The following is a 72089-nucleotide window of genomic DNA, read 5'->3' on the forward strand; positions in this document are numbered from 1 at the left end:
GGGCAGCAATCCCAAAGAGGTGGCAAAACCCAGCCTACCTGAGCACAGGCTCCACGAGGTGAAAGCCAGCAGGATCACGCACATTAGCTGGATTCTCATGCCTGCCATCTTCAGCCCTCTAGAAAGTAAAGTCCATCAATACTAAGAAGAAGAGATGAGAGAGACAGACACAGACACAGAGAGAAAGAGAGAGGTGGTCCGGCTGCTTCTTTCCCTCGCTGCTTGGAGCGGACCTGTGAGTGACTGAACCACGAAGGGAGCCCTGGTCCATTCCCTAAGTATATAAGCAGTTGGGTGATGTCACAAAAGGAGAGCGATTGACTCTTAATGAATTACCCTCCCCTCCTCCTCCTCCTCCTCCCCCGCCCGAGGGAAACTGACGCGCCTCGCTTACTCGCGCTGAGCCTCTCTTGGGGTGCACAGCGCTGGGTTCCGAAAGCCCACCGCTGCGCGGAGCTAGCCGGAGCGTGGAGCGCGCCTGTTCGCCCCCGCTCCCACGCCTCGAGAGCCAGGACAGTACGTAGCGCCTCCTGGGGAATAAGGGGGAGGGAAGTGTCTCAGAAAGAGCCGTCACCGGGCCGGGAGAGACCCCGTGCAACGCTCTGGGGAATGGGAGCGTGGTTAAAAGGGGCCGACGCTTTACAGCACAGTGTCCCAGAGACAGCACACCCCAGGCGACTGCCTTATGCGTGGCCGAATTTTACTAACTGCTAAACGAAACTAGGAGTGGCCACAAAACTTCTATGAGTTATATGGAACCGCTGGTTTGTGCCCCCTTCCCCCCGATTGGTTTTCAAATATATCGTTGGTATAGTTTTAGCTTTTCACTTAGGACGCACAAAATTGCTGGAGTTTAGGCTCGTTCGTGTCTCCTGTATTATACTGTGGGAAAATTTCAGTGTGCTAGAGGGTAATAAAAAATATTCCCACGATATAGAAATGACATAGGTACTAGTGTACAAGGTGAATCGGGAGCTTCCCCCAGCCCACCCTCCAGGGCATAAAGATAGCAGACTCTCGGCGAGTGTGAACCGGGTTAACACATTTACGCAGGACGTCCAGAGAATAGGCATGTATGCAGTTCAAGTGATAGGGTATTCTGTGTAGCTGCTTCCTTTAAACGGGAGCCGAAGTATTTCGTTCCCGCTGGTGTCTTTGTTTCCAGTAGGGGGCGCAAGGGAAGTATGAGAACAATCCTCGCCCTGTTGAGGTTCAGGTTTTAAAATCCTTACAGAAAACTCAGTTACCCTGTTAAGAGGAAAAGCAAAACAAAAACTAAGCACTCTGTAGCACCTTATAGACTAGCAAATTTATTTATGAGGTAATAAACTTGCGTGGATAAGACCCACTTCATCAGATTCACAAAGATTCACATTCAAACTGAGTTTGTGAAGTAGGTTTTATTTGTGTTTACATTCTTTCCCACCTTTTATCTTCCACACTATCTCTATAGAGAGAAAGAAGATGTGAAGCAGTGGTCAGGTTAGAAGTACTAATATATATATGTATTATATATTCACATGAGTACTGAGGAGAAATACTAAAGAATCATGTTTGTCTGTATCACGTTATTTCTCTACAGAACGACTTTGCTCAAAGGCTACATTTAAACTAGAGGGTTTTTTTTCTCCAAAATGGGCTTTTTGTCAGCAAAATCCACAGAGCGTCCACACTAAAAATGTGTTTTGTTGACATATTGTTAACAGAACTTGGCACTTTTGTCGACAATCTTCTGTCTTTTGCCCATGAGACAGAACATGTTTCTGGACAGAATCTGTTGACAAAAGAGCATATGGATGCTCTGGAAGGCCCTTTGTCAACAGACAGGGCTTCCAGGTCACCAGGCAGGTGTGTCTTATGTTCTTCCAGTTGGCTGTTCTGTTGAGAGAGAGCTGGGAAGTCCAGACACTCTCTGTCAATAGAGCAGAACCCTTTTTTGATCTGCTTCCATGTGTGGGTGCACTCTGTCAACAGAAGTTTTGTTGGAAGATACCTTCTGACAGTAACTGCTGTCAAAAGATAGCTATAGTGTAGACATAGACAAAGACAAATGTTTCATTTGCACAAGGTGAAGGATGAATATATTACAGTGCTTCACATTTTCATAGAATCATAGAATCATGGAACACTAGACTGGGAGGGACCTTGAAAGGTCATCGAGTCCATCCCCTGCCCTCATGGCAGGACCCAGCACCGTCTAGACCATCCCCCATAGACATCTATCTAGCCTGCTCTTAAATATCTCAAGTGATGGAGATTCCATAACCTACCTAGGCAATTTATTCCAGTGTTTAACCACCCTGGCCATGTCTACACTAGCCAAAACTTCGAAATGGTTAGGCAAATGGCCATTTGAAAGTTTACTAATGAAGCACTGAAATACATATTCAGCACCTCATTAGCATGTGGGCGGCCACGGCACTTTGAAATTGACACGCCTCGCCACCACATGGCTTGTCCAGATGGGGCTCCTTTTCAAAAGGACCCCAGGTACTTTGAAGTTTCCTTATTCCCATCTGCTCATAGGAATAAGGGGACTTCGAAGTAGCCGGGGTCCTTTAGACAAGGAGCCCCATCTGGATGAGCTGCGTGGCAGCGAGCTGTGTCAATTTTGAAGTGCTGTGGCCGCCTGTATGTTAATGAGGCACTGAATATGTATTTCAGTACTTCATTAGGAAACTTCGAAATGGCCATTTGCATGGCCATTTCAAAGTTTGGAGTAGTGTAGACGTAGCCTGACAGTTTGGATGTTTTTCCTAATGTCCAACCTAAACCTCCCTTAATGCGGTTTAAGCCCATTGCTCCTTGTCCTATCCTCAGAGGCCAAGGAGAGCAATTTTTCTCCCTCCTTCTTGTAACCCTCTTTGAGGTATTTGAAAACTGTTATCATGTCCCCTCCGTTTTTAATCTTTCCTAAACAAAAAAAGCCCAGTTCTTTCAGTCTTCCCTCATAGCTTATGTTCTCTAGACCTTTAATCATTCTTTTTGCTCTTCTCTGGACCATCTCCAACTTCTTCACAGCTTTCTTGAAATGTGGTGCCCAGAACTGGACACAATACTCCAGTTGAGGCCTAATAAGCTCTGAGTAGAGCGGAAGAATGACTTCTCATGGCTTGCTCTCAACATTTCTTTAATGGATCCCAGAATCATGTTTGCTTATTTTGCAACAGCATCACACTGTTGACTCATAATTAGCTTGTGGTCCACTACGAGCACTAAATCCCTTTCCGCAGTTCTCCTTCCTAGATAGTCACTTCCCATTTTGTATGCAGGAAGCTGATTGTTCCTTTCCAAGTGGAATTCTTTGCATTTATCCTTATTAAACTTCATCCTGTTTACCTCAGACCCTTTTTCCAGTTTGTCCAGATCATTTTGAATTCTGACCCTAGCCTTCAAAGCAATTGCAACCCTCCCTAGCTTGGTGCCATCTGCAAACTTAATAAGCATACTATCTATGCCAATATCTAAATAGTTGATGAAGATATTGAATAAAAGCAGCCCCAAAACAGATCTCTGTGGAATTCCACTTGTTATGCCCCTCCAGCATGACTGTAGACCATTAATAACTACTCTCTGAGTACGGTTATCAAGTCAGTTATTCACCCACCTTATAGTGACCCCATCTAAGTTGCATTTGATTAGTTTATTGATAAGAATATCATGTGAAACCCTATCAAATGCCTTACTAAAGTTTAGGTATACCACATCCACTGCTTCTCCCTTATCTACAAGACTAGTTATCCTGTCAAAGAAAGCTCTCAGATTGGTCTGGCATAATTTGTTTTTCACAAATCCATTCTGGCTGTTGCCTATCAACTTATTTTCTTCCAGATGTTTGCAGATGAATTCCTTAATTATTTTCTTGATTATCTTTTCTGGCACAGAAGTGAAACTGACTGGTCTGTTTCCTGGGTTGTTCTTTTTTGCCTTTATATAGATGGGCACTATGTTTGCACTTTTCCAGTCTTCTGGAATCTCTGCTGACTACCAGATTTTTTCTAAAATGATAGCTAAAAGTTCTGATACCTCTTCTATCAGCTCCTTGAGTATTCTAGCATGCATTTCATCAGGACCTGGGGACTTGCAGACATCTAGTTTTTCTAAGTAATTTTAACTTGTTTTTCTTTTACTTTATTCTCTAAGCCTGTATTTTGATCCATGGGGATTTGTTTAAGGACAGGTATACATAGTCTCAGACCTCTCAGACCATGATTGCTTTGTGCAGAACTGAGAAAGAAATTGTTTCTTATCAAAGCAAAGGTAATGACAGTGATCAAGTGGAGCTACACACTTTACCATGCTGTTGAAATATATTCCAGGTAGTTAAAAAAAATACACAGCATTTAAAACAGACTGCCACTCAAAGCAGGGTTATGTCAGACTTCTCTCATATGAGTTCATATTTTGTCTCCCTCCGCTATGATTTAAATTTGGAAGCCCTCTAGCACAGTAGTCAACAGTGGGTAAACATGAAGAAACTCCCCTGAGTTAGTTCTTGGATTATTCTTGGTTCTTTAATGACTCAAATGTTGCATATTATTGAAATACTTTTTTTCTTTCCTGTAATTTTAGCATGGGAAGCAAAGTTGTTGTTTTTTTAAATAAAGTTGTCCTATTTTGCACTCATAGCTATTCATTCATACTATGGTTACAGAGGATCACAAATACATGCTGCCTAAAGCCCAATCATTAGCTAATTTTACTCTCTGGCTGTGCAGCTTCTTTTCAGAAAGTTCTGTGGATGGGAATCATATATAGTGTCCATTCTCTGTGTCATGGGTTTCTCCATTTGTGTAGTTCTCACATTCTTACATAAGTAAAATGTATAGTGGTGGTAGTGTCTCCCCACCCTCCACTGTGAGTCAGTGATGATCAGTTTTACTGCTATAAAAGTTGCAATCATCTATTTTTTTTCTTCCTGGTTCTCTCTTGATCTTAACTCCCCAGGAAATAATTTAGTGTTCTGTTATAACCTTCCAGGGTGCTACCTCTATTTTTAGCCCAGTGGTGGAGAACAACCAGGCATGGACACAATGGTGTTCAAAATCTTGTTTTGCTTCCACATGTTCCCTTCAATACTCCTCTGTTCCTTCTTAACATATTTTCAAATATGCTGGGGTCAGAAGCCATTTATCCAACACTGTGGGATAGTTTTATTTTGTTCCCAATGAGACTGAACTGTCTGTTCTGTTCCAATTACTCCTCTATATCCTTTCCTCTAGCTTCTTCTCTGTCTGCAGCTTTCCCCTCGTATTTCATTAAAATATTCCTGAGTGGGAACAGTAAGCATTTTAATAGCTGAGTCTCAAAATCCTTTCTTTCATTTCTAGGTCTTTCCTGTTTGTTTCTTTTACAGAAGAATAGCCCCGGGAAGGCTTCCCAGGAAGTAATTATAACCCCAGCCATACTTTATGAAAAGTAACTCATGAATATGACTATGAATGTGCATAATTCAAAGATGCATTATGCAAAATATATCATGTGAAATATCAATTTTAAGGATACATTCTGCTGAATGTGTATATCCTATTCTTGTGCATGTATCATTCTTGTATGCGAAGTTAGAAGTATGAAGTGTGAATCTAGTTTTAATTCTAAATGTATGAATGAGGGCCATTAGTGATACTTAATGGCTCAATACTAAGACCAACCATCAGTGAATGCTCTTTTTTTTGGTAAGCCCAAACTGTGGTTGGTCCTTAAAGGACATGTGACAATGCCTCCAGGTACTGGAATCCATCTTGAATCTCCTGCATTTTCCATGTGGATGGGGTCTAAAAAAAGAGTTCCCAACCTGGGGAAAAGTCTATTTAAGGAATGGAAAGCAGTGAGGTCTCTGTCATCACCTGTTCCTTGAAACAGCCTTGCCCTCCCTAAGAGGATACACATTAAGAAATATAGAAACAGTAACTGTATGGAAAGTATGAAGGCAAAGCTGCCCAGCCCAAGCCAGAAAAAAATCAACTCTGGCCTGAGATAAGAAAAATTCTTAAAGGTGTGAAGTTGCAGGTAATACGTTTCTCAGTGGGTTAGAATTAACTGGCATTTTTGTTTATTTTGCCTTAGTAAATGGTCTGTTTTCAATTGCAATCATTTAAATCCTACTTTTTATTCTTAATAAAAACACTTTGGTTTATTATCAAACCCAGTAAAAATAATTGTCACCTGAGTGGTGGGGGGATGGGGAACCAGTCACTGTGCATAGCTCTCTTTCATTGATAAAAAGAGCTGACCTCATGAGCTTTCTCTGTGTAAAAAAAACTATATAGAGTAAAATGGATTTATTTGGGGGTTTGGTCCCTTTTGCATGTGTGTCCTGGATGCTATCAGTATTCTTATAGCTGAATCCTCACAGAGCTGAGCTGGTTCAATGTCTGTGTTGCTCCGCAAAGGTGCAATAACCCCCACTCTGTGCCTTGGCTGGGGGAGACCAAAGCTTCTGACCCAGCAGGACAGGGTGGGGGAGTGCCTCAAAAATGATGAAGAAGGCATCTGTGGGGCATCAGTGGCTTGATCAGCACACCAGGGGGACAACCACAAGGGGATTTCTGTGAGCCAACTTGTCACAGTAATTGTTTCTTTTTCTGAAAGATTCACTACATTACTGTGGGTCCCTTTAAAAAAGTACCTCTGACCCTCAAAACCTAGCGAAAATATGTACAGGCCCTCGAAAATGTCAAGATGGGGATAAAAAGTTGTCGTATCTCAGTAGCAAACAGACTATGGTCTGCATAGCCCTCCCAGGGCCCACACATGGTTTTCTCTTAACTGTGGCAAAGAGCAGCCACAGATAATCAAACCAGGTGCCTCCTCTGAGACGTAGTCCAGTAAGTTAACAAGCTACCTAACCACTTTGCACCCTGTGTATCTATCTGCTTTGTCTTTTCTATCTGTAAATACAGCTGCAATCAATTCTGTAGATGACACCAAAGGTGATGGGGTTAGCAACTATTGATGAGAAGAGAACTAAACTGCTGGCATGAGAGCAGTGGCAGCTACAGTCATATAAGAGGAGAATAACTATCATATAATGGCAAAGCCTTCCACCCAGGGAGCAGAAATAAAGAGCACAGATGCAAAACAAAGAGAATAAATGCAATCAGCTGTATTTGTCTCATTAAAGCAGGTTTACTGTAATATTATTTGATTTGTTTGACAGGGTCCTGGAGCTACAAGGAGAGTATGGAATCTTGACGTGTTATCTTCCCCTCCTCACTACACACAGTGCAGAACAGGGAGCAAGGCCCACCCTCAAAACTGTGGGTGTTGTGACTTCAGTGGCATCACATCTGTGCAACCTTCTCTGATTATGGTCCATGTGTCTGAACAGAAGGTGATGCATGTTCCCTTCCCTGCCACTGTTCTACTCAGTGTCCTCCTCTTCCCCTATTGCAGACCCTGGACTGAATTGAGAGAGCTCTGGCAGATGTGGAGAGGGGAGGATGGTCCCACCAAGGCAGCCGAAGCCCTTTGTGGCCAGAAGGGAGTAGATCCCTGCAGTTCAAGAAAGATATGGAGAAATTAGAGAGGGTCCAGAAAAGAGCGACAAGAATGATTAAAGGTCTAGAGAATGTGACCTATGAAGAAAGGCTGAAAGAATTGGGCTTGTTTAGTTTGGAAAAGAGAAGATTGAGGGGAGACACGATAGTGGTTTTCAGGTATCTAAAAGGGTATCATAAGGAGGAGGGAGAAAACTTGTTCTTTTTGGCCTCTGAGGATAGAACAAGAGCCAATGGACTTAAACTGCAGCAAGGGAGGTTTAGGTTGGGCATTAGGAAAAATTTCCTAACTGTCAGGGCGGTCAAACGGTGGAATAAATTGCCAAGGGAGGTTGTGGAATGTCCGTCACTGGAGATATCTAAGAACAGGTTAGATAGATGTCTATCAGGGATTGTTTACACAGTACTTGGTCCTGCCATTGGGGCAGGGGGCTGGACTCAATGGCCACTCGAGGTCCCTTCCAGTCCTAGTGTTCTATGATTGTATGGAGTTGTCCTTCACTCAAAGATTCGATGAACACTGTAAAATTTAAATTGTGGATCATCAGTGAAAGAGAATTAAATGTTTTATGGTTTTTTATTTAGGTGGTGGGAGGAGCATTTCCAGGAAGGAAAGAGTTGACATCCTTTGCTGGAAAAATCCACATAATATTCTTCAACTTCCCTCTCAGAGTTTCCTCAAGAAGCTCATTCAGGACTGCATTTCTTCTACCCCTCATAATTATACATTTTCTAAAATAACCTCAGTGACTTTACCTTTTGATTGCCTCCAGCATCCATGATGCAGTCACTAAAAGATGGATTGGATTTTTAAATTGAAATTTAGTTGTATGTCATCAGCACAGAATGTGGAGTGCAGGAAAGTGGGTAATATTTCTTTGCCATATTGAGCTAACCAAATATTCTTCCTCTCTTTCATCCAAGGTCATGCTTTAATACTGTTTTGTTAAACTGAAACAGTTCCAGAGCGAGCAACTGTTGCTTGAACAGAACACCAAAATTGTTGAACTGAACAGATGAGAACGACTATCTATAGCTCTTGGGAGACAGAAATGAAATCTGCTTGAATTCAATCAAGCGAATTCCACTCTCTTCCATGGTGTTCAGATTTGCATGTACAGTAAACTCTTTCACATCTGGCATCTATCACCCTTAACTCTCAAACAATGGCTTTTTAACCATAAGTAAATTTTAATTACATTTTTCATAAGTACGGTATAGCATAAATAAATACAAATAAATACAGACAATACAATATACGTTTACAGTGGGCAATGCTACTGTTACTGGTAAATAAAGTAGTCTGCATACATTTTTGTTTCTTTCTTAATATCTAATCTTGTTTTTCGTTAATGTTATGGAGTGCTCGATATACCACTTTATTATCCAGAATATTTGACTATCCAGCAACCTCTCGGTCCTGGGGCTACCAGATATGAAAGTGTTTACTGTAGTTTTGTCTCACTTTTCCCTTGCACATGGTAATTGTAGGTAACATGCACTGCCTCATATGGCAATGGTTACATTGTGTCACCTCAGGAGGCACTGGAGGGCAGATTGTAAAAATTTTGAAGACACTATAGTTTATCTTTCCTGCTACCTTCATAAATCTCTGAAATAATTGTGCTGTTATTTTCTTTGTATCAAGAAACAATTTCACTTCAGATAATTATTTAAACATCAGAGAGCTGTGGAAAGATTTTTGAGATAAAAATAGTAACGAATATTTCATCATGCACAATAGCACTGCAGCATGTCTCTTTTACTTGAAAGAAGTGTTCTCAGATTAGTAAATGTATGTCAAGATCATCAGCTTGGGCAGACCAATATGTTCTGAACCAGGAGTGGTCATTATTCTGGTGGTCATTAGTTATGCCCTGTTCTTTCTTTATGGCTATATAGATGGAGAGACTCAGAACTTGTAATAAGGAGCTTCCAAATTTTTTATCATATCTGGGGGTCACAAAACAGATACATTTTGGGAACCACTGATTTAATTTAGTTAATTTTTCCCTTTATTTAATTTATTAGCTGTTTCTTCATGCTCATTCTTCTTTCTACCCAATTTGTCGTAAAACACAAAAGTACTAGTACTACGTAAATTCATGTTGCATAAACAATAAGCTTGGTGTGGACAAGGGCAGGTGTACCATTTGCAGTGATGACAAAATTCTTATGGTTTTGTCTTGAATGTCATGCTAATTGTTGTTTTCCTTCCAAAAACAGCTCCTGGACACAAGTGGATATGTGATGATTTCAGACTTCATTCTTTAAGAAAACATAAGTCTGTAGCCCTCGCAGTTGTGGGGAAAGCCTAAAAAGTGACATCAGTACATAGTAAAGGCTCAGAAAGCAGATGGCAAATAAAAGAATCCCAAAGGCCTAGTTTTTACAGAATCTCATGACTCTGAGCCAATGTTATGATTTTTGGTAAGCCTCATTCATTATTTTTGCGCATTTGGTCTTGGCAATGGTGTATTTGAAAATTATTGTGAAGCCTCACAGTTAGATATGCTCCCTGCTGTATGCTGAAGAGTTCTTTTTGTATGCAGAGTACAAATTAGCAGAATTGTGTCTTCACCATTATGTGAACATGTCATGACATTCCCAATAAGTTATATGTCCACCCAGATACTTCCAAACCTTTTACTTAAAAAGGGTGGAAAGGAAATTTTAAAAAATGGTGTTCACTGCACATCTGTATGGCTAGACAAGCAAGAATGTAACTTATTCATGAAAACCCTTAGGGATTAAAAAATAAACATTATAATGCAGACCATGTGGTAATCAGAAGATAAGTCGCAACAGCAAACACGAGAAATCAACAATAGATAAGTAGAAACACAATAGACAAAAAATGAAAGTATCACTCTATAAAATAGAATATTTTTCATAACAATAATCAACATATTTTGCATTTACTTAAAACATATGAAGTCAAGATTTCAACACTTTAGAAATGTTAACTAATCAAGACCATATGTATGTGAGGAGCACTTTACCTACATAGGAATACCAGTACACAACACTGGCAAAGCACTCCTAGTATGGACAAGGCTTATCCTGGCAAACTTTTAATCTGCATAATTTATCCCACCCCAACTGCCTGAATGAAACAAGTTGTACTGGTAACACTGCCAGATTAACTGTACCTGGCACAGCTATGTCAATCAGGGATAACAAACAGCCCATCTCTCACCTCTGCCAAAAGCTATGTCAGCAGAAGTCAATAATGTAGGTATGACCTGAGCCACAAACCATCCCACACCTCAAATGTATGGGTCTCCATTATTAGAGCAATTTTAAACTGAGCTACAGAGATATTCAGAACTCAGCCCTACAGCTGAGATTACTGGAAGTGTTTTCATTGACCATGGTTGGTGCAGGATCAGACTTCAAGTGTGAAATGCTCAAAGTAAAGAGACAAGTTGGGCTATGTCTACACTAGACTGAAAAAGTCAACCCTAGATTGCATTGCTAAAATTGTGTAGCTAAAATTGATGCATCTTCACTCGGCTAGCTTGTCTGTCTTTACAGGGGAATGTCGACAGGAGAGTTTCTACCATCAGCCTCAATGGTATACTTCACATATCGTGAGGAGTACAGGGGTCAATGGCAACCGGAGACGTTAATTTTGAGCATTCAAACTAGACGTGAAATTGAACGCCAGTAGATTGACTCTGAGTGGGTCAATCTTCCAGGGTAGTGTAGACATAGCATCAGAAGCAAAGCCTTGAACAGTGAGAAGGGAGCCTTCTTAACTCCCTAAGATCCCTGTGTTTTAATTCCCGTGCATTATTTCCCCAGTCCTGCAGACACTTCCCCACAGGCTTAACTCCAAACACTAGAGTAGGCCCAAGCATTTAAAGAGCAGTACTCAAATGCTTAAAATCAAGAGTGAATGGGTATATTTGCAAGACTGGAGCAACCTTTAAAATACAAATAGACAATATTCAGATCTATGATGTGTTGCTGATGTTGTTGCCCAGATAAGAACAAGCTGAATTATTCATTATGAGCACTTAGATGAAGATTTTTGTCCTTTCTTCTGTTTGTGAACTGTTTGCAATTGAACAGGTTTTTGCTGAATGTTTTATTCATATACTCAGTGCTGTAACAGTGTTGGTCTCACAATATTAGAATGATAAGGTGGGTGAGCTAGTAGCTTTTGTTAGACCAACTTATGTTGATGAAGAAAAAAATATATGTTTTTCTGAGCTTTCCACAGCACCTGAAAAAGAGCATGGATTTGTCACCAACAGAAATTAGTCCAACAGAAGATTACATCACCCACCTTGACTCTTTTTTCTTAATTAATTTATTTATTTATTATTGTATTCATTAAATATGCTTCTATGAACAAGTGTTCACAAACTCTAAATTTTCAGTATTCATGGTAAGTGATTAGTCATCTAATTTACATAGTATTATATTTTCCAAGCAAAGATAAAAGTTTCTTTATTGTTATATTTTAACATATGAGAATAGCAAATAACTAATAGCCAGTAATGAATAATGCACCTCAACAGGTCAAAATTTCCATATGAATTTCCATATGACGTAGGGGTGAAAGCAACAAACTTTTTTTACAGGTACTGTCGGATTGCAGCTGGGGTCTTTGTCAGCTCAGCCAACTCTTGCCAGAGCTGGGCACCTGCTTACTTTCATCTCTGATATGAAGAAACATGGACAGAAACAAATTAACATGTGGAGTGTATTCTTGGGTCCTGTTCACTTAGGCCAATGGGGATTCTGCTTGAGGAAGGAGTGAAAGAACAGGACCTTAATATAAAAGTGACGGTAAATAAATTAGAAAATCTGACCTCCAGTGTGTGAACCAGCAGTGTTTTGACTCTGCTGTTCTAAAAAATTTGAGGTCAGTTGATAACGGCACAGCCAAGGGCATTTCTGTCTCTTGTAATACCTGGCAAATGGATTTCTCATATGGAACATCTGGCCTTAAGGAGAGGAAAAAGCAAATTGTGTAGCACCACATACAACTTCAGACACAGAAATTAACGATTGACAAAACTGATGAGGTCATATCTAGTTCATCTTCACGCTAGTGAAGGATTGATCCCTCCAGCATATTTTACGTGATTTGCCTAGTCTAGTTAGGCTCTCGTGACTTACACTTTGTCTACACTTGTAAATTTAAAATGCAACCATGGCAGCACTTTAATGTAGGAGTGTAGTCACAGCACCAGCACTGGAAGAGAGCTCTCCTGGCACTTAGGTAAACCAGCTCCACAAGGGGAGTAGATAACAATCTTGGGAGCCTGTTTTCACTGGTGCTTTACAGCACTGTAATATTCTGGACTGGAGGGGGGCAGGGGTTCAGACACATGAGTGAGAAAATTACTGCTCACAAAGTGACATTGTAGATGAGCCCTGAGTCATATTTCAAAAAATATTATCCTAAAATTCAGGGCAGTTCTACACTTAAAGCACTGCAGTGACACAGGTGCATCAGTGCAGCTGTGCTGCTATAGTACTTCAATGAAGACAATGGAGAAGCTTCTTCTGTAGGTGTAATTGACCCACCTTTGATAGAAGTTTCCAAGGAGAAGTTCCTCCATCAGCAAAGCCCTGTCCACTTACTTTGGGGATTAAGTCAGTGTAAGTCTGTTACTCTGGGGTGTAGATTTGTTGCACACAAGCTACACAGTAACAAAGAGGAAGCCGTGCTAGTCTATACACTATCAAAAAGCAGTCAAGCAGCACTTTAAACACTAGCAAAATGGTTTATTAGGTGAGCTTTCGTGGGACAGACCCACTTCTTCAGACCATAGCCAGACCAGTCTGGTCTGGCTATGGTCTGAAGAAGTGGGTCTGTCCCACGAAAGCTCACCTAATAAACCATTTTGCTAGTGTTTAAAGTGCTGCTTGACTGCTTTTTGTTTTGACAAGCTACGCAGTTATTGAGATGTAGGTTTGTAGTCCACACTGGCCTAATTCCCATTAACTTAGGTTCCTAAATGATTGGTGCTTTTAAAATGTTTATCTTTGACATCCTAAGCAACGGAGAAAACGGTCCTGTAGCATCTTAAAGATTAATTCCCCAGATCTGAGGAAGTGGGTCTTTCCCATGGAAGCCCATCACCTTTTAAATAATATGGTTAATCTTTAAGGTGTTACAGGACTGCTTGCTTTGTTTTGTGAAGATACAGGCTAACATGGCTACCTCTCTGAAACTAAGCAATGGAGAATACTGCTCTGCCACTGCCTTCAAAAAACCAAAAGTATATAAATCTCCAGACACATAGGCCCAGATACCCAAGGCATTTTAGAAACTTAGCTCACCTTGATTTCCATAGGGTCTGGGTACCAATCACCTTTGTGATCTGGCCTTTATTACACGGTGCCCGGTTTATTGCCATGGACAGCCATATTAAAATCAACAGGAGAGTAAAGTCACACAAGTTTTCCTGATAATGATCCTCTTTTCTTCTTTTCTTCACTTCATGAGATGGTTTCTCTCAGCATTTCTTTCCTTCCTAGGTGTTTAGTCTCCAATATGCTCTGCACCAGTTGCTCAGTTCATTTACACATACAGTAAGGGAGCTCTGCACTCAAGAAGTACTGAATATATCATAAGATGCTGTTTGAGCTTCCCACCTACTGCTGGAGCAGGGTCCCAAAGAATTCTGGGAGAGATGAATAGAACCCAGCTGTCCTGACTCATCTTCTTCAGTACCTATTCTTTCTCCATTTCTCAGTGTTTTGAATTAAGGGTTCCTTTGACTGCACATAAACAGTTTCTGGGAGTGGATAAGGGACTCATGAAAGTCACAAGTATAGCAGACCATTGGTCCATTTAGTTCAGTACTCTGTTTCTTGACAGTGCCTGGCATTCAGGCCCACTACCAGCAATTCTGGGCCTGAAGGCAGACAGGCCAATGGGCCCCCACACTCACAAGCAGCACCTGGGTGGGTGGTGATGTGCCTGTGTTGGCTGGTGCCCAGCGAGCTGTCCCCGTACTGCTGAGTACATTCCTCTGGCACAGCCAGGGCTCCTGCTTTTCTGTCCAGTAGGCTCACCAACTGTCTGATCACGCAAATCCGACAATCCTTGACCCAACATCCCCTGCTCTTTCCCCTAATGAGGCCCTGACCCTCCCCTGCTCCCTCCATCCCCGTCCCCTTTCATTCACGTGCCCCTACTCTCTCTCACTTCTTTCACCCAGCTGGGGCAGGGGGTTGGGATGCAAGGCCTGAGAGGGAATTTGGGTGCAGGAGTGAATGAGAGATCGGTCTGTGGAAGGGATCAGGCAGCGGGTGTAGGAGGACACTCAGGACTGTGGCAGGGGGTTGGAGTGAAGGAGGAGCTGTGGAGTTCAGGCTCCAGGAGGGCATTTGTATGCAGGAGGAGTGCAGGGTACAGGCTCTCGGTGGCAGTTTGGGTGTGAGAGGAGGTTCAGGCCCTGGGCTTGGACAGTGGGTTGGGGTGCAGGAAGCCTGTGCTGGGAAAGGTGGTTAGGGTGAAGGCTTTGGATGAGGCAGGGAGTTAGGGTTCAGGAAGATGTTGGGGGGGTCTGCATTTTCCTCAGGCAGCTCCTCAAGGTGACCAGTACACCATTCTGGCAATGGATCCTAAGCAGAGAGTGGGTCAGGGAGTCTCCACCAGACACTACCCACAGGCATTGCTGTGGACCCTAACCAATGGGAGATGCAGAGTCAGCACTCAGGGTGAGGACCTGGTGTGGAGACCCCTTGCACCTCTCCCTCAGAATGCCACAGGGGTATGCTGGCCACCTCTGGGAGTGGCTTGGGGTGAGCCATAGGCCCACTGCACCACCTCAGAGACAGTAGCACCTGCAAGGCCTCAGGCCTTTTTGAATTGCTCACAGCTCTGGGTAATTGCCCTTTGTCCCTGGTTTTCAAAGGTGACTTGTGATAGCACTAGGGAGGTGCACCACCCCCTGAGTCCTCACCAAAATTTTCATTCCCAAATGGGGTCCCCCAACATGTCCCCTCCTTATGCTTCTGGTGGCTCTCCCTGCACCCCACCTCCACCCCGAAGGCACTCATTCACCATTGCCTGTTGGCAGGCTTGCTGGTGCCAGCTGCCTCCTGAGCCTGGCAATAGACAGTTATGAAAAACTTGAGCTCCCTCTTCTCCAGAAAGTTTCCCGCCAGCCCTCAGTATTTAGAGGTTTATTTATGCTCTGAAGCATGAGGGTTTAAATCCCTTTCAGAACTGTCTTGAAACATTATTATTATGACTGTTCAGATGTAAAATAGGGACAGTAATTCTCTCCTTTGGAGAAAACTTTGTGACCTAGTGGAGAAAAGCTCTGTACTAGAGCTATGTATTACTAGTGATATAAAGGTCTGTTTTTTCAAAAAAATAATCCTGCTGTGTTTTTTGGCTTCAGTGGTATCTTGTGACAATGAGTTCTCTGGGTTAATTGTACATTGTGTGAGAAAACTATTTCCTTTTATCAGCCTGAAATTTGTTTCCTTTCAGTTTCAATCTGTGTTCCCTTTTCTTGCATTATAGAAACAGTAAATTGAAACTCCCGTCTCATTCAGTACTTTGTATAACTATCATGACCCCTCTTTCTTGCCTCCTCTCAAAAATAAACTAGACAAATGTTTTCAATCTCAGTTCAGAAATTGGGCAGAGGGTAAGATATGTAGTTTCAAACTTGGATAAAATGATACAGTTGTTATTGCAGGAGTCTTTTCTAAAATCCATGCCACTGAAAAGAAAATGGAAACATTAGAGGTTTGTGACGTGTGCGTGTAAAATTCACCCTGAAGATTTATTTTTACATCTGCTTTGTGATTTATTTGCATAACAGCATTAAATTTCCTGAAGCTAAGTCATATAATGAAGTTTATCTGGCATCGGCAGTTGAAAAAGGAACAAGTAATTTACTTATACTTTAATAGTTATAATCAATGAATACCGAGAGGTGACAGTTGATTAAATGGGAAGTGTAGGAACAGTTGTAGATGCTGCCCCATTCCCATTTATCTTTGTAATGAGGAGAAAAGTAAGTGAATGGTATTAGAATTCTTAACACTGTAGTATGCAGCAGATAAAGCTATTACATTTTATTTTTGCCCACAGGGGAAAGAGAAGGGGGAAACCCACCGCTTTATTTTAACACCTATTTTACCTTGAGAAATTCTCCCAAATAGAATAGCAGTTTTGTGCTAAGATTGGCTTGCCAACATTTCAGGGGGTTGAAAAGGTGAGGAAATCCCTACGCAGAACATAAAAACCCTGGCTCAGTCAGTGGAAAGAGCCCCACTGATTTCAGTGATTTTGGATAAGACACTTAATTCCCAAAGCAGATCCTGCTCCATGAAACCTCCCTTGGCAGCAGCCTCAGGAATCTGAGAGATTTTTTTTTCCATATATGTGTGTTAACCCACCCAAACAAGCTGTGACTTCACTCCAGTTCCTCCTTTTGTAGTCACAGCTCAGGGAGATTACAAATGTGGGACTGAACTGAAAGTATGTGGAGGCTTTCCCAGACCTGCCAGTAATAAGTAACCCATGGAATGGGCTCTAGCTTTGTGTGCTGCAGGCTGATCTACACGGAGGGATTTTATTCTAATGTCAAAAAGAACAAAGACCCTTTTACATAAAGCCACCACTCTTCCCCTACTGATTACCCCCTGGTTTAATACAGACACCAGCAGAAGTGGAAGGGGGCTAACTTCAGGGTGCCTGATACACCTTGCAGCTCGATATAGTCCTTTACAGTAGTAAAAAGAGGGTGCAAAATGCAGTGAAACCAGAATGGAAACATTTTATACTCCTCTGTAACGGTGCAAATAACTGTACAAGCTCCAGGGCAAAGGTTCATTTTCTCCAGCCCTGCCCAGCCCTCATTACCTCCAGCAGAAGTTTCCTAGTCTCCTTTCTGCTTTAATAATGTGCCTGCCTTTCTGCACTGTAATCCTGGCCCACTGAAGTCAATGGGACCCTTTCAAGCTTTATTCCTAATCCTCTTTATGCATTAATGCCTGGCCTTTTGGAACAAACAAGAACATTCTCACATGCTGCTTCACTTCCCTTTTAACAAAGCCAGCCAAAAAGCTACCCCCTGTTACAGTGTGCAAAGGTGTATTGCATTGTCCCTTCCGAATCTCCTAAGCGTGCTCGCTTCCTAATAGCCCTCCCTTAGGTTCTGCTTTTCCAAGGGCTGCGCACCCACAGTTCTCTAGGGGCAATAAGCACTTTTGAATGGCAGGCCCTTGGGCAGCGTTATGAAGCCACAGTTTGGGTGAGGTTTGCAGACCCAAGTCTGGAAAGGTTCAGATGTACCTAGCAAAGTGTCATGTTCTCCTAAAAGTACAGAGGGGACAAAAAGGTAGCTGTGACCTCAGGAGGCACTTCATTTGCTGGCTGTTCCTCCAGAAGCAGCTACAGGTTGTTAAAACCATAGAATCATAGAACCCTATGGCTGGAAGGGACCTTAGGAGGTCCTGGAGTCTAGCCCCCTGCCCAAGCAGGACCAACTCTAACTAACTTATCACAGCCAAGACTTAAAATACTCCTAGGAGGGAGATTCCACCACCCTTCCAGTGCTTTATCACCTTCCTCCTGAAATAATGAATCTGTAAAGCTGGTTATTATTGTGCGTTGCAACTGGTGGAACAACTAACTGCTGCCTGCCCTTGACTAGGGCTTTTGTTTAGAGGCTCCACTTGACCTTAAGTAGCTGGAACCTGACAGGGAAAGTTTGACTCCTGTTGTGTGGTCTTCCCTAGCTCCAATCCCCCCTTTCCCTTTGCTGATCGCTGCCTCGGGATTGGCAAGCCTGAAAGTTGAGCCACTTCTGCAAATAACTTCACATCACAATAAAAAGTGGTTTTTTCTCTCTCTCTCTCTCTCTCTCTTCTTTTCCCCTGCTCATAAACGCCTCCTTGAAAATTACAGCTGGGCAGGACTCCAAAGGTGCAGCAGCACCAACAAACCAGGCGTTCAAAGTGAGCAGCAAATTGCACAACTTCCAGCTCCTCGCTACGCTGCGGGACTGCCAACAAGCTGGAAGGAGGTGAGGGACAAGGGGGGAGGAGAGGACCACCCCCGCCGCGGTTCTGGATCCCGGGTGGCGATGGCTCCCTTTGGAAGGAAGCTGCTAAAGCCCCGGCACAGAAGCAGGTAGAGCGAGAGAATGCGGGCGAGGGCGCGTGGCGGCCGGTCACTTTGAACCCCCCCGGGGAGGGGGAACGTGTCCGGGGGATATTGATCAAGACGGGGTGCAAGTGGGGCGGCATCGGGACATGTTCGGGGGGGGGAATTTGTGTCGGGGGGGGGCGGGTGCCCCTGAACCAAGCTGTGACTGTGGTCCCTAAGGGGAGCCCCTTCTAGTCCGGGGGTGCTGCGGTCCCTGCCCGCGCCCTAGGGCCTCTCCACAGCAGCCTTTTCCCTAGGCAGAGCCAGGGCCAGCCGAGCACATGCCCCAGCCGGGGGCGCCTCAGTGCTCCCAGCCCAGCCACGTTGTTCGAACCCCCGGACGCCCAGGGGTTTGGGGGCTGCCCAGGAATGACCGAAGCCGGGTGTTAATGCTGCCCTGCGGGTGGGAACTACCCGCAGCCGGGGCTAGCGCCCCTTCTCCAGGCTGCAAACAAAGCTCCCGGGCCCGGAGGAGGGGCTGACCTGGTTAAACTGAGCGCGGCCGCATCGACCTGCACGCCGCGCTCTGGGGATCCGCCTCTCCCCGCCGAAACTTTCCCCGAAGTTTGCCTGGCTGTGGGAACTGGCTCCGGAAAACTTCCCGCACGCCCCCCCACCCCGTTGCTTAGCACGTCCCTCCAGCTGTGAGTTGCGCGCGGGACGCAGGGGAGAGGGCAGCCTGGGGAGCCTAACCTGCTGTGTGCAGGAGGGAGAGGTTCATTTCTTAGCGCTCTGGCTTGGGGACCCTCTTTTGCCAAGAAAAAAAACGCCCTGCTGACAAGTTGCGGTCGCTCAGGGTCTTTGCTTGTGTTTGCGAGTGCTGATCCTTCAGGCTGCTTTTTGGGGACTGACCCCCCACCCATGCTTGCTTCCGCGTGCCATCTGCGTAGACTGGAAGGGAACCATCAACTGCCCGGTATGCAACTGTGTAATTATTTTAAGTGCTACTATGGCACTGGAGTTTTAAGTGCAAGTTTTCAGGGAGGGAACCTGCTATTTTAGTCCGAGGTTCTAATGACTCAACAAGTCTAGCTAATACTCGGAGTAAATCCGCCACTAAAACGTGGGCTGCAACGCCTCTCTTGTTGTTTCTACTTCATGTTGTCTTGCGTTTGAAAATGCCTAGTCCTGATCCCTTCCTAGTGTGCAGAGTTGGGCCCCCAGTGTGACTGTATTTGAGGGTTCCTAATTTTGTCTGAAGTAGGTTTATGGATTTAGAGTGTGTGTGTGTGTGTGTTTTTCCCCGCTCAAGTTATTGCTAAGATTTATACTGAGGTTGTACATGCACTTTAGTGAATTACTACTTCAACCATTTAATTAATGAAAACAAATCATTCTCTTAGTTGGGCCTTTTGTTAACAAAACTGTGCTGTTTTAGAATCTTGAAAAGCTGGGGATACTGCCTACAGAAGTGTGTAGGAACAGGACTGTAAAATACATGAATAGTATGTTTCATCAAGGGGTTTCTGTCTTTAGACATTCTGGAAAGTTTGATGTATTATTTTAAACCAAACTAAAAGTATATAAACCTTATATGTTTCCTGCTATTAAAAAGGAGCTGTATTATTTTGACGTCAGTTAGCTGAATAAATACATACACCCAGAAGATGCTTCCCCTCCAGTCAGCTGTGATCTTTCTGATTGGAAATACACCACTAATTATGTTATATTCACAAAGATTGTTGATGTGAACTTCCGTTCCTTGCAGAAGACAGGCCAATATGCAAAGCTTTCTAGTGCGAATTAACATGAAAAGCTGGGGAGCACTTCCAAAATGTTGAGACTTTTTTTCTTCTTTTTTTTCCAGTTTTTCTTTGAAAATGGCATATTAATTCTGACTGGCATAGAGGTAGTGTTTTAACAGGAGAAAAGGTGGGGCAGGGTGAAGGGAGGATAGAAGTCCTGTGTATGTGTAATGAGAGCAGAGGGGATGGGAAGGGGAAAAAAAGTGATTTAAAAAAACCTCATGTATTCTAACTGCATTTTCAACCAATGAAACCTAAGTGTATACATCTTAACCACTCTCTTAGAACAGATTTGCTCTTGAGGATTCAAGGTTTGCTCTCCGAGGTGGTAAATGGGTCTTGTAGACCCAATACGATGCCATGAACACCCTAGAAAGACAACAAGCAGTCCTCTAGCACCTTAAAGACTAACCATTTTATTTATTAGGTAAAGAGTTTTCACAGGTAAAATCCATTTCTTCAGATTTTGTATTAAAAGTGAGAAAACAAAGTATACATGTGTAGTACCCAGAGGCACTGAGACCTCATACTCGGGTGAGTGAAGTCTCTCTGCTTTACATCCATGGCTGAGAGCCAGTTGGCCTTTAGCTCACATGGTGGAGTACAGGGCTTTAGCCCCTACGATTGCAGGTTCAATCCCCCATTGTAATGCCAACAGACCTGGTTTACCAGCACCAGGGATTTAACCTGCAATCATAGGAGCTAAAATACAGCTGGCTTTCAGCCAAGGCTGTAGAGCTGAGACTTCACTCACCCTAGTATGAGGCCTAAGTGCCTCGGGGTGCTACACATATATACTAGGCTGGAGGGAAGAAAAGAAAAGGGAGGGGGTCACCTATCATGTACATGGCCACCCCTCTGATCCTAGAAAGATTTACTTTCTTCTGACAGTTGTCATCACTGTGGGCTTATTTCAGATCTGGCACTGAGCCAAAGTGCCATTGAAGTATGACATTCAGAGGCCACATCATCGGGTGGTCAGGTTAGAACAGCAGACGGTGTAGAAACTTCTGAGGCAGCATCCAGCTGTGTCCAAGTTTGCCTGTCTTTTAAAAGGCTGTTCTATTTTCCTTCCTCACAGCAATGTTGTGAGGCTCACTGCTTGTACAGCTCTTGGAGAAACCTAGATCAAAGGTGTTTTTATGTGCAAATAATTAAGACAAATGAGCATTTTCCATTCTTGTATGTAGTGTGGTTGTAGTTGTGTTTGCCCCAGGGTACTAGGTGTACAAGGTGGGTGAGATGATATCTTTTATTGGCCCAACTTCTGTTGGTGAGAGACACAAGCTTTTCAAAGTTGGGCCAAAGAAAGATATCACCTCACCCACTTTTCCTCTGAATTTTCTGATCTATTTTTTTTCCCATCTTCAAAGTATTTAATTAGCCTTCTTATGTTCCCCAGAGATGAGGAATTGAGGTGGATCATCCAAATTATCCAGATGGAGGAAGTGAGACAGAGATGTTAATGACTTAACCAAGGCCAGGAAGGCAATCTGGACTAGCACCGGAATTAGAATGAATGAATTACAGTCAGACACAGGGGTACACCTCTGTGATTATTATTGTTGTCACTTTTATTTCGTATTCCTCTTCATATACTAGCTGCTTCTTCAACGAGTCAGATATGCATTGTACATGGGTAGAGCTAGTGTATTTATTCTGTAAATTTCCAAAAGCTCATCTGTGACTTAATAATCTTTGCCCATTTGACTTTTAATGAGATCAGGGTCCATAAGTGCCCATAATTTTAAAATATGAAGGTAATTATCATGGAGATTTTCAAAAGCATCAAGATGTTTGTCACTTTGAAGTCATTAGGTGTCTTAATGCCTTTAAAATCTGGTCTTAAATGACTTTTGAAAATGATCCTCAGGGTAGTAAGTCACTTAGGTAGTGGCTCTCTGTCACTACCACATTCATCATTCCAAAATTCCTTGTCCACTTCATGCCAAGAAGGACTCAGTCACATTTTCATTGAGTCTGCTTCCCTCAATATTTCAGAACAAATGCCAGTTACCTCATAGATCTGGCATTCTATCTAATTTTATAAAATAGTTTATTTTTAGACTGGGCAAGATGAGGAAAGGAGATGGTGCTCATGGTTCCCTTCTCTTCATGCAGAATTCATGAATATTTCAGACCTATAATGATAGGCACAAACATCCAGAGCAGTCTCGTAAAGAGTTTAAGTTAGCCTCAAGTATTTGGCTATGTCTACACAAGAAGCCTCTGTCGACAAAAGTCACTTTCAGAAGGAATTTCCTGGCAAAACTTCTGTTGACAGATCACATCTACACATGAAAGCAGCTTGAAAGAGCAATCTGCTCTGTGAACAGAGAGTAGCCAGACTTCCCAGCCCTCTCTTGACAGACTGGCCAAACTGAAGCTCTGTAAACAGGGTTGCCTGGTGAACCGGAAGCCCTGTCTATCAACAAAAGGGCCCCAGAATGTCTACACAGCTGTTTTGTTGATAGAACACCATTGAGAGATGTGGTATACCTGAATGGGGAGAGGTGCTGGGTTTAGTCGACAAACCCTTGACAACATGCATTTTGTGTGCAGATGCTCCACAGTTTTTCTGGACAAAAGCCCAGTTTTGCTGGGAAAAGCCTCTTCTATTGATGTAGCCTTTGTGTTTTATTTACACATGATACACAGTGTTGCTTGGTTATTGGGAATTACTATTACAAATCTGTTATTTAGTTTATGCTTATTGCTTTTGCTCTTCCCTCATGAGCATTTCCACTTCTATTGCTCATTTCTAAGCCTGGCACCAGTAGCCACTGAGTGCAAGCACCAGGCCAGCCTGCTAATTAGACTGAGTCTGTTTTTCTTGGCGCGAGTGATGATTGGCTACTCAGTGTTGGGCTCTGATGTGGGATTGGAGGCAAGCCAAGCAAGTGATCTCTGGAGAATGCCCCTCCCAATTAATATTCAGCTATTCCCTGAGGTCTCACTAAGGGAAAGGATAGCAAACTAGTTTATGGACTTGGTTTAACAATACCCCATTGTCACTGACCTACATCCCCAGGCCTTCTATCTCTATTGGCTTTCCACTGAATCTGTTCAAATCCTGATAGCAACTGCATATATTTTGCCCTGTTCTACAGGTTAATGTGATGCAATAAACATTAAACCATGACAAAGAGAAGCTTGAAATGCTCAAGGTTTGGGTTTGGATTGTATAAGCACTCAGTTCTAATGCTTCTCTGAATTACCTTAACTTCATCTAAACTGGGCTGGAAATTTCATGAACACATATACACAACATCTGACACTTCCCTTCTTGCACAAAGTTACTATGAAAGCAGATGATTTTATGCCATTATGGCACATCTTGTTCCAGTCGCATCTGGAAGCTGAGGAGTGTGCTTGGGATTGGAAGCTGGGAAGTGGGAGATTTATTCGAATCCTGAGATTGAATTCAGGTTCAGTATTAGAAATGGCAAAATATTCAAGGTGGTCATATAGTATATTTTCTAAATTATGTTTGCCCATGACTACTAGCTCTTTGAGGCAGGGGCTGTCTCTTTGTTTTGTGTTTGTACAGCACCTAGCACAATCAGGTCCTGATCCATGACTAGGTCACATAGGCATTACGATAATAGAAAGTAGTGTCAATGATATTATTACACCACCTGAGTAATATTACATAACACATATTATAATTTATTTTCTGGTCCAACTTGTCTGCTTTGTCCCAAAAAACAATCCGATTTCAAATATTTTGTAGTAATCCCTATACATTTCTGCTTGCTTCACTTTCAGGAAGAGCTCTATGTCTGGCAAAACACTAGTTTTATTTCTAAAGAGTTAATTATCTTCTGTTCTAGGAGGGTAGACTGTGATTTCAATGCAGTGGAGTAAATGGAACGACTAGTAGGCTTGTGTGTAATACTACACCATCTGGAGAAAGAGCAATACTTAGGCAAAGTTGAAGCTAATGTGAAATGTAATGTTCAGTGTTGCAGAGAAGAAACATGGCAGATGAAGAAAAATATTTTTAGTGGAACAAAAGACAAATGTTATTGACAAAAGTTTCTCGCCGGTGTGATAAGAAATAAAAGATTTCATGTGTATGAATGAGAAAAGGAAATTAAGACCCAGCTTGACAAAGTCCTGGCTGGGATGACTTACTTGGGGATGATCCTGCTGGAAGCAGGGGGCTGGCCTTGATGACCTCTTGATGTCCCTTCCAGCCCCATGATTCTATGATAAATATCTGCTTATCGTGGGATGACTAGTATAAAGAGGTACCTTTTCGGTGGCAGGATGGATTTCCAACTCCATATCTTCTGTAAAAATCACACTAGTGACCAGGATAAATCTCATAGGCTGGTCTGAAAGTGTTTCCTCAGACTCCTTCTTTGCCTCAGAAAATCTGAATTTGTTCTCTTTGGATTTGTATGATGAGTAATAATAATAATTACAAAATATGCAAAGCAGATGGAAGTACTTTACAAAGATTATCTTAATATCATCTGCAAGCATTGCATTAATAAATGCTGCACAAACATTTGATTCCAGAAACATTCTTGAATGGGAGTAGGTGAGTACTAATTCATGTTGGCACCTCACTGATGAGGAGAATGAGGCAAAAGGCTAAGTGATGTACCCTAGATTACACAGCAAGTTAGTCTCCATAATGAATATATCACATCTCATAGAGCTGGAAGGGACCTTGAGAGGTTATTGAGTCCCGTCCCCTTCCCTCTTGATAGGACCAAGAACCCTTCCTGAGAGATTTCTTTTTTAATCTGTTTGCCCCAGGCTTTGTCTACACTAGATCCCTTCTTCGAAGGGGGCACGGTAATCAGCCTGATTGGAGAATACTAATGAAGTGCTGCAGTGAATATGCAGCACTTCATTAGGCTGATTCTCCCCATGGCAACTTCAAAGTTGCCACAGGGAGAATTAGCCTAATGAAGTGCTGTATATTCATTGCAGCACTTCATTAGTATTTGCCAATCAGGCTGATTACTGTGCCCCATTCAAAGAAGGGGGCAAGTGTAAACACAGCCCTAAGCTCCTACATGGCCTGCTCAAGAGCTGAGCTCACAATACTGGGTTTACAACACCAATGCTCAGTGTATGACTTTCTGGTTCCCAGTGACATGTTCCAATGGCTGGATTCTTGTCACAATTGTTATTATTAAGATAGTTTGTATGACTCAATCAATCAATATGTAATACCCAGAGGCACTGAGACCTCATACTAGGGTGAGTGAATTCTCTGCTCTGCAGCCCTGGCTGATAGGCAGCTGGGCTTTAGCTCATGCCATACAGCCCAGTGCTTTAGCACACCTGATCGTAGGTTCAATCCCTAGTGCCAGCAACTTGGTTCTGTTGGTGTTACAAACATATGACTAATCACTGCCCCATAGACATTATAAAGAAGACTGTTCTTCCCACTCAGATTTTACTGTTTAGGGCCTTTACTGAAGTCAGTAAATATCAGACAGAATGCAGCAGGTGAACAAAATAAACAAGTATTGTACTGGAGTCCATGTTGTTTGAGAAAACAACACACAAATAGCAGGTGGGTAAGCAGCCACAATACAGACAAATGTACAGCATTCTCAGACGATTCCTACCAGCATGCTTCCTGCTTGACCTTATTTGTCCCTGGTATTCCTGTGATGTGTCTCTTATGACCAAACATTGTCACAGATTTTCACAAAATATTTTTGATGGCATTTGCCTTTCATCTTCTGGAAAATTGCTGAATTTCTGCATTTGTAAGGCATTGGGGAATTTTCACACAATACTTTCTATGTTTGTGTGCATGAAATGTAGAAGATAAGGCCAAGAAATATTCAAAAGTGACTATACAGGTTGAACCCATTTAATCCAGCACCCTCAGTACTTGACCAGTTGCAAACCAGAGAAGTTGCTGAAATACAGGAAGTCAGTGTTGGCTAGCAGTATTACCAACACTTCCATTGCTTATTCAGTTCTTAGAAGATAAATTAGAGCTAAATAACAGCACAGAACTTTGAAAGCCAGGACCAATAGCTGTAAACAAACTTCAGGGACAGCAGGAAACTTGGCCAGACCCTGAGAAGTGGTCTTCCAGCTAACTAAAATCATGCCAGATTACAGATGTTGCTGGACCAGAGTGCCAGACAAGAGAGGTTTAACCTGTAGTGATTTTGGCAGCTCAGTTTTTGGGATAGTCAACCTGAGACTGTTTAAAGTGGCCTGATTTTCAGAAAATACTGCACAGTTTCTGAAAACTAAGCTTCATGACTGTGTCTCCAGTAGGGTGCCCACAATCATCAGCCAGTTTTGAATAACATGGCTTGACATGCCTATAGGACACTGCTACCTAGATGATAGGACATGGTGGAAGGAGACTCTAGTTGTACTTCTGGTAGTGTGACAGACTTGCTTTGTACCTTCAGCATCTGAGCTTTACCATCCCTCCCTGTAAATTTGAAGTGGTACAAGAAGCCTGCCTCAAGGGATATAACTAGGGCATGTGTAGTCTACAGAAGTGTAAATAGTGAAAGCCATCAGTGGAATAGGGGAATCTAGAATCTCTGCGTTCCGTGTTCTGAGACACACGCTCAACCTGCTCCACCATGCATCCCAAAACACACACAGGAAAATTCACAGCTGGCTGTTTTGATTGGATTTGTCTGCATCACTGAGAAGTCTTCAGCCTTGTAAAGTTTCACACATTAGACCTGGGGGTTTGAATAGGCTATGAAGTGATTCAAAAGGAAATCACTAAAACTGCCGCATGGCTTGAGTAGAATGCATGGCAGTTGTATGAGGTGAATATATGGAGGAAAGATGATCTCAGAGCCAGCTGTGTTCAAATAAACATGCTTGTTGTTAATTTTCTATCACAAATACCTGCAATAATGACTTCCTGACATAATAAAACTAAAACATTTGTTCCCTGGGAACAAGAGAAAGCATCCCAGCTGTTGGACTGATAGGTGCTTTTTCCAATACATCTTTTGATAAATCTCTCAAATGTCCATCATTTACAAGACTCTTGTTTGATTTCTAGTTACATATATACTATATACAAATTCACACTCAACTTGTTCCGTTGTTGAAAGTCAGAAGTCAAGAATCATTTAACGGGGATAACAGACAGCATTAATTTTACCCAAGGGATGAGCCCCACTGCACTGGGAGGTGACTGCATTATTACATTTCTTATGTCTCACATTTGGAATTATTTGATATGTCTACATAGCAGCTGGAAGTTTATTTCCCAGCTCAAGGTGTCAGACATATGGTAGCTATGACTGAGTTAGCAAGCTAAAAATAACAGTGCAGCCTGGGAAATGCAGGTGGTGGTATGAGCTGGCTCCAGGCCCTTTTGAAACTCTGCAAAAGCATCACTCCACCAGGCTTCTCAGAGTTGCAGGGGGCAATGCTGACTGCCCTTGGCCCCACCCCTTCCACTCAAGGCTCCACCTCTTCCAGGGATATGGAGCCAGCCCCTCCACCCCGTTTGTCCTGGGTCTGTGGTGCCTGTCAGCCCTGCTGGCCATCTGTGCCAGCCTGGATACCCTTGATAGCCCACTAGCACTATCAAAGTTACATCTGAGCTGGAACTTGCACCTCCCGCTGTAGTGTGGACATACATTTGGTGAAATACGTAGGTTCTGGATTGCTGTAAGATACCATTAGTTCTTTTAGGTAGGAAGGTGAGAGTATCAGCTTACGTTTGTACTTGTAATCTTGGGTAGTGTTGATAGAGCATCATGGTACAGATACGTCACACTTGCAATAATCAGCCGCAATGTTAAGAAAAGCATAATTTTAGAAGCAAGGTGGGTTTTTACAGCGATGGGAATTTTTTCCAAGAGCTATATAACTTACTAATTTGCTTCAGATCTCTTTTGGGGTTCAAAGTCTTCAACCTCCTTTGCTTGGGGGCCCCCTATTCTCTTTACCTGTTTATTCTCACTTACTCGTGTTTAAAATAATTGAGTTATGGAAGCCCCAGTCACAGGAAAATGGAATCACATCCGTTGACAGGTAAAATATAATTATTTTGCTCCTTTTGAAAGAAAATTGACAAAAGGGTTGTATTACATATGGAAAAATGTGACATACCTCTTGGTCAGGCATAAAATGAAGCTTTGAAAAATGTAATAATGAGTTATCTGTCAGACAATTATGTGAAAAATTGGTCAATCAATATGTCTACTCTCTATTAACCTTTACACGTTGAGTATCCTCAGCAGAATTGTGCATCTCAGTCAGGAATGTGAGTAAAGTTGCGCAGGATCTCCTCATAGGCCCTGAATCTATACAGAAAGATCTCTTCACCTGCATGGAACAAGTTGTAGGTTAGGGCCTTAATTTGTTTTTTTCCTAGCCTCATGCAAGTCCAGCATACAAATGTTTTGGTTTTAGTGTTAGTTTAAGCACTTTAAAGTTAAAAACTGTGGGTGGGACACTGGTTTGACAGTTCACTTCATGCCTGATTTACCAAAGGAAGTGATCATTCTGTCTACTGATTAAAGATTGGCTTAATAATATTCATAAGTAAAGTGCTTGCTGTATAGGATTTGTCTTGCTTTGTTGGCTGCATTATTGATAGGCTGATGTGCAGAAATGTTGCTTTGTTGTTTCAAAGGAGTAGAATTCATTCTTTGGACAACATGTGTCAACAGCGTCTAATCTGATCTAGTACACTTGAACCTCCATACTCCGGGTGTCCCTCATCCGTGAACATTGGCAGTATGGACTCTGGCAGGGGAAGGGGGATGCTGCTCTGTGTGTTACTGCTCCCCCTCCCCTCAAGCTGAGGGAATGGCAATGCAGCAACACGCTGCTCCTGAGGCTTTTCTCCACTGCTCCCATAGCAAGAGCTGATGGGATCTGGAAGTGGCAAGGGTGCAGAGCCATGTGGGTCTCTGGGAGTGAGGCACCAACTAAGTGCCCTGCTTCCATCCCCCTCATGTTCAGGCCTTCCACTCCCTGGCCTGGAAGATTCTTTAATCCAGCATATCCTGTTTTCCAAGGTTACTGCTTTAAAGAGGTTCAAGTATAGTTACACAGAGTTGTTTAATTTGCAGTTTAAGGCAGTCTGCTCTGGCAGCTGCCATGGCAGTTTTACTATTAGAAACTTGTCAGATCAATAACCTTATGTAACCCCAGATTCTTAACAGAAATTTGAAACCTGTTGACTCTCCCAAGATTTGGTACTGTGCACAAGTCCACTCACAGAGCGGGGGAAAGAAGGGCAATTGAGTAGTAGCCCAGTGGACTTAAGGAGGCCCAGGGCTGTTTCTGCTACCACCATTGCTGTAGCCCTGCCTGGGCCCTTTTAAATACTGAGGCTCTCCAGAGCTCAGATCCACAGAGCTACAGGGTGGGAGGGTGGCCCAGAGGTTGTAACAGTGTGAGCGAGTGAGGAAGGGAGAGCCAGGCTGAGAACAGAGAGGGGACAGGCTGGGAAGAGAAGGAGGGAGCTAGACTCTGGGCTAGAGCCAGGCACAGGACTGTGGGGAGTGGGGGCCACAGGTAGCAGAGGAAACAGGCTGGGAAGGGTCAAAATGTGAGGGGTGGGGCAGAGGTAGGTAGGCAGGCATGGCTGTGGGGAAGGAGCCAATCAGGGCCAGGCACAGGACTGCTGAGGGGCAAAAGTGAGTGGTGGGGCAGAGAGGGGAAGAGGCTGATCTGGGCACAGGAACACCGGGGTGGCAGAGCTGGGCAGGGGGGTTGCTAGGGTTGGTCAGGGAGGTGAAGGGGCTGAGCGGGACATGTAATAACTGGGGAGGGGGGCAAAGGGGGAAGGAACTGAGCTTGGTCCCCTCTACTGTAGGGCAGATCTGAGGAGAAGAGTTGGGTGAGAGGTTGCTGGGAAGGAAGGGGAGGAAGGAGCCAAGCTACCATTCATGTGTCTTAAGCTATTATGAGGAGCAAACAAAGAATAGGTGCATGTTTGACTTTGCTTTGGAACTAGAACTGGAATTCTGGACCTTTTTTTAACCCCACAGACAGACTATCATTTTACATAGTTGACTATTGAAGAAGCAACATGATTTTTGAAAGGGGAAGCTTTGATGATCCAGCCTTGGTCCATGAAGAAGATTGGCAAAGTTTCTGTACTCATTGTCGTAGTTCAGGGTAACCATATGTGTATTTTCCCTCTAAAATCCAGCGAATGCTCACACTTTCTGGTTTCTAGCCATCTGGACAGAGACATGTGTCTCTCTCTTCCTCCTCTAGTTTCTGTATTTCCATCTTGTTTAGTATTTACAGGTTGCCTAGTGCCTAAAATGTGAATTCCCCAGGAAGGCAGATTGTCTCAGTGTGCCTGCTTTGTCTTTCTTCCTCAGAGGCTGTACACAGTTCTCGTGCAACAGTGAATTTACCACACTGCTCTTTCTGCACGATAGTCTTAAAGCATAAGCATACATAGAGAGCACAGCATCGGAACCCTCCCTGCTGGATTATAATAAAGGCCCTCGGTCAGTTTAAATTCAGGCTATTTATCCAAAAGTCCTTTCTGTGTCTGCTGGTCTTTAGACAATTGAGATTGAACAACTGTAAACAAGTGTCTCCATGAGGTGGTACCTCTCTGGAGATAGTACAGCCTGAGTTTAATTGTCTAATCACCTTCCACTCTTCTTAGTTCCTGAAGGGTTGTGGATACCAGCTTGAGGGTATTACATATAATCCCAGGTCCAAAATGATGCACAAATTTAATACCGTAAGTTCTCCCAAAGGTATTGTAGAAACTTGTCAGACCTGTCACACTTGCTATGTTGTCAGTCTCAGGATTTTATATTAAATATAGATACACAGCCTTACTATGTATATTTATTTTTGTTCCACCACTGAGGATGAGATGGCATATCAGTGAGATTTTCATAGAATTAGTTGGTTTACTGGTAAGCTTGCATGGAGTATTTAGGCAGGATACTGCCATTGGAGAAAGAAAATTAGCTTAAAGTCCTACTGTTCAAAATCCATTTATATACAACGTCTTCTCTGGTTTTCTCTCTCCTGAGTGGAAAGATATTACCAAAGAAAGTTGTCTCAAGCTGTCCATGATCTGGTTAATATTGATGAGAATAGTTGTACTCTAACAAACGTTAGCAATCTTTAGTGTGAATTCTTAATAGCTGAGCAGATGGTTGACTCTACTTTTATAAAATATCAGAGAAGAAAGATGCGAAGTCTTAGATAAATATGAGGTTTTTTCTTATTCTCAGTTTCAGGAGAGCCTAGCTGAGCTTAAATATATTCAGATTCACCTGTTTAATTCCTGATTGGTGGAGGCCTATGGGCAGGTCCCAAGTCATTTTTTGCCATAGACAGCTTATGGGAAGGCAGGACACTCCCAGCTTCTACGTACACAGAGCCTTTATAACATCTCATGGTGTGTAAATACCATTTAGTTCCTCACCGGTGTCCCTTTTAGAGGAAGTTCAGGAACAAGAATTGGATTTATGGTACAATTTTTAGTCAAGCATTATACATTTTGAGGCACTGGAACAGTCCAGTCCCTTGGAGAGTGCTGAAGGAAACATTATGTGGGTTGTCTTCAGTATACGGAAGATATTTAGTGCTTCTCCCTTTCCAGTCAATCCAACAAGGGCTACTTCTTTGCTGTTTGAATGTTTAGACCGCACTTCTCTTTGGATGACAGTTAATACACTACAAGATTGAAGTGATATTACTGTTGCCAATGAAGTATTTTGAGTGGCTTGTTGTGTTTTTGTGCATGCCCACTATTCAGGGAATATGTCTGCGACTTGACGGACTACTGTGGAATTCAATTGTCTTAGAATAAATAGTTAACACCAAATAATGCAAGAATGATGCCTAATTTTAGCAGAAGCTGTTTCCACTACAGACATTCATGTCTCTAGTTCATCTAGAGTAGATCACTTCAGTGTTCCTGTAAACACACTTTCTTTGAAACTGACTTACTTAAGGAACATGGTTATTTGCATGTTCATTAAGGGGTTGTGTCTATGGACCTTATTCAAAACCAATAGAAGTCAGAGCAAAGTTCTCAGAGATTTCAGTGGACTTTGAATCAGCATGCTATAGGAATGAATAAACTTGTTATAACAGCTGCACTACTTACTTCTACCTTTAAGTATATAATTCAGAGTTATACCTGTACTGTAACATTTGATTGTTATGTGATTTATTAAACTGGCTGGTCTTGGTTATTGCTCAACAGGAGTCCTGTAAATATATTCAATAAGAAAAATTATTTTAAATTTGCTTAGCAAATAGATGAACTATTCAATGAACAGGTATTGAAACATATTATCCGTGTTGCTATCTTCCCATTTTTAATGTAATAATGATGCAGTCTTGTATCTACATCTTGTATTAAGGATTCTGCTGCTATAACTGGAGCAGATAGTTATTTAAAAGCCTATCCTCAATATTATGAGGCCAAAAGTGTAATTTTATAATAATTGTACCCTAAATACATTTTTTAAATTACCAAACTAATGACAAGAAGATGAGGGGAGACCTCCCTCTGGTACAATGGTCTCTAAATTGTACAGGTCTCCCCCACAGGAGGGCAGAGCAACAATCAGCATCATACCTAGCCCAAGCAGATCCAATCCCAGCCTCCATCTGGGTTCCACTCCCACCTATAACCCTGGCACTGGCCCCTCTTTTCCAGCCAGATCATGGTTCCCCCTCAGGCCTGTACCTGGGCTTCCAACCCCTCCTGGGGCCTTATTCCCAACCATGGTTTAGCCACTTGCAGAGGGGCTTGAACCTGAGACCTCCAGAGCTCAATACAAAGCTGCTACAGTTTGGACTGAAATCTAGCTGCTATGCAGCTGAAGCTAGAGCTGGTCTAGGTGTCATTACATGAGACAGTGAACCACACCTACTAGGTATGTGATTAACAATGTCTCCAGGTGTAACTCCAGCCTCAGCCCTGACAGTGGCCTCACTCCCGTTTCACCACAGCAAGCCCTGTTGCAAAAGGGCACCAACTGGTCAAGGATAAAAACAATGTAAAAAATTTGGGGTTGGCTACTCTGGTGTGTTGACAGCATCATCATAACCAGAGCTGGGCTGATATCTTCCTAAGAGTGGTGGTGTGAAGCATCATGATAAGAGGCTAGTTTAATAACAGTTATAAGTAAACCAAAACAGCCAGGTTAACTTCAGTTCTCAGAATCACTGGGAAAATGGAAAATATCAACATATGTTCAGATGGGAGTTTCTAAAAAAGTATTTCATATATTGTTGTGTGTGTGTAATATCAACTGCCAACACAGATGCTTCTGTGTATGTATGTTGGGCCGGATCCCTCAGCTACACACACACACACACGTGTGCAATGTGTTCATTAATGAAGCTATTATATACATTGGTGGAGGATATCGCTATATATGAAAAACAGTTGTATGTATGTGTTTGCATGCATGCACTCTTGATGGGGTGGGTAACAGTATCTATTAAAGTTGCTCACTTTATAACTTTGCCAAGCTTTCATAATTTGGATTAAAATGTTGCATGTTGAATACCTGCTTCAGGCTGAAACTTTTTTGTTTTTAAATGACAACCAAAATAGTTCAACCATTTCTGAGAACAAGTCTAGGAAGAATACATTGTTTTGCCCACATTAACATTTTCTGATGATCTTTTCTCTGTATCTAGCTCCCCCATGCTTTAGAACAGGGACATACATTTGGTCTAGGATGACATTTGTGTCCGGAATAGGCCTTGTGCCATCCTCTTGACAATCCATCTAAATCTGGCCAAGGTATAAGACTTTGAAAAGTTTCAGTTTACACATGTTCAACAGAGATTCATTGATTTTTTGTAGAAACTAAAATCTCTGAATATTCTGTTGTCATTGAGCATGTTCCATCCCCTCACAGCTCCTAGTGCTCCATCACACCATGTATCCTATATGTGACCACACTATACATGTCATCCTCACAGAGCAATTGAACATACTGCCTCCAACAGATTGTTACAGGAGCAAAGCCAGAATTCTTTGGGTCAGTGTGAGGCCAGATGCTGGAACTGAGAATTGGGAGCCTGTCTCTCCTGCTATCAAGACAGTGTAGAGGAGGAAGCTGTTTGATTCAAGTGTAGAAAGGATAAACTCTGGAAAAGGAAGAGATGAGGATGAGGAGTCATTGAAGCTGGGAGTGGGAATGGACTGATTCTGAATGTGATTGGTCAGGACCCTTGGGACTCTTACCTGACGTGCTGAGATCCCACCAGTGGTTTTATTAAGTATGGCAGGTAAGATTTAAATGATCTTAAGAGACAGCACACAAAACAAGGTGAGTTACTAAACAAAATAAAACAGAACATGCAAGCTAAGCTTAATACACTAGGAAACTAATTACATGCAATATCTTACCCTAAAAGTTGTTCTAATGATCTTCACAGACTAGATATATTTCCAGTCTGGGCCCAGTTCTTTCCCCCATTTCTGTCTTTTTTGTTTCCAGCAGTCATCTTGAGTGGGGTAGCCGTAGAGATCTCACAAACTGGATCGCCTCATTCCCCACCCTCAAATAGATTTTGGAAAAGGTAAGAATCCTTTGTGTTTGGTCTAACTTTCCTTCTGCACTTGTGGAAAAATTCAGTATCCAAGATGGAGTGCAGCATCAGGTGACATGGTCACATGTCTCTTCAAGGCTTTAATCTCCTTACTTCACTAGCTGACCCACAAGTGAGCAGGAAGGTTAAGCTCCATTGTTTCTTGCTAATTGGCCATTGTATCCCTGAAGTGCAAACAGTGAGAGTGACCCACAGCAGCAAATAGGCAATTACAAATACAAGGCCTAAATTGGTATAATCATATTCAGTAGACTACAACCTTTTAGTGATATTTCACATGAAGTATCTCACACAAATCATATTCCAGATATGTCATACTCATATGCATAAGTATATTCCCGTAAGAAATACAGAATGTCCCATCACACTGAGCACTCACAGCTACTACTGACATCAGTGAGAATTGCTTCCAACATATTAAATCTATAGAGTCCTAAGAACTCTGAAAAATTATGTCTTATATGTCTCAACTTTGGTTCCAAAAACTAGTAGATGGTTTTGACTTTATCTTGTCTGTGCCTCATAGGTGTGTGGTAAAGCTAAACTTAATAACGTGGTGATGAGCAGCACAGAAAAGCCCATGAGGAAATGAATAATTTTATCTTAAAATATAGGCACAGGAAGTAGGAGTGTGGGAGATGCTGCAGCACCCCCAGATTTTGCATCTGGCTTTCCCCCACCTAGGGGCTGGATCTATCATTTCCTGGTTCCATCGGCCTCGCCACCATCTGGGATCCTGTTATACGCTGTCCCTGGCAAGGGTGCCATTTCAGAAGGGCGTGGGGGATTGCTGCTTGGGGTTCTGCTGCCAGCCCCTGGTTCTGCAGCAACCTCCAGTTTTGGCTAGGGTTGCCAGCCTTCCTGGACCAGACATACGGGATGCCATTTGTGTTGAAGGCATGTGGTCTGTCTGGTCCAAGAGAGTTGGCAGACCTACCTGGATGGTGAGGTGAACAGTGGTAAGGGGTGAGCAGAGGTTTACAGGGTAAAGGGAGCAGCTCAGCACCCCCACCCTAAAAATAGTTCCAGTGACACTGTCTTCAGAGCAAGGTTCTACCCCTGAAGAAGATAGGGTTCCTGTAGAGAAAAAATAGCATGCAATCATGAAATTAAAATCTGTGTCATAATGCATATTCAGGAAGAGGCCAAATTAAGGTTACACAGGCAAGCTTAATTCTGTCACTTTATACTTTTTGAGTTTCAAATGGGTAGCCGTGTTTGTTTGTAGCCACAGAAACAATGAGAAGTCTTGTGGCACCTTATAGACTAACAGATACTTCGGAGCTCAAGTTTTCGTAGGCAAAGACCTGTTTCATCAGATATAATATATCTGCTACATTGCATCTGATGAAGCGGGTCTTTGCCTATGAAAACTTGTGCTCCAAAGTATCTGTTAGTCTATAAGGTGCCACAAGACTTCTCGTTGTTTTTACTTTTTGCTGGATGTTGGAGAGTTAATATTCTTTTAACATAGTTTTTGTGCGTGATAGCGTATGTGATAATGAAGAGTCTAAAATGTTCACGTGCATGTGCATTTTGTGCTCTTCGTTGCATATTGTCTATAAAGCTGGGTACGTACATCATTGAACTTTTAAAGTCATAGGTCAGAGCCCTGGTAGTGACACCTAGAGTGAGAACATACTTCACAAAAGGATTCTAAATACGTTTATTTCTGCAAATATTATAGGAGGGAAATGTACCTATTTACCCACCACTGTTGGACTCATTGAACAGATGAAATATGTTGTTAAAGTAAACTTTTTTTTTTTAATTCTTCTTTTATGAATTTGATACTTGAATTATACAAGTGCCTAACTGCCTAGGTTAAAAGGATCCTCAAGTGCTATGGTGTAAAGACATTTATATATTCCAAAATGTTAAGTCAAATATGTGTTTTAAATGTTAACTCAATCCACCTTAACTGTGAACTAAATATTTCACAATAACTAGTTTTCAGTCTGCTTAAAGTGCTACAAATAAATTTGCTGCAATTTACACAATACATACCCAGCAAGTGCCTTTCATAACTGACAGATTGCTTGTGCTTCCTGTGACTATCAGTGATGTTTGTCTTAATCAGTGTTTTTTCTGTGCCACTACTTGCCAGTATTGAGTACCTGCACCTCAGCAGCCTCAGCCATGGGACTGGCTGGGATGGGGTGGCCAGGAGCCATCTGCATACCGGCTCCTCATTTTTTACAAAAAGCCCTGGTCTTAATTAACTAATAAACACTTAATTTCTCATTATGGTGAAGTGATACAAAATTTAACCAAGATGTATATATTATTTTCACTAGCCATTCTCTCCTTGGTAGTTTAGGACTCAGAAATATGAGTTCAAATAACTAATATGCCACAGACTTCCTGTATAATCTGGAGCAATTCACTGAGCTTCCTTGAATCTCCCATCCCTGTCTGCAAAATTGAGATAAAAGTATTTCTTAAGCTCAAACGGGTGAGATGAGGAGAAATGCATTAATGCTAGCGAGGTGCCCAGGCCCTATGCTAATGAGTGCCATACAAGTAGCTAACAGCTGATTTGCTACTCAAAGTTAATGTCAAAGATTTAAAATGTGTGACCTAATTATATTATTTCCATTGCGCTTCATCTCAGTACTCAGCCTCTCTGAGGCTACAAAGCAGTTATCTATACGGTGCTACAGATGTACTACTGTCACACAGCTGGAGCAGACAAGTTACATTAAAATAGTTCCATTTTGGTGGTTGTGTATGTATACTTGTGCATGCCATTCAAAGTTTCTGATATAAATTGGTTCAGATTTCTTTTGTGTATCCAAAAGTCAGGGTAGCTATTAAATCTAAAGATATTCATAAGCATGCACTGCATCTTGGGTTTATTTTTTCCCCTTCTGGCTCTTCAACTACCCATTGTAAGTAATGGAGCACATTTCATTCAAAAAGTTGCAAGAGAAAACAAATAGATGTGAAAAGGAAAAAAAAAAGAGTTTGATTGCAAATGAGGCCTTGATAAAAATTCCTTTTGGAGATCACATTTTCAATACACTGTAATGAAAAACAGAAGAGATTACATGGTGTAATTTCAAAACAGAGTGGTTCACTGGCTGTGAAATTTGCTAAAATCAGTGGTTTTTTTTTTTTGTTCTTTTTTTTAATTGGTACTTACCAGTACTGAGTACCGGTACCTCGGCAACCCCAGACGCTGGATTGGTTGGAGGGGATGGGTGGGGAGCCGGCTGAGTACTGGTTCTGCTTTTTTTAACCAAAAAGCACTGGTTAAAATAATGAAATATATAGACAAAGAGAAACCCACAGAAGTCTTCCTCTGCTGTCCTTACTTAATGTGTGCTTCTAAGCAGTGTGTGATTTAGTTATCTGTACATACAACAAAATTAGGTTAAAAGAACATTAAAGATCCAAAAAACAATTACTTAGGAATAATTAAGAAACATCTGCTTTATGGTTACTGATGCAACCATAATCCAGGTGCCTCGTACTAGGGTAGGAAGAAGAACATGGAATGTAACTGAAGTCATATAACATGCGTGCATTAGGGATAGACTCAGGACTATGAGGGTGACTGTAAGAAGAAAATTTCCTAACGTGCCAGGAATTAGCTGTGCAAACAAAAGCAATGTTCTGTTAATGTAGTGGGTAAGTAATCAGCTGCTGGGGTCAAGTGCTCAACAGGGCTGGGAAGGACCCTGCTCAACATGGCTACTCATGCCAGCTGATGGGGCGTGAGGGTGCAAAGGAGGCCACTGTCTCAGCACAGTGGCCAGAACCCTGGGCCCTTTAAATTGCTGCCACAGCCCCATGTGGTACACTCCAGGCAGTATGTTGGGTTTCCTGGGGTCAGCACAGTATGCTCTGGGCAGATCTGAAGCTGCCTGCAAGAAGCTAACCCCACCTCCTCCCCTTCTGTCCAAGTTCCCACCCCTTCCAGGGATGTGGAGATGCCCCTCCCCTGCCTTCCCTGGGGGCCCAGCAAGTCTGTAGGCCCCACTGTAGCTACTGCCCCATGTGTTATTCACAGAAGGGGCCATGGGCCATATCCCATGTCCAGGGAGGAGAGAGTCTAGGTCATCTCTCCTCCCCCACCACTACTGCTGTTTGAGGAGCTTCCCATACCTTTTGTGCTGTGCCGTCTTGCAGCTTTGGGAGTGGAAAGAGCAGCATTTCATGGGAAAACGAAAAGGCACTTATGTTGTCTGAGGGCTTCCTGCTGCTTCATATCAAAGATCTGCTGTCACAAGACTCTCTTCTAATGGAAAGTGCTAGGCAACCTTGGTAGGGGAAAAAAACAGTTCCCCTCATAATGTTGATCACAATCTAGGGGTATTTTAGGACCCACCTCTGCCATGAATTATAAACTCTTCTCCTTCCCCTATTTGTAAGGAAAGAGGCTGGGGATAAATGATTTCAATCTCCTCCTGTAAATAAGCCATAGCAGCACAAGACAAGTTTTACATAGGTCCTGTGCTGGTCCTTTACATGGGTAAATTTCTACCATTGTACTTTGGTGGCAGGAAAAAACAAGACAAAACTGGGTAGCTTCATTTGCTGACAGATGGAAACAGGCCGGAAAACATGATGAGAGGGGCAGTTTGCCAAACTGTAAGGGCTAACCTTGTGCGTTGTGCACAAACACTGAACAATTTAATGCCACTTTCTTCCCATGCCTCTCCTCCTGCTGCAAATTACTGTAACTAGATGCTCCAGTGTTGGTTTCAACGAGGGAGCCCCTGCTGTACAGTTGCTCTCAGTGCTGGTTCTCCAACCACAGTCACATTATCCGCATCAAAGAATTGTTTTTTTTCTCCAGTGGATCAAGTTGCTAATGTTACTTTTGCTCATCTTGGAAAGCACTCTTGCAAACAATGATCTTGTTTCCCTCTTTGTTCTCTAAACCTCCCTTCTGCCAGCTCACCACAGTATAGCATTGATGCAACTTATCTGCCTTGGCATTATGCCTTCTCAGGACAGTTGCTCATGGTTACTCACAGAAGTTCCCTTCCAGACATTTTTGGACTAGTAGCCAGAAGCCTTTAAATGGATAATGGTGCTTTGTCTGGTGGCATAGTTCTTGTTGTGTGGATCTGAAGAAGACCTATGTGCAGCTTGAATACTTGTCTCTCTCACCGAATGTAGTTGGTGTAATAAAAGATAATATCTAACCTACCTTGCTGCTCTGTCTGACAGGCAGGCAGATTTAAGGTGTGATACAAGGTAAAGTGTGGAAGGCATGAACAGTAAATCATACCACTGATGAAGAGGTGATGAATTAGCAATGGTAATGTGTAAAGTAATAGCCACCATGGAAGTACTGACAAGCATGTAATTGCTATCTCATCATTATTCTCTACTCTCACTCCTCAGGAGAGTCAATGTAACCCACACAGCTTCTGCGTGGGGTGTACTGGGTCTGCTCTACAGCCTTTGCAAACAGGTAGCTGGATTCTTGGCTTATGGAATAGAGGCTCAGGTACTAATCTCCAGAAGTCCCAGGTTCAATTCAATACCCACAGGCACTGGGGGTCTGCTGGCATTACAAGGGGGGGCTCATCTGCGACATCAAGTGGGAAGTCTATGAAGCTCAGGATGTGCTTCCTCAACTAGGGGCAGTGTGAAAACTGCATGTCTGCTGAGTGTGGTATACTGTTCTACTTAGTGGCACTGAGATCACATACAACAGAGGTGAGCAAACTTTTTACATCTGGCCCCACTTTTCATCCCTACAATTAGCATCCCCCTCCCAACTGGTCTAATATGATCCAAACTGATGGATATTTCAGTTATGTTCATATGGAAAGCAAAAAAAAAAAACTTTTGACACATGTAAGAAAGTAAGTTTGTATAATGTAAAATCTTTTTGAGTTAGTATATAAATGTGACTACACATAGATAAAAACAGTAACGTACTTGAACATTTTAATGAAATGGATGAGCCTGAGACCCAGCAGCTGGTCATGCTGTGCCTCCTCATGACATTTCCCCCCCACCTGCTTTGTGCACCTGTGACGTACAGAGAGAAGTATGAGTCTGCTGCACAACCTTAGCCAATAGCTCATGCACAAAGAGCCAGGTTCAGTTCTGTCCATTGGCATTACAGGTAGGGGCATTGAAGCACTTCTAACACCAGCAGAGCCTGGTTGGTTTTGGGTAGACTCAAACCTGAAACCTTTCTCTCTAGCTATAGCTGCTTTTTCCTAAGGGCATGTGTCTCTCCTCTGGCCACAGCACTCGACAGAGAGCTTGTATCATTCAGGCCACATGATTCAGGCAGGCTGCACTTTGTTCACAAGATTTGGCTCCAAGTGCTTTTGAACAAATGCCCACGAGTTGGCTTTAAATTTGAATAAATACCAGCTTGTATGAGGATGGTTTCAAAAAAGCAAATTTGACCTTTTAAGAGATTCATTCAGTGTTATGTTTACTATCTGGGCAGTCACTGCAGGAATTTCTGGTGTTTGCTCTTTGACACTAAAATAAGACTTAACCAATAAGATACAGACGTTAAAACAAACCCACCTCTGGCTGCAATATATACAAAGGGATTATTCAATAATATAACTATAGAAAATCAATTCTAACAGTAATAGTAAGTCATTCATTGCAGTGTCAGGGGAGTGAGAACAGAGTGTCTATGCCGTCCCAATTTTTACCAGCCACAAGTGCAAGTGACAAGAAGTAGAGATGACTGAGTGACCCTTGGGGAAGAAGGGGTGACATGACAGCAGAGCCTTAGGGGGGTAAGGAGCAACACAAGTGGGTGAGGCCACAGTTTATGTCACATGCCCAACCCCCACTTATAGGAACCTTCCATCATATTAGTGTTGTAGGGTACTGCTACAAAGTGAGATGTGACTTTGAATTCATCTTGGATTAAAATATGAAAGCAAACACAATACAGTGAGTCTAATAAAAAACAAATGCACATGGTAAATAAACCCATCATAGCATGATTAAACCATTGAGTAATCTACAATAAAGTTTTGATGAAGGAATAGTATCCAGCCCTATGTTTTTTTTTCTCTCTCCCCTTCCCACACTTTTTATTTAAAACGTTGGTAATATTATTATTCTTGTTACAGGTTGAACCTCTCTTATCTAGAACTCTCTGGTCTGGCAACATCTGTAATCTGGCATGACTTTAATTAGCTGGATAACCACTTATCTTGGGTGTGACCAAGTTTCCTGTGGTCCCATGAAGTTTGTTTACAGCCACCACTCCTGGCTTTCAGTGTTCTGTACTGTTATTTAGCTGTAATTTGCCCCTAAATATTTTCTAAGAGTCCAGTAAGCAGTAGAAGTGTTGATAATGCTGCTAGACAGTACTGACCTCCTGTGGTTTGGCAAATTATCTGGTTTGGCACTAGTCAGGTTCCAAGAGTGCTGGACTAGAGAGGTTCAACGTGTGCTATTTCATGTATGTATTGCAGCGTTATATAGATGCCCCATTCACACCTAAGCCACATTGTGCTAGGCATAGTATAAAGAGAACAAAAAGACAGTGCCCCTAGAGAACATACAGATAAAATGTTGGTGGATGGAATACGTAAGAACACAAGAAATTATATATAATCCAAGGGGACCTTATTTTACATTCTTGGTGTTATTCTTTCAGCTGGAATAGCTAGTCACAGTTTTCTATGTTGCCCCTGGGGTTCTGCTGTTATTTTCTACAGTCAGCAGTATCTTTCCATCAGTTGGCTTGTTGAACCGCTGTTCAAACCAGTAGGATTTCTGTGTAAAAACTGACAATAGAATATAGCTTTAAGGCCCTAGTGTTGTGGTAGCCTTGGAGCTACAGACATTTTAAAGTTAGTTGAAGTTTAGCTAACTTCATATGTTCACACTTGCCAAAACTTGCCAGGCAGGCTTTAAAGTAGTTGGGGGGTGGGAGGAAGGAGGAGGATGAGGCTATTTTCGTAAATTATATAATCCTTCCTATACCACAGAGAACCAAGATAACATTTTACTGTAGCAAAATATTCAGAAGAAGAGAGTGCCTGTCCCAAAGAGTTTGTATGAAAGTCTAAAGGGAATGGACAAAGAAGTTGTAACAGTTATAACAAACAGGGGACTAACTGGTGAGAAGGAGAAGTACTGGGAAGTACAGTAGATCACAAACTGAATATAATCCAACAAGGTGACACACACTGCTTCTACACTCTCACATTCCTATTGGAGGTGGCATGGTAATGAGGCAATTTGAAGCAAGCTAATAAGGCACTAACCTGCATATTTAGTGGCTCATTAGCATAATGTCAGCCATGCAACTTTTCAAGTGCAGACTTGGAATTGCAGATTAGCAGTGTTGATGTGGGCGGGTTTGAAATAGGTGCCCCGCTTCAACAGTCCCTTATTCCAATCTAGTTCTGTGGGATTAAGGAACGTCGAAGTGGGGCATTTATTTTGAAGCTGACCCCATCTTAACTGTCAATCTGCAGTTCCAAGTCTGCACTTTGAAATTTGCACCGCCCCATTATGCAAATGAGGCACTGAATATTCATGTTACACCGCATTAGCCTGTTTCAAATTGCCTCATTACCATGTCACCTCCGACAGGAGAGTGAGAGTGTAGAAGCAGCCACAGTAGCAAAAAAGGTTAATCTTCTGCTGGGATGTAGTCACAGGAGTATTGCAGGTCTCTGCTCAGTGGTGGTCAGGTTTCAGCTAGACCACTGTTTCCAGTTGTGAGTGTGACACTTTTATAAGGATGTGGACAACTGGAGAGAGCGCAGAGGAGAAGCAGCAAAAGGTTAAAATGTTTAGGAAGCCTGAATGCTGGGGAGATGATGAGAGGAGCACACATGTTTATGTCTTGTGAAAAGAAGACTGAGAAGCAAGCTGCTAAGTCTCCAACTAAGTTATTGCAAGGGCACTGGACCAGGGGGCATTCCGCCCACCTTTAAAAGGGGGGAGGCTGTGCCCTTCTGTTTTTTATCAGCCCTAAAGATGAGCCCTGGGGAGGGAGAGTACTGTGTCTTGGGATGCAGAGGGTGTGCAGAATCAGGCCTCCAGGGAAAGGGGAAATATGAGGGATGGGCTCCAGAGGAAGGGGCAATACAAGACCAGGGAATCGGAGGGAAAAGGGACAATGCAGGGGGCTGGGTCCAGAGTTTGGAAATCAGTGGCTCCCCTACCCTTAAGAAGCATCCTTTACCCCTTCATTATTGACTGTTCCAAAGAAAACTGTGATCCACTGGAAGGAGGACAGGATCTGCAACACAGGAGATTTTGGTTAGATAATATAAAATACTTTCTAGCTCCAAAGATTGTTATGTATTGGAATAAGTTTCCGAGAGAGATTTTTGAATCCCACCACTGTTTTTTTCAGAACAGATTAGACAAGTTTCCATAAAACATGATTTAGGTTTATCTGGTCTTGCCTCAGAACAGTGGAATGCACTGCACTGCCTCTTGAGGTCCCTTGCAGCCCTTCATTTCTCTGATTTTATAAGTGCAACTAAATAATGAGGGTGACAATCTACTGTGCATTACTAAACCTGTTATATTTATTCTAAAGGAGAAGAGGAGCAAATCTTGCAAAGAAAGCGGAGGATTTGTTCTTTTCTTACACCTGTATGTGTTTGTACTCACTCCATTTTGGCTTTTTATCAGCTTTTTCTCCACTTTGAATATCAGAGCCTGATAAATTAATTTTGATTTCTTTTACTTAGTTCTTTATCAGCAGTTGGTGTAGTTATTTGAGAAACTATTAGGTACATTTGATAAAGATTATATTCTTTTGTATAATCTTTACTAGAAACAACTTAGCTCCTACAGTAACTCAATATTCCACTCTGGATTTCTCTTTGTGCATACCATAACTTAAAACAAACATTGTTTATTGACTGTTGTAGGTTGAACTCTGTTGCAATAGTCTATTCCTGTTAGTTTCATTCAACTACCAATCTATCAACAAGTAAAAACATTTTATGACATCCTGTGCTTTGTAAATGCATTAAAAGGTGACAGATGCTGACTTTGTGGCTTGTGACAAATTCACCAGTTATGTCAACCGATTGAATGTTTTCTCATTGTGTTGTGCTTTTGGTTTTTTTTTTACTACAGCTATGTGCCTCAGCAACTTTTTGATCTTTCCTGTCTGGAATTTTTAATGCTGATTTCATATTTTAGTAATCAAAAATTACTATAAACCACCAGTCTTCTGAATTGGGCCTGTTGAAATAAAAACCTGAGAGGCTACCACACACAGTTAGGCTTGGGTTATGCTACTGGGAGCCATTGATGTAAGTTAAACACTTCAGCTACATGAATAATGTAGCTGAAGTAGATATACTTAGATCTACTCACTGCAGTATGTTCACTGATGCTCTCCTGTCAACTCCACCTGCCTTCTTTTTCCAGTGGAGTACCATAGTCAACAGGAGAGAGCTTGATGGTCAATTCATGCACACACTAGATTCAATAAATAGACTCCCAGTGGATTGATTGCTGCCTATTGATCTGGTGGGTCATGTAGACCAATTCTGATTTAGCAGACCATGAATTTTACAAAGCAATATGCTAGTAGAAGAACAACACTGCATTTGACCAGAGTTCTTGTACTATATAACATTATTCAGCCGTTTACTATAGGTTATATTAGTAGTCTCTTAGTGACCCCAGTCTGTTGAGGAGTCTTGCACCCATACAGAGCTGAGTCAATAACCATTCAATTTTTGGATTATATTTAATCTCCCAAATAGGATAATACCTTAAAAATGAAACTAGCAGAAATGTTTTAATAAGCAGGATGTAATACTAATGAATCCAAATTGGGTTCTAATCCTGCTATGGCACAAGAGCCTAGAAAAATATTGTGAGTCAGTTTCAGGTGCTTACCATTGTAGAATCAAATACTTTATATGTCAACCATGTTTCCATAATCCCTGAATTTTTCACACTTTCATTGTGGAAGTGAATTAAAGCTCATTCACTGGAATTTACAGAGAACAACAACAGAATGTATTGTGCTCAGAGGATGTAGAGAGCTGAAAATGGGCCAGAACCTTGGGTCTGGCCAAGCTGCATGGGGGGGCTCCTTCCGCCTCTCTGGGGGCTATTTCTCAGACATACATCTAAACAGTCTAAGGGAATTAATCCTGTACATCTACTCAATGTAGGGGTGTAGTGGCCATTCCTCTTCACTGCATCACTTGCTCTGGCAGCAGAGCAGCATGGAGCTATAAAGGCCTATATGAGAGCTCTGAATTAATGGGTGAAATCCTTCTAGGGCTGCAGATACCACATCTCTGCAGATGATGTGCAGTATTTCCAACCTCAGCTATTTGGAAATCATAAATCACCTCCTCAGATATCACGAAATGGATGTAAAAATCATGAGTGGATTTTTTGTTTTTTGGGAGGAGGTTGGCTATTGGTTTTGTTTTAAATAAACTCGGGGTCTTTTTATTTGCTGAGTTTTGGATCCTTTACCATTCACGCAGATCACCTTTTGATGTTTTTCTCCACAACCTACAAGAGACAGAACTTTTAAAAAAAAGCTGAGATTTTTTTCTATAATCATTTGAATGAATATTCTGAGGCTTTAAGAAAAACAGTGCATGTCATGAGACTTTCAGTAATAAACATGAGAGTTGGAAATGCTACAGGTGAGGCAAAGGGTCTACATTGTACTAGAAAATTTTTTCTTAGCATCACAATATTTCTTAGTGTGTTACACATGGAAATACTTTTATTCTTCCATAGGGTTCACCTGGTTCATGATGAGTCAGGGATTCATTCAAAAGAATTTGGATGTTTAACCCAAGCATCTGAACCTGTATGAGCTACAAATTATATTGCTATCATCTATGAAAAGTTTTTCTTGAGAGATTTCCAGGATTCCTTGATTCAGCTGGGAACATAATACAATTAGAACAGCACTTTATTTGAACCTATCCTTCTGCTCTGTAAGTGGAGTGAACACAGTAGTTCAGAGAGAAGAGTGGACCAAACTTTTAAAATATTTTATATGAATCAAAAAAAGAAGTTTGGATTTGTAGTTTGAGCTAAAATTAAGAAATTGAGGTAGGTTTGTATATATTTTTCCTTTTGGTTCACTGAGAGAGATAGAGGCAGGCAGGCACATGTTCTTTCCGTGTATGTTTTAGGACTTTTGGGTGCTGGTTTTTTTTTTTTTTTGGTTAAGAGTATAAGAGGTTTACTCACCATTTGGAAGCTTTATATCAAAGATAAATGCATCATCATTGTGATTCAGATGCTACATGCCACTGACATACAACTAATATCTGATGTTTCCTTATTCTAGATCTTCAGACAAGAACATGGCTTCTGATGAAAAGGAGATAGTAGTGTGGGTATGCCAGGAGGAGAAGATTGTGTGTGGACTGACAAAGCACACTACCTGTGCCGAAGTCATCCAAGCTCTACTAGAGGAACATCAAGCTACATACGGAGAAAAAAGGTTTCTTTTTGGACAGCCCAGCGATTATTGTATCATAGAAAAATGGAGAGGCTCTGAGCGGGTCCTTCCCCCACTGACCAAATTGCTGAGACTTTGGAAGGCATGGGGAGAAGAGCAGCCCAATTTGCACTTTGTTCTGGTGAAGTCAGATGCTTTCCTCTCATTTCCATTGTGGAGGACAGCTGAAGCAAAGATAATACAAAACATAGGAAGACAATGGGAGCTCAGCCCAGCAAATTACATGAAGATGTTGCCAGTGGATAAGCAAAAGAGGATTGTTAGAAAGACTTTTCGGAAATTGGCCAAACTTAAACAGGACAGTGCTCTGCAAGAGAGAGACCATATGGAGACATTGATTCACCTGATCATATCCCAAGATCACACCATTCATCAGCAAGTCAACCGAATGAAGGAGTTGGATATGGAAATTGAAAAATGTGAAGCCAAATTCCATTTAATTCAAGTAGAAAATGATGGAGAGAATTATGTGCAAGATTCTTATTTAATGGCCACACCAAATGTTGCTGAGCAACAGACAAATGTACCACATGGTCAACATCAGATGTATGAGTACTTGAGTAAAAGTGATGGAATACTACAAGTTGAAGAGGGACTGAAATATCACAAACTGCTAATTGAAAAGCTTTCTGCTGAAATAGAACAAGAGGTAAAAGGTGTGTGCACTGAAACAAATGGAGATGGCAAATGCATGGGAGAGGCTTTAAATGGCCAACTGGAATCCTCCAATTTAGAAAGTGTCAGATATGAGTTGGAGAAAAGCATGAAAGATGGCTTGAGAATCCATTCTCACTTGAGCTGCATTCAGAAAGAGCTTACCTACAGGGACATGCTGCTGCAAAAGAGGGAAAAAGAATATGAACTCCTCACTGAAGAATTTAATTCACTGCATATCAAAGACAAAATGGAATCCAGATATCCAGCTAGTGAAGAGCAAGCAAACAGCAGTGAGGTGACCAGCAAAAGTGTCACAGTGCCAGACTTTGTTCGTAAAGTAACTAGTTTAGACATAAATGATACAGACTCTGACACTGGAATCAGTTCTACTCATAGTCAGGACTCTGAAACAGCTTTAGGAGACACAGTACTGTTATCAACATAGCTCGAGAGTGTTGTGTACATGCAAAAGAGCAATATAAAAACAACCCTCTTTGAGGGATATTTATCCCTTTAATATTCTTACTATCATTGGTATGTCTACACTGATGCTGGAAGTGCGACTCACAGCCTGATAGACGGATTTGTACTGACAGAGCTTGGGTTAGCTCACTAAAAGTAGGGTAGGATGTTCTGACTTGGTTTGCAGCCCAGGCTTGACCCCCTGGTTTGATGAATTGAGCTGCTGCCCAAATAAGAACTTGCACTGTTTTGTAGTGTGTTAGCTTGGACTCCTCTAGTGCAAATCTGTCTACACAGACTGGGAGGTTGTATGGATATGTCCATAGTATCTCAGTCTTGATGGTGTTGTCCTCAATCCAGCAAAGCACTTTAGCATGTATGTAACCGAATACAGGGACTACATGTGTTCAGAATGACCCATATACATCAGCATATCAGTAATCACATGTGCTTAAGTTGCACACATACTAACACACTTTGCTGGACTGGGGTCAGAGTGCTCAGTGTTTTGTAAAACAGAGCTTCATGAATACAAGAGTATTCTGTGTTCAGCTTTTGTAAGATGAAACTTCGTTGAAACAAGAGTGTTCGGATGGGAGATCAGCATGAACTAGATATGAAATTTCCAGGCATTAAACCAGATAATCTTTGGGTCCATCTCTACATCTAAATAATTTCTTTGAAATGTGAATGCAAGGGATAGATCAGTTTAGGCAGAGAGCTTGATTATCTGTTTTGTTATGCTAGCTTTATTCAGCTGGCAGAACAGGGTGTAGGGTGAGGCACACACTGTTAAAAGTAGTTTTCATGATACTGTGCAGCAGTTGAAAAAGCAAATACTTTTTATGCTGTATGTTTAAATTTCATTACCATGGAATAGGTCACAAAGAGTAAAATTTTCAAAACAACTTAAGTGCCATTTTCAAAAGTGACATGCACATAGGGGCAAATTTAAATTGCAATTAAAAATTGCCTAGTCGTTGTCAGCTAAGGGCTTGTTTAATTGGGATATAGATATTATGGCTTGGTTGTAGGCTGGCTAGCTCAGTTGGCAGACGATGAGACTCTTAATTTTAGGGGTGACGTTCAAGCCCCATGCTGGGCAGGTCCCTCCCTGTGCTGACATCCTCAGCCTACAAAGTGGTTTTCGTGTAGACCCTAGCCTCAGGCAGGAAAAGTCTCCTCTCCCAGGGAAGGTGAAGAGGTAGCTTACTGGCACAAGCCAGAGCCTGCTAAACCTGGTGTTGTGAGCTCAATCCATGCAGGGGACATTTGGGGCATTTTTTTTTTTTAAATATCTATCATTGATTGTGATATGTCTTGTGCGTGCAGGGGCTGGACTCAATGACCTCTCAAAGTCCCTTCCAGTTCTATGAGATAGGTATAAATCCATTTATTATTAATTAGGGAACAGCTATCTTGAAATAACATTGTGTTGTAAACAAGCCATTAGTCACCTAAGGCCCAGATCTTCGCAAGGATTTAGTATCTAACTGCCACTGAAACTGGTGGGATTTAGGTACCTAATGTCTCTGAGGATCTGGTTCCTGAGTCACTTAGTAATTTTTGAAAATTTACCCTATAATATGAGTAAAAGTATTTAATGGAGGCCATCAGACCTGCCAATGGGAGGTGGGTGGGCAAAGAGGGCACTTGCCCCTGAGCTTGGCCTTTCAAAGGGGCCCAGCACTCTGGTTGCTGCCACTGCTAGTTTTAGAGCTGCAGCAGCTGGATGTCCAGGACTCTTTGAAAGGCTTTGGAACTGCTGCTTCAACCTCATGCCACTCTCAGGGTGTGTGGAGGGTGCTCAGTGGCACGGTCTGGGCTGTGCTGAGGTCTAACTGCGCCTTGGCCCTGCCCCTTCCACTCCTAGCCTTGCCCTTTCTAAGGCATGGATCTGGGCCTCCCTCCCACCTTGTCCCAGTGCCCGTGATGGCTGTTGGTGCCACTGGAGACTGTGTACAGTGCTAGCTAAACAACACAAAGTTCAGTCAGATCCTGGACTTAAGTGTTAAATAACGAATGAATAGACGATATTTAGATTTCATAAATCTAAAAGAATTTCAATGCCGTTCCTTTCCTGTCTTATATTTTGGTGTTCTTTATGGTCTCCTCACCTCCTTTGAGTATCTGCCAGTCATCTAGTTTTCAAAATGACTACAACACTGTGGTGACAACCCTGTAAATATGACTTGGAGAGCAACATTTCCTAAACACCACAAAGTGTTTGTTTTAAAGACTTCTGAACTCTGGACTTTATGAAGAGAGTTTATGTTTGAAGGTATCTCTCTTGGCTGCCTTAATATATTCTACCACTCAACATTATATAGCATGCTTGCGATGCTTCAAGAATAACGTGTGATTTTGATGGAAACTCATATCTATTGCAAACAAGATATCTTAATTTTGTAATAATTTATTAACAAAACTCGGCATCTTTTGTACTGTGGGTGCCATGTACTGATATTAGACGTTGAACGCACTTCTCAGTTCAGAGATTTGCATGTTGAAAGTAAGCTAATGTATTTCATGAGTTCTTGCGCAGTTAGATATTATGCCTAATATGTCATCAGGTTTATAAATACAGCTGCTAGCCATTCTATTCCTGAGAAATTCTCTCCTGTGCCAGCACAATGTCTTTGGGCTACTTAATTCCCATACATGTCCTCCATCAGTGTGGGATTTTGTTTTCAAAACTGGATAATTGATTTTTCAGTTAGGTGACAGTTCCAAAAAAATCAACTGTCCATTCAATTCTGCTGTGTAGTGGGTCTTGAGACCTTGTTTCCTACATCCCAGGTGAGTGCACTACCAGAAGATTAAAATGAGCAAGAGGTACAGCATCATCTTCATTGCCTTTGCTGCCACCAGCACCAAAGCTTCTTCTGGCTGCTATGTGATTTGCTCAAACCATGTGTATCAAACCTGTGGATAGACTGACCAAAATGGCTTTTCACATTGAATACAAAATATGATTTTTTGTCTTTGGGTCTATATGATCCACAGACCCTGTGCTGGTCCTACAGAGAGAGGCAAATGTCACCTGCACTGCCTGGTTGCTTGTGCATCTGTACCTTGTAATGTGTAGATTTAAAGGGGACTGCTTTCTATTGAAAAGAAAACAGGAAAGAAAACAGGAAAGCCAAAGCTGGATACAGTTTTTCTTTCAAACAAATCACAGCGGTCTGAAGCTCAGCCTCACTGCATCAAACATTAATTACTTAGAGAGAACAAACAAACAAACAAATAAAAAATAAAGTACGGTAAATATTCAGTGCCGTTTTAGCTCCTTTGTGTCCCTAAGTTCCTTCTTAATTCCAGCTCATCAGACCACTAAAATATCTTGAAAAAAGAAGTACTTTCCCAGTTTTATAAGAAAAGCCATATTGGGCCAAACAGTCCATCTAGCCCAGGCATGTCACAGGCAATGGTCAGAGCAGGGGAATTATCAAATGATTCAGCCCTTGTTGCAGATTCCCAGTTTCTGGCTGCCAGAGACTTAGGGCTAGTCAGTGCAGTAGGTGACACCCTCTGGACATCTTGGTTAAAACTATTGATGGACCTATCCTCTGTGAACTTATATAATTCCTTTCTGAATTCTATTACAGTTTTGGCATTTACAATACCTCTGTCAATGACTTCTGCAGGAAATTATTTTTCTTTCTCCTAGATTGGCTAAGATTTTTGGCTTCCCTTGGAAATTGCAAATTATGGTCATTTACTGTCTTTCATAAGTCATGTTTCTCTGGCACCCCTGAACACAGACTTCATGACTCATGTTGTTCTATTGGGTGAATTATGCTTACTGAATAAGGGTATGTCTTCACTACAGGCAAGATCAACCCTGCCGTTATTGATCTACCAGAGTTCGATTTAGTGCACCTGGTAAGAGTAATGGAAATAACCCCTTGTTATGAGTAATGGAAGTGGACAGGAGTGAACACTTCTTGCTGGAGCTGGTGCAGAAGCCCATATTGTGGTGTTTTAAATCCAATTATATAATTAGCTGAAATTGCATATCTTAATTTAACCTTCCATTGTCGCATAGACCTGTCCTGAGAGAAGCACAGAAAAGTGCTGCCTAGCGGTGGAACAGTTCAGATTGGGTGGGAAAAATTCTCCAAACCAAAAAAATAAAAAATATTAATTACAGTAGACTACAAGGAAAGTCAGAACATTAGGTTTGGGTGGAAGAAAGGTGAAGTGTTAGTTTGTTAGTTACCTGTTGAGGATGGGAAGAATAGTTGGGTGAGTGGCTAAAGAACGTGGCTGACACCTTGCTATTTTGAGGTGGGATAATTTTGGATCAAGATATGAACCCAGGGCATGAACATTGGTGGTTATAAAATGGCATAGATAAAGACAGTGAACAGGCACAGGTTTACAGCAAATGACAATTTGGTACTCAAAACTGTCAAGAGCTTCACTGAAGAATTCACTCTTGCATATATAAAATAGTCACTATAACCTCTGTTCTTTTCCCAGAGCATACCAGATATAATTTCATGTTTCTGTATGAATAATGTGTATTTTTTACAAACTTGATTTTGGAACCAGATATGTCAAAATTTAATTATTTGTTGCAAGCTCTCAATGACTCTTTCATTTGGAAGATAAATAAAAACAAAATTATCACTTGCTTATGTAAAAGTGTACTATATTTGCTATTCATTTATGTGATTACTAATTAGGGTGTAATTGCAAAATTGTTGCATGATTGTCTGTATTCTGCAAAACCCAAGTAATGTTATCACTAAGGGTCAAATCTGATTCTCTGATCTGAGTGTATAACCGGGGGGAAGAAGGGAACTATCTTCTGTGTGCACAATATGCCCATATATTTTGCGACCTTAATGCAGTTTGTTCAAGTTTATCAAATAGGTGGAAGTTCAGAGAGTTGAAACTTCATTGTAAGGCTTTAGGCTGCCAGTACATATAAACTACCACTTTTCCCAAAGGAATTATTGTTGAATTTTTTTAAAATGCATTTCCACTCTTTAATGAAGCAGATTACCAGAGCTGCCATTTTGGCACTGTTGATGATTGATATTCATATACTACATTGTATGGAAAAAATGCCTACTCATATTTTTACTCAGTAATATTTCATTAACTTTACTCAGCACAAATTATCAATCTCTAAAGTTTGTCATGCTGTCCATGTTCTATCATCAACTTAATATGGAAAGTAGAGAGCTGGAAAATGCAAACCCCTGACCTCCCCCTATGAAAATTGTATTTTTTAAAATAATTTCCTCCTGAGCCAGGACAATGTGATGTGCTTTGCACTGAAGGGCTTCAAGGTAAATGTCAGTTTCAGGTAATCCAAAACAGAATTTTTTAGCTTCCTGGTTGCCTGAAGGGAAGGTTTTGGCAAAATTACAACGCTGACAAGAGACTGCACTCTGTCTTCTCTGACTCCCAGCCTTCCTATGCAAGCTCCTGAGAAGAGAAACATGGACAAACAATTCTCAGGCTCTGTCAAGTTGCTGCCTCTCCATTCTAGGAACTTGTGGGGATATCAGGAACAGCCCACTAAGAAAGTTTTTGTCTATCTCACTAACATAAAGTAAAACTGACAGCAGCCTTCCAGACAGACAGACAGAGACCCTGATGAAAAATCATGGCTGGAAGCGATGTTTTGTCAAAATGGAGAGCTTTTCACTGAAAATTTCAGTTTTGTGAAAGGGGCATGGTTTGTAAGAAAATCATTTCAATTTTAAAAAAAATGACTTCTCCAATGGATAGGAAGAACTATTGTTGTACCTAGTGCTCTGATTTAGGGAATAGTCCAAATGACTTGACTGGTTTAGAAGGCATGTAACATCTTGCTTTGCAGCTGTGTTAGGATGAAGGCATTCTTTGCACAATGAGATAATTTTGGAGGAATGAGAAAACACCTGTACTCATTAGTACTCCTCTGAAAGCAATGAGCGAGATTTTTTTTAATCTCAGTGCCTCATCCAATATATTTAAGAAAAAATATGCTTATCAAATCAAACCTCTATTTTTCTACTCATTAAAGTAAGTCTTTACATATTTTGTTTTTCTTGTAAATTAGATGATGTTGCCAATGCAAATACATTTCACAAGTAATAGCTTAGAAACTGAACATACTGTTAAGAGCAGAATTCTAACTGGAATGCCAAAGCTTTCCTTTTTAAGTTACATTAGGAGAGCAGTTCTCAAATTAGGAGGCAGGTCTCCCATTGGAATATATCAAGGAAGGTGCAAACCATGGGTCTTCTCTCCTAAGAGCTCTGGTTGTCAGCTTGCAGATGCTGAGGCTTGTGCAGAAGAACAGGAGGTCAGGGTGTGAGGTAAAGAGAACACGTAGAACCCCATATCCCAGAGCAATCCCTCTCTGGCAGATGGCAGCTGGGGTCTAGCTGGCAGGCTCAGTGCAGCAGTAAGAGTGGCAATGGGGTGCTAACTCAGATCTGATTTTTCACATTGCCACCCCTACTTCTACTGGCATAGCACTAGCATCAGATCTGGGTACCCAGCCAAAAAGGTGCTGTTCTCTGTTCTGCCTGCAGAGCTGGCTAGTGGGTACATGTAGTTATGGGGGGCAGGGAGGGAAATAAATGACTACAGACACAAAGAAGGTGGGCACAATCAAATACATTTGAGAACCTCAACATCAGAACATTTCTTTTTTGCTGACCTGTGGTTGAATTCAGCTAAGGGAAAAGGGCTAGAATTTCTTCAAGTCATACCAAGGTTTATACCAATATTAAACATATATTTCTTTTTTTTTTTCTGGGGAGTCTGGGGAGAAATAACCCTTTTCCTATGGTATATATTCAAATGTTTACAAGACACCTTTTTTCCAGTGTAAAATACTGCCTTTATAAAAGAGTGGGATTATGATCTATGCAATGTGGTCTAACCAGGAGCTATTTCTAAGACTCCCAGTGCAAACAAACAATACACTACAAAGGGGTTAAATCTTGAAGTCCTTAATCAAAACTTACCTTGACTTCAGTGAGTTTTGCCAAAGTAAGATACAACAATGTGGAATGGCAGATGCACATGTTACTCTAACACTTGGGTTTCATGTGGGACATAGCTTTTCAGAGATACTGTGATAACTCACATGCTGACTTCTTCAACTTCAGTTCAGTTGCTGGTCACACAGCACTTCCGAAAAAAAGTAGTCTGATTAAAGCTGCTTCTACACTTGACCCCTCCCATTGGAGGTGGCATGGTGATGAGGCAATTTGAAGCAGACTAATGAGGTGCTAATGTGCATATTTAGGGCTTCGTTAGCATAATGGCAGCCACATGAATTTCAAACTGCAGACTTCGAATTGCAGCTTGACAGTGTAGATGTGGTCAGCTTCGAAATAAGCGCTCCGCTTTGACATTCCCTTACTCTGCAGTTTGAAATTCACGTGGCCCCTATTATGCTAATGAGACACTGAATATGCACATTAGTGTCATATTAGCTTGCCTCATTACCATACCACCTCCGATGGGAGGGGGCGAGAGTAGAAGCAGCCTCCTTCTCAGTCTTGCCCCATTGAAGACAGTGGAACATTGGCTATTGACTACAGTGTGAGCTAAATCAGGCCTGTAATGCTATGCAGACTTTCAGGTCTATTCCAGGAAATTATTCCAATTCAAGAAATACCAAACACATGCTTACATTTAAGCAGGTGCTAAGTATTTTGATGAGCTGAGAATTATGTACTTAAATCTTACACTACATCTGTTTAGCAAATAAGTATGAAAGTCAGAATTTTACAGAAGGGAAAGCTAATATATCAGAATAAAAATAAGCTCTAGAAAACCTGGCTAGAATTCATATTAATATTTAGTTAGATTTCTTATATTAGCAAAAACACTCAGCACTGAATCCAGATCCATTTTCCCAAAGGCTTAGGCAATAGATGAGCATCACAAAATGGAGACCTTAGCTGCGTCTACACGTGCACGCTACTTCGAAGTAGCGGCACCAACTTCGAAATAGCGCCCGTCGCGTCTACACGCGTCGGGCGCTATTTCGAAGTTAACTTCAACGTTAGGCGGCGAGACGTCGAAGTCGCTAACCTCATGAGGAGATAGGAATAGCGCCCTACTTCGACATTCAACGTCGAAGTAGGGACCGTGTAGACGATCCGCGTCCCGCAACGTCGAAATTGCTGGGTCCTCCATGGCGGCCATCAGCTGGGGGGTTGAGAGATGCTCTCTCTCCAGCCCCTGCGGGGCTCTATGGTCACCGTGGGCAGCAGCCCTTAGCCCAGGGCTTCTGGCTGCTTCTGCGGCAGCTGGGGATCTATGCTGCAGGCACAGGGTCTGCAACCAGTTGTCAGCTCTGTGTATCTTGTGTTGTTTAGTGCAACTGTGTCTGGGAGGGGCCCTTTAAGGGAGCGGCTTGCTGTTGAGTCCGCCCTGTGACCCTGTCTGCAGCTGTGCCTGGCATCCCTATTTCGATGTGTGCTACTTTGACGTGTAGACGTTCCCTCGCTGCGCCTATTTCGATGATGGGCTGAGCAACGTCGAAGTTGAACATCGACGTTGCCGGCCCTGGAGGACGTGTAGACGTTATTCATCGAAATAGACTATTTCGATGTTGGCTGCACGTGTAGACGTAGCCCATATGTGCTATAACTTCTGAATCCCATAGGTGTGAAAATTTAATCTTGTTCTTGTATATGCAGGCTTTGCTTGTGTAAGAAGTGTATATACTTTTGGCCTGACTCACATATTCCTTGGGAATTTGAAAATGTGTCTTACAAAGCTTATCCCCTTCACTGACATGTTTCTAGAGAATTATTCTTTGGGATATTGAACATTTTCATAGTAAAAACAAACAAACAAACAAACAATAACAACAACAAAAACCACCCTGATGATCACTTGCTTATCTCTAGTAAAATTTTTCTAGGACAAAATAGAAATTGCTATTCGATCACTAGCTAGGCAAACATCCAAAGTCATTCTGATTCTGACTGTTTGGTTTGGAAGGATCAGATGCAAAGACATCTTGGATCAGAAGTTTGCTTCTTATTCTCAAACTGCAAAATTTTGTGAAAACAGAACTGAAATGCCCCACAGTCCAGAACACTAGAAGATGTACAACTGAGCTGACACCTCCTTGTGCAGGTGTAATATGATGGCAGTTCTGAGCACAGGTGAAGGACCAGTCTCGGGTATATTGCTTTAAATCAGGCCACTTACAGCCCAGGCTGTGATTTCCTTCTCACTAAGGCTACTCAAACCAGCCACAGAAGTACCTGTGCCAGCCCAATGGCCAGCCAGAAGCCACACAAGCAAACCACAGATTCTCCAGCTGCTTCTAATGCCTGCCAACACCTCCTATACTCAGGTGAGTGGTTATTAAAACCTACTGCACCAAATCCACACAGATCCTTCCAGGCCCCAAAGGGTCCAGCCACAGTCCCAGGTCAATATATACTAGGATGTTATTCAAAACAGCACACTCAAGAGTCCTTTAGAATCTAAAATCTAAAAGTTTATTAATAAAGAAAGGAAGAACAGGGTGAGAGAAAAATTGTTAAAGTGGTACATTAATTACAGTTATTGATGCAGGCCAGTGATTTTACATACTGATTTCTTGAAAGCCTCTGGAAACCCACCCCATGAGGGATGGGATCCCAGTTCACACAGGCTTAGTTCAGGGGTGTCCAATCAATTTTCATCAGAGGCTACACGGCAATTTTTTACTTGTTCTCGGGGCTGAACACAAAATAGCCGGAAATCGCCACCTTTTCACACGCCCAGCCTTAAACCACCCCCACCCCCAAACTACTTGCAGCCTTAGACTCCCCACAGCCACAGACCACCCCCAGCCTTAAACCCCTCCACAGCCCCAAACAATCCGCAGCCTTAAACCCCCTGCAGCCGTAAACCACCCCCAACCTTAGACCAATCCCCTATGCACCCCTCTAGCCCACCTTCTCCATATGTTTGTCTAGGTGTCCCCACTGCCTCTCCAGCGCAGCCTGTCCATCTGTCCAGACAACTCCCCACTCGCCCTCCAGCCTAGCCAGTCTGTTTGTCTATACCGACAACTTCCGACTGACCCTCTAGCTCCACCAGTCTGCCTGTCCATCTGTCCCCCCCATTCCCAGTGCCCCAGCCCAGCCCTGTCCTTCTGTTTGTCCCAACACCTTCCCAGTTCCCCTCTAGTGCCGCCAGTGTGTCCATCATCTGTTTGTCTGACCAAATGCTGCTACCTTCAGGACACCGCTCATATTGGAGAGCAGGGTGTGGAACTCTTGGGGTGCCACCTTGGGGTAGGGTAGAATGGGCCTTGCAGGAGCTCCTTGGTGATGCCTGCCTGCCCATAGTAGGCAGTCTGGGCAATGCCACTCAGAAGTGCACTTAGCAGCTTGACACCAGGACTACTCATTAAGGGGTATGTTCAGGGACAAACCCCCACAAGGGATGGAGCCTGTGTTCTCCACAGCGATCTCTTCTGGCTGCCCCCCACATACTTTGCAGCAGGGCACTGGGAGCTACCCCACCCATTCTGTATGGGAGCTGGAGGAAGGAGTGGCAGCAGGGGCCGCAAGTGGCTCGTTAGAGAGCCACATGTGGCTTGGAGCCATCCAGCTGCCTTTCAAAAACGGCAACGCTGACAGCTCAGTGGGCCAGATTGTGGCCTGCAGGCCACATGTTGGACACCTCTGGAGTTGAATTCATGGAGACTGGTGACCAAATGGGGATTCTCAGCATCCTCTTAAACACTGGCCCACGTGAAGAGAAATTCAGTTTTTTCTTCCATTGGCCATGAAGAGCTACCTGACCTGAGCGGGTGGACTACTGTGGCATGTTGCCATTGGTTGATGATTTGTTAGCAAGCCCCAGTCCATTTACATAATAAGTGGAATCAGCATCTGGGCCTCTGTTGTTTAGTCCATCATCCTGTCTAGGAAGGTGACCACACCTCCTATTGTGTACCTTTAGCTCTAAAACATTTCTAGTTCTGGTATAAAGCCAATATCTCTAACTTCACATACAAACATGACACAGACATACAAGTAGCATAAACAGATTCAGGGCATTGCCATCTTTCATTAGAGCGCTCACTTGGCCAACTGGGCCCAAGATTTGGTGCCACTATACACAATGGTAACAGAAATGGCTTTCACATTTAATTTAAAAATCCAGTAATGCACAGCAGGAGAGAGCATTCTCCTTCTGCATAGCAAAATTTCAAAGTTGTATTGAAACAACACCCACAATGTTTTGTTCACAGTTACAAACATTTCAGAGCTGTGAACAATCTCCATTCTCATGATCATAACCATGAAGTTCTTTCTATTCAGTGCTCTAGATAGACCTCTTTTTTTTTTCTCATGAAGCCATCTTTGTCTTGTCATCCAAGCCCAGAGAAGCCTAGACTTTTGAAGTAGTAGTAGATTGATGAGTGATAAATTCCTCTGGATTGAATGTACAGTGTTCAGTCATCTCAACTGGGCTGAATGTGTCTAGACCATGTGAACATGAATTTCACGTGTGCTGTTCACCCGTCTTCTAATTTGATCTCAGTTATATTTTCTTTGCTTCAGATATGTGTCAGTCATGTGTTTGGAGCTACATTCAACTTCCACTGATTTCAATGTCTTCCCAGTCCAGACTGTACCCAAGCCTCTTTCAGTCCCTTCCTTCAGGGACTTTTTATTGTTTATTAATGATGATGATGATGACGACTATCATCATCATCATCATCATCTATATTGTCATTATTGTTAATTATTAATATATTAAATGCTAACTGATTCATTTATTTTTAATTGATCATTAATAATTAACCAAAGAATTGGTAAGTGGTAAGCTTATTAATTAAAAAAAAAGTTGCAAGGTTATACAAACCATAGCTGTTTCATTGACCACTGCAGGGCCAGAAGATTTTTACTCGGTATGTCTGTGTCACCATTCCACAGGTCCAGTTACAGTAGCCAATCTTCAGCTGAACTCACAATCCATAAGGACTACTTGATCTCTCCCAGCTGTCTCTTACAGGCCTGTCTGGCCGCAGAGCTCCTGGCCCTTATGTGCATGTCTGCATAGCTCCAGGAAGTGAGTCTTCCAGCTGTAGCTGACATTCTCAGGCTGGCAAGGCTCTCACAAAGGCTCTAAAAATAGTTGTGGGGATAGCAGTTTGAAGTTTATGATTGGGCAAAGCTGAATCCCTCCCTAGACTTCATTCCAGAAAAACAGAGAGAGGACAGGAGGCTAACTATGGGTTGGGCAATGGTAGAGATATGAATAAAAGTCTGGACTGATTTAAAAGAAGGCAGGAGAAAAAGAGAAGCAAATCCCAAGAGAATCAGAACATTTATTCTCAGAAAATTGTGCCTAGAAAAATAATTCAAAACAAAAAAATATGCACAAATGGAATGTGGAATTCTTGAAAATTTGACCCATTTCATGGGCACAAGTCAATTCAAGAATTTGGATCACACCCATAAGCACTGAGATCTACAGTAAAAGCCATCTTATCTGGCATTTGGATAACTGGCAAGTTCTGTTATTGGGCACAGTGAGCCATTTGGCAGGTGGCCACAAGGCACTTCCTGCTGGGGATGGGCCAGTGTCCCTGCCAGGGCCAGCTGTCCTGTTATTAGCAGTGGGGCCAGTGTCTCAGCCTGGACCGGCTGCCTTGCAAGGGCTGGCTTCCTGGCTGGTCCTGGTTGCTCTGCCAGGCTGGATGCCTTAGGGTGACACTTAACTAGCTGGAAAATTTGATTATCTGGCAATCCCTATTCCCCAGGGATGCGAGATAATCAAACTTGTGCAGTATTTAACATTGGCATTAATCTTCTGTTGGATCAGCCTGTCAAAGGAAAATGATATATTTCATTCAAGTCCTTATATTGACACTGGTTGTCTTTATGATCCAATTGCACCATAAACTACTGAGCTTGGCTGCATTCACCTACTCAGGGGTCTGCAACCTACAGCTCCAGAGCCACATGCAGCTCTTTAAGGACTTCTTTGTAGCTCCCAATGCTACAATTGCAAAATAAAAAAAAATCCCTCCTGATTATTTTCCATACTTCAGCGAACTTCTAAAAGTCCAACAATGAACAACTCATACCTAGCAAACAACGTTATCTCAAAATTTTGGATAACTCCCCATCAATATGTGCTGTGCATTGTGGTATTACGAATCACTGTGTGTGTGCTATTCTTAAAACAGGAGTTACCGAAAGTATAGTTTGACATTTATTAAGGACTGTCTTGCACTCAGTTGCCTCGCAGCTTTCAAGTTATTGAGTTTTTTACTGAATTTACCAAAAAAAAAGACTCTTCTTGCTCTTTTGGTTGCTGAGCCCTGACTTACACAGTAGGGAAGAATGATGTCCTCAAGTGCAGGAATTGTTAATGAGATGCTAGGGCCTTTCACACAGTAGGTCCAACCAAATTATGTTAAGTTGCATTCTGGACAACTAGGAATGATTGTGAAGATGATCAGGACCCGGGTATACAAGCGAAGAATGCTACACTCACACTGTAGGTTTGATGAAGTGGCTGAGGTGGGAATGCCTGAGGCCAAAGGGCCCTCCCCACCTTACTGCAGCCTTAGGTCACAAAAACAATGAGAAGTCCTGTGGCACCTTATAGACTGACAGATATTTTGGAGCATAAGCTTTCGTGGGAAAAGACCCAGTTCATCAGATGCACCTGACAAAGCGGGTCTTTGCCCACGAAAGCTTATGCTCCAAAATATCTGTCAGTCTATAAGGTGCCACAGGACTTCTTGTTGTTTTTGAAGATACAGACTAACACGGCTACCTCTCTGGTATTTAGGCCACAAAAACTACTAGTATGCTTCTGAAGGATATCTGGGAGAGAGACCAGAGTAAAATGGTCTGAATGCGAAAATCCTTGTAAGTGTGGTGTGAGCAGGCATTTCCCTACCTCTGCTTCCATTTCCAGGTAGGTCAACCAATCCTGCCTTTGGAGGGTTGACAGCTTCATTTCATAGTGGTCAGCCAAAAGTGTTTTCATTTAGGTGCCATGGAAGATCAAAACTCTGTTGTATTAGTTGCTGTGCAGATAAAAGCATTCTCTTCCCTGATAAGCTTGACATTTAAACAGCTGAAGGAAGTATTATCTTCCTTATTTTCTGGGTTGGAAGAAAGTAATATTGGGTCAATTTGTAAAAATGGTAAACTTGATGAATCAGGTGATTATAGGCCTGTCAGCCTGACACCAGTCCTGTGCAAGATAATGGACCAGGTGAAACAGCAAGATTAATGAAGAATTAAATGAAGGTAAGTTAATGAATGCAAAATAAAAACAGATGTATAGAAAATAAATCCTGCTAAACTAGTTTAACAGTTTTTTATGAGATAACAATTTTGACTATGAAGGTAATGGTAGGAAAGTAATATATTTGGACTCCTGTAAGTTATTTGACTTCATATCATGTTATTTTAATTAAAATACTTAGAAAAATATAATGACACATTAAATGGCTAAATGACTGATGAATAGGTGTCAGACTGTAACTGTAAACATTAAATCTTCATTGGCTGAGCGTACATCAAGATGATCTTCACACTTTGGCAATGTCTACACCAGCCCCAGAACTTCAAAAGGGGCATGATAATGAACTTCATAAAAAGATACTAATGAGACACTGGCATGAATATGCAGCACCTCATTAGCACAATAGCAGCCGCAGCACTCGGAAAGTGCTGCTTTCGATCACATGTGGCTTGTCTACATGGAGTCCTTTTCAAAAGGACCCTGCACACTTCAAAATCCCCTTATTCCTATAATCAAATAGAAATAAGGGGATTTTGAGGTGTGAGGAGTCCTTTCGAAAAGCCCCGTGTAGACAAGCCATGCGCGATTGGAAGTGGCACCTTGGAAGTGCCATGGCTGCCATTATGCTAATGAAGCACTGTATATTCATGGTAGTGCCTCAGTAGCATCTTTTGATTAGGTTCATTATCATGCCCCTTTTGAAGTTCTGGGGCTAATGTAGACATAGCCTTTGATTTGGTTCTTGGCTATTTATCATTTTTATCAACAACCAGGAAGAAAACATAAAATCATCACTGATGAAGTTTGCAGATGACCCACAATTTGGGAGTGGTAATATAATGAAGAGGCCAGGTCAGTGGATCATTGGTAAACCTAGTATACATAAGCAATTTACATTTTAAGGTGACACAAGGTAAAATGCAGATCTGGACAGGCCCACTGACGTAGGGGTCGAGGGTAAGGAAAAGGGGCAGTTGCTCCTGGGCCCAGTATGGCAGTGGGTGTAGGTGGAGCTCTGAGCCCCCTTTGAAATTCCATGGCAGCACTGCTCTAGCTGCATGTGGACATGAGGGTGTGGGGGAGGGGGACAACATCATGGTCAGAGCGGTGGTGAGGGCTGATTGCCCCTTGACCTGCCCCTTCAAGGGCATGGACCCAGGCCCCACTCCCACCTGGCCCTGGGGCCCAGGGTGGGTATTGGTCCCACTACATCTAGGAAGAAAGAATGCCAACCATACTTACAGGATTGTGGACTCTTGTCTCAGGATCCAGCTGTGGTTTGAGAAACATTTGGGATTTGAAGTAGATGATCAGCTGAATATGAGCTCCCCATGTCACAGAGGAACTAAAAGAACTAGTGAGTTCCTGGGATTTGTAAACAGGGGAATCTCAAGTAGAAATAAATAGGTTAATTTACTTCTTTATTGGCACTGATATAGCCATTGTCACAATATTACAGCCAGGTCTGGGGCCCACAACTCAAAAAAGATATTAATAAATTAGTGATGGTTCATAGAAGATTGTTGAGAATGATTAAAAGCTTAGAAAATGTGCCTTATAATTATACACTCAAAGAACAGCTATTAAGCTTAACACAGAGAAGGTTAAGGAGTGTTTTCATCACACTCCGTAGGTATCTGAGTTGGGGACAAATATTTAATAATGGGCTCTCCAGTCAAGCTGAGAAAGACATAACGTTAGCCAGTGGTTGGAAATTGAAGCTAAACAAATTCAGATTGGAAATGAAGCATATATTTTTACCAGTGAGCATAATAAACAATTGGAACAATTTACCAAGGTTTATGGAGGCCTTGTCATCAATGACATATTTTAAAACCTAGATTGGATGTTGTTCTGGAAGATATACTCTAGGAAGTATTTTACAGAATTCTGTGGTCTTTGTTATACAGGAGGTCACATTTGATTATCAAAATTGTCCCTTCTGACCTTGGAAACTAGGAAAAAAAGATGCCTTGAGATGTCTCTGCCAGATCCAGAGCTTCTACAGTCGATGCTATCTTCAGAGCTACAAGGACATCCTTACTCTTTAGACCAGGAGTGGGAAACCTGTGGCCTGTGGTTCAGATCCAGATCACTACTTCCCTTGATTCAGCCTGTGAGGTTCTGGGCTCTCCACATGTTGCAACAGGGTGAGCCAGCACTAGCAATCCAGACATGCTGGGGGCACCGTGGCTGGAGTGCTAGAGATGGCTCCCCATTGTGGAAGAGGAAGCTCCAAGCTTTGTGCACCTGATCAAGGCAAGCTGCTGCCCTCATCTAGCCTGGAGGAGGAAGCAAATGCAGCCCCTCAGGAACTCACCACATAGGCGTCAGCATTGTTTGCCTCCTGCTCTCCCCCTCATGCCCAGACCTTGTACCTCCACCCCATCCCTGCATCCTATCTCCCCCTCAGACTCCACCCCCATCTCTCCCACCCAGACCCCAAACCCCCACCTGTTCCTCAGCTCTAACTCCTGCCCAGACACACACCCCTATTCCAACCCACTCCTGCACCCTATCTCCCACTCAGACCCCACTTCCCCATCCTTATCCTGTTCCCACACTCTCCCTCCTACCCAGACCAAAAAACCAACCCACAGCCTGATCCCACACACTACCTACTAGCTAGACCCCACCTCCCCAGCCCTCTTCTGCACTTCCTGCCCAAATCCTGCACCACTGCCTCTGGCCAACTTCCACACACTGAACCTGCCATTTTGGCCCCATCCCAGAGCTTAGGGAAACCCCATACATCTACTAGCCCTGGGCCCCCTGAGGAGGTAATCCAGCCTTGTGAGTAAGCCCTGGGTCTCCCCAGATATATCAGTTGAGGGACATATATTTGAAGTATTTTCCCACTCCTTCACACTTGGGCACTAGGTCAGTGAGGTTTGTATTATTATTATTATTATTATTATTATTATTATTATTATTCACATTTGTGTGTAGCCACGACTGATGTTTCTGTGGTGTCAGTGGCCTTCAACCAAAAGCAGGTTCCCCACCCTTCTTTATATGAGACTACTTTTCTCTGGGATGCATTCTATCAACTATACTCACTCTGAACCTTAGTCCTTCAGTAGAACCAGTGTAGATAGTCAGTGAAAAAGGTACTAATGGACTAAGTTGGTACAGCCTTTACTCAGCCAGAGAGCTCAGTAAGGGACCATTTATTCTCCTACTCATTCCTGCTGAGATAGCAACACCAGTGACAGGACTGAGGCAGCCAGGGCTTATATGGTTCTTACTCTCCCAGTGGGTGGGACACAGATTTAAAGAAACAGGAAGAGAGATGCTCTGGTGCTCAGCTGCTTCTCTTGGTTCCTTGACTAGGATGAGTGAAATAAATTCCTGCTCACCAAAGCAACGGGGGTAGGGGGGAGGATTTATGGCTCTCTAAAATGTAATTCATTCTCTGGAGTGCTCTTGGGGATGGTCAGTTACATATCTCCTTTTACTTATGGCTGACTGTAAAGCTAAAATCCAGCTCAAAGGGTGTAATCCAACAGTGGGCCAGACAGAGTTTGCCTGGATTAGCCTCTGGTAGGCCAACAGATGCTTTATTCACTTTAGCGTCCAAAGGTACAGCAACTTGCAGCTCCTGTTGGCTGCTGTTTGCTATTCCCTGCCAAAGGGAGCAGCAGAAAGTGGTGCAAGCTGGTGATGCCCCACTTCCCGCAGCTCCTGTTGGTTGGGAATAGGGAACTATGACCAAGGAAGCGGTGAGCAGCCAGACCTGTGGATTTACAGGTAAATATAGCACCTGGTAGCTCTCTAGGGGCTAACCCTGATGAACCATGTCCTGGCCATTGGGTTACTTATTGCCAACCTAGATATAATCCTAATGCCACTGAAGTCAATGACAAAACTCTCATTGACTTGGGGGAAGCGGGTCATCAGGATTTTACCCAAAATGAGTAAGGGCGCAGAACTGGCTTTTTAGTTTTTAATAGTTAATTTCCTATTCTTTATGATCTAGCTAACTCTGACATGGGAAAAATCTACTATGTATATAAGTTAAACAGCATTTAAAAATACTCTCTGTGTTGCAGGACATATGGGTCCAGGTCACAACCTGTTTGATCTTTCCCCTCATGTAACCAGTGCTCAGCTCTCTTTAATGGCTGATGCCATAAGACTGCAGCAACAAGAGGACTTCTAAAAATCATTTCCTAAGTATGTTCATCTTATATCCTTATATGATTCCAATGGAAGCAGTCCATTAAATGTACTTAGAACAAATGTCAAATGCATCAGAACACAGTGCCATGTGGGGGGGGTTGATATTGACATGTACCTTTTTTTAATTGCAGGCTATTGATTTGCTGTCTGGTGCATGCAGCAGAAAAGAAAACTCAAGTCAGTAGGGAGTCATTTAATCCTTGTTAGTTAATGTTCTTCTTGCCACAAATGGAGGGTGGGATCTGAAATACCCCCACCACACAAAGCTGAAGCCAACATAAGTTAATTTCTTCCCCAACCCATTCCATTTTTCCCTCTTTTGATTTAAACTTATGTGCTTCTGGCTACCTCTTTGAGTAAAGAGCTTGTGTGGTGGTATAATAATTGGGCTTAAAAATTTACTTTAATTGCAAGCTTAGCTATAAAAGCATCTGTGAAAAGTCCCTAAGATTTTAAAATAACCTATCATAACAAAAGTTGGTAGAAAAGAGGTTGCTTTTAATAAAGAATGTTATAAGTAAGTGCAAAGAAACCCAAAAGAGAGACCAAATTAGTTCAGGCAAAAAGGGCCCACTGAGCTGGTTCAAGGCCAATGTTGTAAATATACTTGGTAAAACCAGAAGGTATAAAGCCATACATTAATGAACCAAAATTGGTATGACAAACAGGCCTAATTTGTGGAAAAAAATAATGAGGGGATAAACTAGGCCTCTTTTGGGGGTGGGAGGGTGTCCTAAAAAGAGATTTTGAAAAATCTTGACAGCTCTTGAGTCTCATCTCGTGTCAGTGATTCTGACCCCCAAAACATAGAGAGAAGATCAGGCCCAAAAGTGTTCTTCTTGAATAGCAAGTCTGCTGGCTTCGGTCTTTATGACACAACTCTGTTTGTCATCTATGGGTTCTGAAAGTCATCATGACAATCATGCCTTAGTTCATCGGGGGGTGGGGGGATAACTAAACTTCCCAACTCCACAGCAGCACATAAGATCCTGTTCTGTCTCCCTTCTCTTTTATGTTACTATCTGCTCGCCCTTATCCTTTCCTTATCATAGCTCTCTGCTCAGTTTTCATTGGAGTGCTGAAATCAACTGCTTTGCCATCAACACAGTAAGATGAGATGGCCAGAGCCCTGGCTAAGGAGGAAGTGCCCAACCAGCTAATGATCCAGATTGGAATGTGAAGCAGATATTTAGTCAACCAGCCAACCAAAGCATCCATTTGTAAATGACCTGCCAGCTGGGATTCCAACAACAGCAGCACAAAGCTTTGCACCCACTCCCCGCCCGTTTCTATTCTCTCTCTCTCCTGTACCTGGCTGCAGTGTTCCCTATAAGCTGAGCACTTGGGTGGCCACTCAGGAGAGATTCAGGTGCCGCCCAGCTGGTTAGCAAAGCGCCCACAGTACCCTCAGGCAGCATATGTTACAACATCCTCATATGCCTTGTTCACATAATATTTATTCCGCCTATGGCTTGAAAAAATCAGAGGGAGCTCTGCCTGGTTACCTGGCTGTCTATGTCTCTCTGGCTGTAAAAACAGGAGATGTGAATAGCCTTCACATATGAACGCTGAAAGTAAAATTTACCCTTTCTTTTTCATCAAAAATAAGTTCATAACAACAAGAGACTCTGGTAGTTCAATCTCAAAAGAAAAGAGAATTTAATGGGGATTAATTGTTTGTTTAAGTAATTATTTAGTTTCAGTTTCAGTATAAATGCTAAGATTTGGTTTCTTGTTCTTTCTTGTGTTTCATGACTAAACTGTCAGCTATAGACTGGGCTTTTAAGTGTTTGCCAAAAAAGTGAATAAACCAAGCCCTCTGTTTTTTAAAGCGTTGTAATACTGTTTCAATGTTGAAAAGTGGAAGAGTGAATAACTCCTTTCAGTCATTCAGCCCTTGAAATCAAAGCATAGGAGTTGGAAAGAATCAAAACTAGATGAGTCTCTAAAATAATTCCCCCACAAAAGTGTTAAGATGCAGAGCAGGACACTTTATACAGTGAATCTCAACTGTGATGGTTAAACCTGGGGAAAATTGTGAAAGGGGATAAGAAGGGCAGATAATTGAGGAAATGTAATGTGTGTTATTAGTAGTATTACTGTAGTGTCCAGGAGCCCAGGTCTTGGCTCCCAGTGCTCCATTATGCTGACACTGAACAACAATACTATCTTACCCCTAAGGTTCCCACAGGCTAAGTATAAGACAAGTTACAACAGATGGGTGCAAACAGAGAAGGAGCAATGAAACAATATTAATCAGAATGATAGACAGTAGTCTCAGCACAACAGCTGCCTGACCATTGTCAAGACTTTTTCTTCCATTGGTACCATGGCAAAGGTAATTTTTAAGGAAGGGTTTGAAGGTAGATAAGGAGGTAGTTTTGCGGGTGTTTATGGGGAACATCTCTCTGGCTGCCCTACCTATTTGTAAACAAGTACAAAGGGGCGTGTTTGAAAAGCTAACAAAGATAGACAATGAAAGCTGACATCAAGGAACTGATCAAAGGTGAACAGCAATTGTTTTATGCTGTATGAATATTAGTTAATTAAGCATCAGTGCCTTTATTTATACTTTTTTGACATCAATTAAAATTAAAAAGTTTATTTCACTTAGCTGCCTGTTTCAGTATACTTCTTTGCTACTTCCAAAATCTCGACTTAACGTTTGGAGTCTCTCAGAAACAAATAAGCCATGCCTCATCCAGGCTCAAAAATTTCAATGAATGTCATGCAACTGCACTACAACTTTTATTTAGGGTGTGCTCATACTAAATAAAAATGCTCCAGTGTATTCTGCACTTCACTTGCAGCAAAAGGTGCACCTAATCAAATTTAGACAGGCCCAAATGAGACGTCATCTGATTGTCAAACTCCATCTGTTGTGGTGGGAACTGTGTAATTGGCTATATTGATGAGAAGAAAGACTACTGGTGCAAATGTCGGGTTTTGACAGCAGATTGTGGAAAGCAATTTTTTTTCAAATGTCCCATATTAAATAATGTTAGTTGGAAAGAGTGCTTTTCCCAGTAGAAGGGTATTGGTCTCTAAACACAAACACACTCCTGAATAAGAAATTGCTTTTGCATGTGAAGGTACAAAAAATTCTGCATTTTTAGGCTCAGTTAGTTTCTGGAGCTGCTTAGAGGAATGGCCATGCCGTGTTGATTTTTATGCCTTTCCTCCCCAGGAAGCTGAATATGTCGTATTTAATTTGACAGATTATACAGTGTTGTTGAGAAGAAATGGGTAATTATCATGCTAGAACCTGGACTTTTACTGTGCTAATAACACTAAAACAAAATGTACCTATCTACTGTATCACACGCTGCATCCCACAGAATCCATGAAATAAACACCCCTCCCCACCACAATAAAATTCAGCCAACATCAAGCAGTTTAGGTGGGAACTCAAAAATAGACAGATAGCTGTCTTTTCAAACAGGAGCAGTTCAGACTGAATTTCAAACTGGAGCCATTCACTGGTAATGTCACAGAAGAATTGTTTGAGGAGTTAGCATAGGAGAAAAGTGTGATCTGTGCTTTTAGGTTTCATGTACGTGGCAGAAGACATGCATGCTACCTTTCCACCAGGCAGGCTGAATCACGGAGAAAGATCCTTCTCCCTTCCAAAACATCTTCAGTAAATGCTGGAGTGAGGAAATAACATCTTAGACCGTAGGCAATAAGCTGCAGTAACTGGATTGTAAGCTCATCAAGGCAGCGAACTATATGTATGTGCAATGCCCAGCACAAGGATGTGCTGATTGGGATCACAGCCTGCAGGCATTATCCTGGTAAAAATAACAAAAACGATTCGTGTTTGGGTGACATGATAAAGTCAGGCTGAGGAGCAGGCCTTAGCCTTGGTGTCTAATGCCACAAATGGAAAATACTAGGTATTTTATTTTTCAGATCATTGGTTACGTGTGATATAAATGAATTGCAATTTCTCATCTTCCAAAATTTCCAGTTTGAATTAAATCTAAACTCTTTCAGCAACTTGTCTTTCTTGTAACTCTAGCAAGGGCATTTGGCACCTCAATACATAAATGGTGCCCATGGGAATTAGGGGGCATAGCAGATTTGATAAGTACATGAAGGGGAGAAAGTGCCATCAAGAAAACAGATCCATTAATAAAAGGGGAAAATAGATTATGTAAAACTAAGATACTGCATATAACATACTTATTTAATAAATTATTTAAAACTAAGATAATGTACATAACATATGTATTTCACAAGCGTGGTAAGGAACAGTTACCTGGGCAATCACTAAAGTAAGCAAGCTATCAATGGATACTAAGAATATATGAACATGAACAAGTCAGCCAGTCGGAATAATACGCATCCAAGGAATTGTTTTCAAAAAGTCGGTTTTGAAAACTTGAACCTTGATTGCTGAGTGTTGAGTATTTACTCAGAAGTGTTTAAAACTCCCACAGTTTTCCAGTTAATTTGTGATGCTCACTAATGGCACATTCATCTGATCTTTTCAAAAGCAAGTTTTTGTTTAATGACTTGCCCATCCTCATCATCAAGAGAAAAACAGTCTGAGCCTCTCACACACATCTGATGGAGTCTTTGCCCACAAAAACTTAGTCTGTAAGGTGCCACAGGACTTCTTGTTGTTTTTGAGCCACTCAGGCGTTGTTATTCGTTCTTTGTAAAAACAGCTGAGCTACACAACAGAACAATTTGTGACATTTCCTGAGTTCAGTAGTAGCTGAAATCTTGATTTGTCTAGCAAATGGATGCCTTGTGATTCAGGAACTGCAGGCAGAATAACTATGAAGAGTAGCTACCAATTTCAGATCATGACAAAATGTTCCGAGGAAGAGGGTTTTCATTTCAAATAGTTAAAGCAAAGGATATCAGTTTTTTATCAGCCGAGGCTCGTCATCAGTGTATTATGATGGAACAAAAATAATTACTCTAATTCCTAGCATTGAATATCTACAATACTACCCAAATATCCTTGAAACCCTTCCTTACTGCTTACATGGATGCATTCCAGTGGGGGTACCTGAAGGCCCAGCAGAGAGGGTGGGGATGTAACCAGGGATTAAATGTTTCCCACACGCTGGCCTGTTAATGTGGAAGGCTTGTTGGGATTGCATTTGATTTCACTTGCTAGATAAGTGGGTGGAATGCTCAGCTTTGTCAAATGC

At 42.1% G+C, this 72089-nt stretch overlaps 2 protein-coding genes across 5 annotated transcripts in view; one reads left to right on the top strand and one right to left on the bottom strand.

The window, feature by feature from the left end:
* NTS (neurotensin) overlaps positions 1-644 on the bottom strand; it is a 22308-nt gene extending 21664 nt beyond the window's left edge. The window contains exons 1-2 of one of the 2 annotated variants that reach the window (XM_074983997.1): positions 395-644; positions 39-118 (exon numbers count right to left, since the gene is read on the bottom strand). In XM_074983997.1, coding sequence (XP_074840098.1) covers positions 39-108 — 70 coding nt within the window. In that variant the 5' untranslated portion in view covers positions 109-118; positions 395-644. Of the gene's footprint in view, positions 1-38; positions 269-394 lie in introns of those variants that run through there. The other variant, XM_074983996.1, reaches the window with a different exon arrangement.
* Positions 645-18499: 17855 nt separating this feature from the next.
* On the top strand, positions 18500-53605 carry RASSF9 (Ras association domain family member 9). Of its 3 annotated transcripts, none has more exons than XM_074983999.1 (3): positions 18508-18624; positions 34820-34901; positions 47194-53605. In XM_074983999.1, exon 3 carries the CDS (start codon positions 47210-47212, stop codon positions 48467-48469), a length of 1260 nt encoding a protein of 419 aa, XP_074840100.1. In that variant the 5' UTR covers positions 18508-18624; positions 34820-34901; positions 47194-47209; the 3' UTR covers positions 48470-53605. The 3 variants fall into 3 exon arrangements, with proteins under 3 accessions (XP_074840099.1, XP_074840100.1, XP_074840101.1); XM_074984000.1 differs by having other exon boundaries at positions 18555-18624; positions 34823-34901; XM_074983998.1 differs by lacking the exon at positions 34820-34901 and having other exon boundaries at positions 18500-18624.
* The last annotated feature ends 18484 nt before the right edge of the window (positions 53606-72089 follow it).

The sequence above is a fragment of the Carettochelys insculpta genome, chromosome 1 (assembly GCF_033958435.1).
Source record: "Carettochelys insculpta isolate YL-2023 chromosome 1, ASM3395843v1, whole genome shotgun sequence".
NCBI classification, from domain to species: domain Eukaryota; kingdom Metazoa; phylum Chordata; order Testudines; family Carettochelyidae; genus Carettochelys; species Carettochelys insculpta.

Excerpts from the sequence above, each read along its gene's own strand:
- RASSF9 (XM_074983998.1), top strand. The coding sequence starts at position 18,578 with ATGGCTCCCTTTGGAAGGAAGCTGCTAAAGCCCCGGCACAGAAGCAG. Across the intron at positions 18,625-47,193 it reads AAGCCCCGGCACAGAAGCAG|ATCTTCAGACAAGAACATGG; the intron begins GTAGAGCGAGAG and ends TCCTTATTCTAG.